Below are 50,907 nucleotides of genomic sequence, written 5' to 3' on the forward strand. Positions count from 1 at the left end.
TTATCCTTGATATAAAAGATGTTAAGGTGTCCCGTGAGCATAACTCGGCGGTTGGTATTATTATATGCAGAGGTTGGAGTTTGAATCCCGGACACCTCACTTAGAATTCTAGCTACCAGCTACCTGAAAAAAAAAAAAAAAGATGTTAGGGTTCAATTTAGAAATATTTATATAAAATTAAATTGGATCGTAAGAAAATCGTGAGGAAACAAATGGGGGCCTATGGTCCAAAGAAGGTCAGCTGAGCTCAACCCTAATGGTAAGAAATAGATTTCAACAATAAGGTTGTTGCTATTTGTAGCGGCTAGGCAACCCTTTTGCAGTATTACGTTGCAGAAGCCCTAGATTCTCAGACAGACTCCGAAAGAAGAAGACAACGAGGAAGAAGAGAAAGATACAATGGCGGCTTAGCATGATGAATCAAGCTGCAACCATACGAAAGTTTCCCTCACTATCGCCAAACATCTTTTCTCAAAGGAATCAGAAAAGAATATCGTGTTTTCGCCTTTGTCTCTCCAAGTAGTGCTTGCAATCATCGCTGCTGGCTCTGACGGTTCCACACGACAACAGCTTCTCAACTTCCTCCAATTCAAATCCGCCTATCATCTCAACTCCTTCGTCTCTCAACTCATTTCCGTCATCTTCAAAGACGCTACTCCTTCTCATGGTCCTCGCCTCTTTTTTGTCAATAGTGTGTGGCTGGACAAAACCCTTTCTCCTCAACCTTCCTTCAAACATATCGTGACTACCGATTACAAGGCCACTTTGTCTTCTGTTGATTTCCAGAACAAGGTAAGAGAAGTAGATGATTACAGCATCAATTGTTTTTGTGATTTGAATCTATCTTTCTTGTAGTTAGCTATTTTTATATATATTTATGTCATTGTGTTATAATGGTGTCGCAGTCATGAAGTTTTTTGTTTAATTGTTGTAGTTGTTCATGCATTTCTTGCACTTGCTTTATAAACGGTGTTTGGTTAATGGCTATAATGTGGTTTTTATGGAACTTGGAAGTGTTTGTTATTTGACACTTATAGTCTGGCTCATAAGCTTCTTGATTTAATCTTTATATTTCATCCTTGGCTTGGTATACAGCAAAGTAGGGTTTTTTTTTTTCTTTCTTTCTTTCCTTCTTCATGAATAACATTCAAAAGGCATGAATGGAGATGCTCAAGACGATTCATATTATACTTTTTTTTTTCCTTCTCCAAAAGAATTGGTAGGATTTTGAAGTTACAACTTTGTGTTTATCTCAAAGGGAAAGAAAATTAGTATTAATATTGTTGTCTCTTTTAGCATACAAATTCGACGGAAATGATTTTAGAGTAGCAAGTATCAACTTCTATGAAAACAATCAATTGACGAATGAAACTTTTCTCTCCTTGTTGTATTCTACCATTTCCAACAAATTTAGCACCGTAATGTGTGAAAATTAGACTAGCAGAAAGTTGATTTCTTCTATTGAAATACTTGTGAAGAGAATTCAATTGATCTATTGCATAACTGATTTATAAATTTGATTGACATGGTTTTGAAGGCTATTGAAGTGACTAAAGAAGTGAATTTATGGGCTAAAAAAGAGACAAATGGCCTTATTAAAAAAGTTGTTGCTCAAGAGTCGGTCAACAACTTAACCAGACTCATCTTTGCTAATGCACTGTATTTTAAAGGAGCTTGGATTCAACCGTTTTCTAGATGTATGACAAAAAAATATGATTTTCACCTTCTGAATGGCAGCTCAGTCAAGGTTCCCTTCATGACCAGCAGCCTTGATCAATTTATTAGAGCTTTTGATGGTTTTAAAGTTCTTCGTCTTCCGTATAAGCAAGGAAAAGATGAGCGGAAATTCTCTATGTACATTTTTCTTCCAAATGCAAAAGATGGACTATCAGCTTTGGTTGAGAAGGTGGCTTCTGAATTTGAGTTGCTAGAGCACAAGCTTCCTTATAAAACAGCGCGAGTAGGTGGCTTCAAAATTCCAAGATTCAAATTTTCATCTAAGCTTGAATCTTCTCATATGCTGAAAGACCTAGGAGTGATTTTACCTTTCTCTTCTGGGGGTTTGACAAAAATGGTGGACTCTCTTGAAGGTCAAAATCTCTCCGTTAGCAACATATTTCAGAAGTGTTTTATTGAAGTAAACGAAAAAGGCACTAAAGCTGTTGCAGCCAGTACTACATTATTTACCTTGGGTAGATCAACCGGACTAGACTTTATAGCTGATCACCCTTTCTTATTTTTAATTAGAGAAGATTTGACCCAAACAATCCTCTTTGCCGGACAAGTGTTCAACCCTCTTTGCTAAGTGATCTTAATTTCCGAAACCGCAATCAATTGCATCAATCATACATAGATAACGAGGGAAACTCATTTTTTAAAAGGAATGTGTTTTTTTTTTTTTTTTTTAATGAATATAATTTACTGTTTTTTGATATGATCCAAGTGTGGGACAAATAGATTAAGGTTGCCTTACTTGTAAGGTTACTTCTTTTGTGGCTAGTTTATATTTTTTTAGGATTTTAATTAATTGAGGTCATTATTTGTGACAATCTTGTTCATCTACTTCATTGTTCTCTCTGCGTGCTTTCTCTTCTGATTCATCTTCAGTGTCTTGAATTAAGCTTTCAATGCTACTCATACTCATTAGATAATTACTACATGAAGAAGAAAAAAGGGTAGCAAATGTTATGTTCTTCTTTTGTTTTTTGTTGTTCCTTTGGCTCTTATAGGAGGCTGCAAAACAACCTTGATTGCGAGGCTTGTAGCAAATACATTAATGTCTAAAGTGAAAGCATAGTTATTCTTAACTGGTATAACATTGATTTATACAAAATCGTCAAGGAACTTAAAACACTTGCAAGTATATGGATGGAATAATTTAATTTAAATTATCCATATATTTACAGATGAAAATTATAATTTATATGCAGAGTTGAGCTAGCATATGATGTTTCTTGTCACTGTTGAACTTTGTAGACTTTCAAGTGAAAAAGCATATGCATCCCTTTGAAAGTAAATGCAGTTCAGATTTGTAAAACACAAATTGCCTGAAACAAATATACTAGTCTTATTATGTTTTCACATTGTTCCGGAAAAAATTGAAATTTCTTTATTTACAAAGAAACAAAACCATGTAATTATTTACAAATCTAAAGATTGGATATAGGCTAAACTCATTAACGAGTACATTTTAAGATACAATTAACTCAATGTACAGAAGAATCCTCCTCATAGCTGAAACATGTACCTATTCCAGCTTAAAAATCATTAGTAAACGTGTAAATAAATAGGTGATAAGAAATTAAGTTCTATGAAGCATTTCATTTTGTTAACTTGGTTTGATGTAAATCTGTATCGATGGAGTTTACGACTTCTCTATCATCGTATAAGGGCCTTGGAAAATGGTAATTCTTACCATCTCATGTATGCCAAAGAAAAAACAACAAAAACACAAACTTGAAGCGAGTGCTCGATTGAATAGCTGAATTGGGGTCTATGTTTAGTCCCTTTAACTGCCAATTCTTTGATGCAACATAATATGTATGAAATGTTGCATATAAGATTAGGTATTATCAGCTAACCTAGGATATGAGTCCCATAACTTTTATGTATTTCTCGCATAGAAAAATCTATGTGTGAAAGTGACAATAAACCCTTCCTTTGGAGTTTTCTTGTTATTGGAATTGTTGGGGCTTTTGGTGCCACTTGATATATCATTCTCGACGTTTTTCTTTATTGGAGCTATGTTAACTTTGCCGGAAAAGTTTTTCAGTGTTTAACAACATACAAACATTTGTATTTTGATTTACTAATTAAACACATTCATGCGTATATAGTGTAAAAAACATTGAAGCTCATAGCCTACTTTACTGAATTTCAAAATTAATGCATTGTAAAACAATATACTAAATTCCCATGTTCCTGTGTTTCTTGATTTCTCTAATTGTCTAAGCAAAATAATCATGGTTAATATAAGGTATGAAAATGAGCTTTTATGCAAAGAAGTATAAGTACTAAAATGTAAAAACCATTTCAACTTGTCTAGATTTATCTTTTGTACATCCTGAAGACAATTGATATTCTTTGAATGACTCCATTAAGAACTTTGCTTCCATTTTACTAGTCTTGTAAAACAGAATGCTATCATCAGCAAAAACAAATGGGAAATAGGAGAGCATTCCTAGCAATAGTGATTCCATAAATCTTACCCTCTTGACCTTTTAAAATAAGTCCCGAAAAAACTTCAACACAAATTATCTCAACAAACTAGATTTTTTTTTCTAATGTGAATAACTATGAAGCACGGACACTTCTCGGATTAAGCGTGTTCCGGTGTTGGACATGTGTCGTGTCAGACACCGACACTTATAATTACACTAAATTATGTGATTTTTCCAAATTATTAGTTGCGTCGGCGTGTCAGTGTCCGTGTTGTGTCCGGTGTCCGTGTCCGTATCCGTATCCGTTCTTCATAGGTGAATAATCTCAATATTTCAATACTTGTGTTTTGAATCGATTTTGGTACCTTCAACCAAAGAGCTTATGATTGTGGATAAAAAGAGCAAAAATCCAATTTTGTCCCTTACAATTTTCTTGTGACCCGATTTAGCAAGATAATCCCTTTGCTATAACGAGTCGAGAAGGTTTAATTTGAGTATTATTGTTTGAAAAATACTAGATTTAGACCGTGATCCCTGAAAAAACTAAACTAAATTAGACTTAGAGAAAATTGTGAGAAAACAAATGGGCTTGTTCTAAAAAGAACCCAAGTTTGTTACTATTTAGACTATTACTTTTCCCACCCTGCTGCCTCCTCGCGCGCCCTGCAAAATTTACTAAAATACCCCTGGTCCGGATTACATAATCCGGACCAGATTGTTAGTTATTTCCGGAAACAGAAAATTCGGACCAGATGTTATGTAATTTTCTGTGTCTTTCTTTGATGTCAAGGGTCTCCGTTGACCGTTATATGAACCCCACACAAGCTGCAATGCATTGCAATTGCAGGGTTCTTATGAACGGTCAACAATGACCATGACACCATCGACGCCCCTAAAAAACTAAAAAACATTTGAAGAAAATGGAAGAAAAGAGGTGAAGTGAAGAATGAAGGTATTTGTTGAAGATGGAAGCCTATTTATAGCCTAAAACAAGTCCTAGGTCATTAATACAGTAAATGAAAACGTGTTAGTGGTTCTAACCGTCCAAACCCACAATAATGGCTCTGAATCTTTCCGGAGTTTACATTCCGGAATGTCCTTAGCCCTACAGGAAGTGCCAACTTTTCTCTCGTTCGCCACCATTATCGCATTAATCCGGAAAATATATTCCGAAAACAGGTGTGCATTCCGGATTTAATATTCCGGAATGCATCAGTCATGGCCGGTGGTCTGCATCACACGTTTTTGTCGGTGGTAAAGTAAAAAAAAACGTGGTAAAACGAGTTTTTTGACTGCATTTATAGCCTCCCAACCATTTTTGACTCACCCCTCCCTATAAATAGCCTTCCAAACCCCACCATTTCTCATACCATCCTCTCCCACCCTCTCCTCCTCTTCTTCCTTCTACAACCATGGTTTTCCATCGTTGGCCTTTCATAGATAAGGGTCTCGTTGAAAACTTTCAGGGTTTGTATGAACGGTCAATAAGGATGGAACCGCGCTGCAACGAAGCGCGATTCATCTGAGGGTCATGTGGATCAGTGTGGTTCTTAGCTTGGCCTGTCTAGGCGTAAGTTTGAGCACCCCCCACCTCCCTTAGGGGCATTGTTCTCTTCTTCCCGCCTCCTCTTCCCCCTTCCTCCGGTTTTCCTCCAATAGGCAAACTACTGGTATGTCCCATCACATACCAGTGGTTAGGCTCTTAGGAGATTAAAATTAGGCTCATAGGAGATTAGAAATAGATTTAACATCTTATGTAATAAGCTTAAAAAGCTTGAAAATTATTGTAATGTATTGTTCATATATTAATAAAATGAGTTGTTTTTATGTTTGTGTCTTTTTATTTTATTTGCATTTTATTTTACGAATTTTGAAAATTAAAATTGCAAAAGTTCTGGTAAAACATTATTCCGGATTTTCAAATCCGGAAACATCTGCAAAATTCTAACAATGCAATTCGGAAAATGAAATCTGGACCAGAGGTAAAATTGGAAAAAAATAGGGCGTGCGGGGAAAGGAAATTTTTAAACAATGCAATCAAACAAATAGAAGGAAATTTTTCCAAAAATGGGAGTAGGTTTCTAATAAATTGAACAGTTCCATCGTATAATTCTCATAATACAAATGAAAAAACATCCTAATGAGATATGATATCAATCTCAAATAAAAAAACGGGGGATATGGTGAAATTGGTAGACGCTACGGACTTAATTGGATTGAGCTTTGGTATGGAAACTTACCAAGTGAAAACTTTCAAATTCAGAGAAACTCTGGAATTAAAAATGGGCAATCCTGAGCCAAATCCTTCTTTCCAAAAACAAATAAATAAAAGTTTAGAAAGTGAAAATTAAAAAAGGATAGGTGCAGAGACTCAATGGAAGCTGTTCTAACAAATGGAGTTGACAACATTTACTCTTTCAATAGAATAATCTTGATTGATCAAATCAGTCACTCCACCATAGTCTGATAGATCTTTTGAATAACTGATTAATGAGACGCATAGGGTGGGAAAAGTAATAGTCTACTATTTAAAAGCGGCAAGGTAAACCCTTTTGCAGCTATTACATTGCACAAAAGCCCTACAGAGACTCCTGAAGAAGAAGAAAAACAACAACAATGGCGACTCAGCGTGATGAATCAAGCAACAACCAAACGAAAGTTTCTCTCACCATTGTCAAACATCTCTTCTCCAAAGAATCAGAAAAGAACATCGTGTTTTCGCCATTGTCTCTCCAAGTTGTGCTCAGCATAATCACTGCTGGCTCTGAGGGTTCAACACAACAACAGCTTCTTGACTTCCTCCGTTTCAAATCCACTGATCATCTCAACTCCTCAGTCTCTCATCAACTTTCCATCATCCTCAAAGACGCTACTTCTTCCGGTGGTCCTCACCTCTCTTTCGTCGACGGTGTTTGGCTGGAAAAAACCCTTTCTCTTCAATCTTCCTTCAAACAAATCGTGTCTGAAGATTATAAGGCCACTTTGTCTGAAGTTGATTTCAAGAACAAGGTATGCAATTCATTTAGTTTGTATTTGAATTTCATAATTCAAGTGTTTTGAGAAATATGAACGTATATTAATGTTTATTCATGCTTAATTTTAAGCTAGGTTGGGATCACAAACTTGGACTTAATGGTTGAAGGTTAGCTTAGTTTAGTGCAATGAAACACGGATACAGACACGGACACCGACACATTGACACCGCTAATAATTCAAGAAAACACGGACACCGACACTGCTACTAATTCAAGAAAATCACATAATTCAGTGTAATTATAAGTATCAGAGTCGGACACGACACGTGTCCGACACCGGAACACACCTAATCCGAAAAGTGTCCGTGCTTCATAGGTTTAGTGTTATGCATTATTAAGTAATGAATTTGATTTTTTGTTTGTTTGTAAAAACTCGGTATCCAGGATGAATCCCATCGTCCACAGCGGAGTCCATTTATATATGGGCTAAGCCACATAAATTGGAACCGGAAGGATTCAAACCTGATATCTTGAGAGGAGCACACTCCATAATCCCTGCACCTCCAGCCTAACCCATGTGGGTTATTTGATAGCGGGATAGATATCATTAGTAGATGTGTTATTGTATGCTTTTGTGAAACAACTTATTGAGAATTGTAATTAAAACATAAATTGGTTTTGTGATTTGAATCTATCATTTTTGCAGTTACCTTTGTATCATTGTATTATAATTGTGTCGCAATAATGCCTTTTTTCGGTTGTGCGATTGTTCTAGTTGTTGCTCTTGGTGTTTAAACAGTGTTTGATTAATGGTTATACTGTGGTTTTTGGATGTTATGCTATAACTTGATTTGGAACTTGGAAGCGTTAGTAATTGTACCCTTGGTTCGGCTCATAATTTTCTGATTTAATCGTTCCATTTCATCCTGACATGGTATTCAACAAAGTAGATTTTTTTTTTTTTTCCTTTTCCTTTTTTATGAATAACACATAAAAGGCAGGAATAACTATCCATATTCTAGATTTTTTTCCACTGAATTGGACTTACCATGCTTCTCCAAAAGAGTAAGTAGGATTTTTGAAGTTACAACTGTGTTTATCTAGAAGTGAAATGTGATTATATTAATATCGTTGTTTCTTTTAACATACAACTATTCGACAAAAATGATTTTAGAGTAGCAAGTATCAACTTCTATGAAAACAATTGACAATGCAACTTTTCACACAGGAAGTCTTTCTTCTTCTTCTTCTTCTTCTTCTCATTGTTTTCTAGCATCCAACTAATTTAACACCGTTATATTTGAAAACTAGACTAGCAGAAAGTTGATTTCTTCTATTGAAATACTGGTGAAAAGAATTCAACTGATCTATTTGCATTACTGATTTGTAAATTTGACATGGTTTTAAAGGCTATTGAAGTGACTAAAGAAGTGAATTTATGGGCTGAAAAAGAAACAAATGGCCTTATTAAAGAACTTCTTCCTCAAGGGTCAGTCGACAACCTAACCAGACTTATCTTTGCTAACGCACTGTATTTTAAAGGAGCATGGAGTAGTACATTTTCTAAGTATGCGACACAAAACTATGATTTTCACCTTCTGAATGGAAGCTCAGTCAAGGTTCCCTTCATGACTACCAACCTTGATCAGTTTATTAGAGCTTTTGATGGTTTTAAAGTTCTTCGTCTTCCTTATAAGCAAGGAAAAGATGAGCGGAAATTCTCTATGTACATTTTCTTCCAAATGCAAAAGATGGCCTGTCAGCTTTGGTTGAGAAGGTGGCTTCTGATTTTGAGCTCCTAGAGAACATGCTTCCTTGTAATAGAGTGCCAGTAGGTGGCTTCAAAATTCCAAAATTCAAATTTTCATATGGGCTTGAAACTTCTCGTGTGCTGAAGGATCTAGGAGTGATTTTACCTTTCTCTTCTGGAGGTTTGACAAAAATGGTGGACTCACTTGAAGGTCAAAACCTTTTAGTTTCCAACATATTTCACAAGTCTTTCATTGAAGTAAATGAGAAAGGCACCGTAGCTGCTGCAGCCAGCTGTGCACTTATGGCCAAGTGTATTCCAACCGGAGTAGACTTTATAGCTGATCATCCTTTCTTATTTCTAATTAGAGAAGATTCGACCCAAACAATCCTCTTTGCGGGACAAGTGCTCAAAGTGATCATAACATCTCAAACCGCAATCAATTGCATCATTCGTAGATAACGAGGGAAACTCACTTTTTAAAAGGAATGTGTTTTTTATGAATAGAGTTTACTCTTTTTGATATGATCTGAGTGTGGGACGAATAGATTAAGATTATCTTAGTCGTAAGATTACTTCTTTTGAGGTTAATTTATGTTTTGATAGGATTTTAGTTGAGGTTATTATTTGTGACAATCTTGTTCATCTACTTCGTTGTTCTCCTTGTTTGCTTTATCTTCTGATTCATCTTTTGTGTCTTGAATTAAGCTTTCAATGTTACTCATACTCATTAGATGCTGAAAAACAAGGTAGATCATTGCATGAGGTGTTACATATAGAGTTGGTAGCAAGATACAGTAAAATTATCGACTGATTCTGAAACAAAAAAAAGGGTACTAGATGGTATGTTCGTCTCTTGTTTTGTTTTTTTCTTCTTCTTTGGCTTACAGTAGACTGCAAAACAACCTTGATTGCAGGGTTCTGAATTATTGTAGCAAAGACATAAAATTAGACTAAGGCTAATAATGCAGTTAATATCGGATATTTAATTTGAACATGTTATTCTAACAATTTCTAAAGTGGCCTTATGGACAGTGTTAAAATGTCTAAAGTGAAAGCATAGGTATGCATATAACATTGATGATTTATACAAAACCATTGAGTAATTTAAACACTTCCAATTGAAAATGATAATTTATATACAGAAGTTAGCTAGCATGTGTAGTTTCTTGCTCATTGTTGAACTTTGTAGACTTTCATATGCTGAACTAGTTAAAAGCATATGCATCCCTTTGAAAGTAAAAGCTGTTCAGATTTGTAAAACAAAAATTGCCTGAAACAAAAATATTACTTTTTATTATGTTTCCACATTGTTCAGATAAAAATTTGAAATTTCTTTTTGGAGAATTGTCACAAAGAAACAAAACCATTTTGATTATTTACAAATCTAAAGATTGATAATTCCTAGAAAATCATTAACAGTAACATCTTAAGATGACATTTTAAGATACAACTAACTCAGAGTATACAGGAATTGTCACCTAGAAATAAGTTCAAGCCCTGATTATGCGGAAGTAGTTAATTTTAAGTACAATTTAGTTTTCAATTTAATTCAATATGTGTTTGTGTATATGAAAGTTCTAGAATCCTGATATATTATTGGGGTAAGTTAAGAACTTGCTTTACATAGACCGAGTCAGATCTTTCATAGTTTGTGCGTATTACAGATAAGTTTAATTATGACATCAAATGGAGAACCATAGGAATTTATAACCAAAATAATTCCATATAACTCAACAGAAACAAATTTGAGTATGAGTTTCTTAAGTTGGTTCTGATATTAGACTCCCTCTTTTTGCAGCAATTCATAACCTAATCTAGAGCAAACATTGTTTTACATTTGAAGCATAGATAACCTTTGTGTTGTTCTTTTACTAAAAGCGACAGTTATAATGTTTTTTCATCTTTTTGAACTGAAAACTTCAATATGAATTTCTTTGAATTGAAAACTTCAAATCTCTTTGCTGCCATGAACAAAATAACTTTCATGTAAAACTTATCTGTGTGTATTTGCAGACATTGTATCACACATCTGTAGTCAATGCTGGTCCTGACATTAGGAATATACTTTGGTCTGATGCACAGAAGTTTAATAAGTCTAAAACTATTGCAAAAATACAGGGGAAGGGTATAACTATCAGCTAGTAATATCTCACATTGCCGTTGGTTTTACATTTTTTCTCAAATTTTAGTCCCAATGAGGGAAAATATCAATAGTTTCTGATTAAAGTAAAGCATGGGATTACCAACGACAACACTAAAGAGAACAAAGAAGAGTTCAGTTTCTCTTCTCACCTTGTGAGCAATAAATAATATAACGTTTTTTATATTCATCATAGTTTTAATCTTTTCTAAAATTTTGTATTTGTTTTGATGTTTATGTATAGCTTAGTGATGCTTGTAACATCATCTTCAAAGGCTTTTTACTGGTCATTATCTATGAAGTGTAATTGTGGTCCAAGCACTAGTCGAGGTTATGAATCACGCCCTGATGCCGGTATTAGTGGGACAAGAGGACTCTATTCTAGTAGGGTAGGTTATGGGGGCAGTATTCATTATCATTGCAGTAGAAATTGCATGCAGGTTTAACCATTTTCTTTAGAAACAAGTCACTTATTGCATATCTGTTTTAATCGATTGTTTAGAGAACCGAAGATAAAACTTCATTAATCTAGAGCTTTCTTAATAACATCTAGAGCATCCCATCAGTCATTTCAAGAATTATTCTCTTATGTCTGATATTGCTAAATCAATGCAGGTTATGATTTCATCAGTTTCTGTTGTTTCTGCGTTATTATCTTGCATAAGTAGTGATACTCTTGCCATGATGAACAGTACTGCTGCAATGCAATAGAAATAAACTCAAGACTAATCCCTAGCTTGAAAACGTTAGATGACATGGAAATGGAATACAAAACTGTCACAATGTGAATTACTTGACCTATCTCTTTTCTGCTAACTCCTTATTCTTCAAATAGCTGTATATCCCTTCTTTCCTTGTATGTTTTCTCATATTTGAACTAGAAATATTTCTCTCTCTTGTGGGAGCTCTGGGAGAATGGCAATGCCTTCATTTGAGCCTGAATTAGTTTTGCTTCTATCCTTATTTATTCTTTTGATTTCGGATATCTTCAATGGAAAGTATGAAGTACTATGCAGCAATGCATAAACTCAAACAATTCGTAGTTACATACTATTAGCTTTTGGTAGCAGTCAAAGCATCTAATTCTGCACCTCCAATGCACCTTATATTCTGTCTGACAAGACTCGAGCATATAATTCCAGGAATGATCAACATAACCAAGTTTGTTTTGGTTAGATCATGATGAAGATACGTTTTATCTAGCTAGTCCTTAATATTCATTATTTTCATATTTATTACTATGTATTTTTCAAGATTAATCTATAATTTATGGTAACTTTGGTTTTTTAACTTGGTAGATTTAAACAGATTCTATGTTTATGCTTAAACAATAGTTGTAATTATCAAAGTGATGTCAGCGTTTTGGTCACGATAAATGTTTCAGATACATGGCACTGAAATTCAGATACTAGAGGGAGCTCTAAAGCACAAGTACTCCAATTTGCACGGGTACTTCACAGATACCGGTACTTGTACGGTATGCGGTACAGTACGCACCCACGATGCACCAGGGTACTCAACCGTTATTTTCTTGAGAAAATGAGGCTTTTCATGAGAATTAATAGCAATTATAGTTTTGTTTTTTTATAAACTCAAACGGTTCTAGAGCCACAACAACATTTACTAGACTTTGGAACTGCTGCTACTTACTTAACGTCCACCTCTTCTTGTCTGCCAACAACAGTTGCAGAAGTAGAAAAGTCTAGCACTCAAGCCTTGTTACACCATTTATTTTACCGTGCAATGTATCTTCTTATCTTCCTTTATCGTCGTATTGTATAAAATTCAATCCTTGTTAAGCTTTTGTTCTCACTTCTCACTTGATTATACTATATTTTCAAAATAATTTCCTCATGCAATGTTATTTTAATTTTTTTTTTTTATCCTAACGTACCCGTATCTTTGTTTTTTGAGAAATGATGTATCCCGTGCCCGCACCCGTGCAACGTAGACAGGGAGTTATTCAGGTTACCAGACCCTCTCTGCTCAGATACCTCCGGTGTTAGATGACTCAGAGAAATTTATTTTGCGTGACTTTAAAAACATTTATTAAAATGTAAGGACTATTCTTCAAAGTCGTATAAAATGTAGGGACGAAAGACATATTTAATCATAAAATAATTGAGACTCACTAACTGTCACATCAGCTTCCGTTAGAGAATTAACAGCAGAGACTAATTTTGATAACGGAGATAAAATGTGAGGATTTTAAAAACATTTAATGAAATGCTGGGATTATTTTTCGAAGGGACGCAAAATGTAAGCACTAAAGACATATTTAACCTTATTATTATTATTATTATTATTATTTTTATTGAAAAAAAAAGGTAAGCTAACCAAATAAAAAAGAAAAAGAATATTAAACAAATATAAATAAATAATTTTTCCTTATTTCTAAAATAAAAAATAAAAACAAAAAGATGATTTTTGTTCGAGACAAGTCAATTTTAACATCATTCCGGCAAGGCGACTGCGGCTGAATCGAGGAATTGCAATCACGACGACATATGTAGTAGTTGACAGTTCCAGTTTCTAGCGAAATGGGCGAGATTTCAAGTTCTGGGTATAAGGATTATGTCGCTGGGTTACTCGCTGGAGTGGCAGCTGTTGCAACCGGTCATCCCTTTGACACTGTTAAGGTTCGTTTTCTTTTTCATTTTTTTCTTTGCAATAGGGAATTCAACTAACTAACTCATTCTTTTATTACATTTTCTTAGGTCAAGCTTCAGACGCACAACACAGAAGCGCATCTAGTTCAGTACAGAAATGGATTGCATTGCACTGCTAGGATATTAAAGACCGAAGGAGTATGTCTTTTCACCTGTTCTAAAATACTCTATCATAATATTGACAATTAGGCATGTTATGGGATCATTTACTTGATTACTATCATTCTCAATCAATGCAAGATTTGGAAGCAAAATGAATTTTGATTTGATGTAACCAAACATCTAAAATTTTACTAAATGATGTCAAGTTTGGATTGGATATTATTATATTTCATTGAAGCTGATCACTGTGCTTATTTTGGTTATTATTTGTATTGTAAAATATGTATGCTACTATGCTTAACATCAGTTATGCAGATAAACTTTCACATTTGTAGTTCCTTTCCTTTCTCTTGTGATGCTTTCCTTTCAAGTGAAATTGTTTCTTTCTCTCTAGCTCTCAAATCTTGCCTTTTGAATTTTGATTCATAAAATTAAATATGAAAAATACTTATCCTACACTTGGACTTTTTCTAAAAGCGAAATTCCTTTTTGAGGCACTCAAAGGGAAATTCCTAAAATTGGATTTTAAGTGTTATCTTGTATAATTGAACTCAAGAAGAGAAGACTTAGGTGATTGGTTAGGTGTACGGCCAAATGTACTTTTATCTTATATGTAATATCGCTGATATTATCTATATTCTATATAGTATCGTCATGTGTCTAGGACGACTTCTCCTAAAAGTTTTAGTTGTTAGGATGAATGAATTTATTATCTATAATTACAATTTTGCCATTGGTAGGATCTTACAAGTCTTGTTACAATCCTCGTGTTACGATCTTTCACTGGCCCCTTCCGATCCTACTTAGGGTCTCGTGTTTGACTACATTGGAGAAATGATTTAAGATTCCCAAATAATAGTACCAACTCTATTTTCAGATCAAAGGACTTTATAGAGGAGCAACATCATCTTTTGCTGGGATGGCTTTGGAAGGATCTCTATTTTTCGGCATTTATTCCCAAACAAAAAAGTACCTTCAGGTGTGCATGAAAATGACATAGTTAAGATTATTTGATAGAGTATTATGATCTTTTTAATGTTTTTTTTAGACGTATCTGTTGTGATTTATCATATGCCCCGTTGCTTGTTTTGCTTCATGCCTTCAAATTTTGTTTCTCTCCACTTATCTAGGGGGGCATGCAAAGCGGTGCACCACGGCCTCAAGTTATAATACCATCTGCAGCTTTTGCCGGTGCCATAAATAGTTTTGTATTAGGTCCAACAGAACTGATTAAGGTAAAGTAAACTTAAGGTTTGGTATGCCGCAGTTTCTTTAGTCTATTGTTTATATCCATTCCTATTTAATTTGAATTTCTCCAGTGTAGGATGCAGATCCAAGGCACCGACTCCTTAGTTCCGATGTCAAGTAGATACAGTAGTCCCCTTGATTGTGCCCTTAAAACTTTACAAAGTGAAGGGGTAAGGAAATTCGGCAATATTCTGCAACATTATGATTATTGATTAGTGTGTTATAGGCTTATAGCTGATGGAATTTATTTCAGGTGAAAGGAATTTTTCGTGGAAGTGGTACGACATTGCTTAGAGAATCTATAGGGAATGCTACTTTTTTCAGTGTATACGAATACATGCGTTATCACATGCATTCACGTATCAAACCCGCTTCTTCGAATTACAACAATCTGATTGAAATTGGAATTGGGGTTGTTACTGGTGGTGTTAGTGGTGTGGCTGTAAGCATCTTGAGAACTAAGCATGTAGTTTATAACTAAATATACTATTAACCCTTTTAAATATTTTTTGGTTGTGATTTTGCTTGATTGTTCTACCAGTTTTGGTTGGTAGTTATGCCCCTTGACGTGGCAAAGACTCTAATTCAGACAAATCCTGATAAAAACTGTCCAAGAAATCCTTTTACAATCTTGAGTTCAGTAAGCTCTCAAACCTTTCTTCATCTATTTCTTTAATGATGATCATTAAAAACAACTAGAGATTAGAGAGGCCTCAATAGTTTTTTTGTTTATGTTTTCTAGATCTATAAGAGGACTGGTTTGAAGGGGTGCTATGCAGGTCTAGGTCCCACGGTAAGTCGAGCATTTCCTGCTAATGCAGCAACAATTGTCACTTGGGAGCTAGCAATGAAAATGCTAGGCATTAGGCATGACTGAGGTTGGTTCCTTTCTAATTACAATGTGATGACTTTTTAATTTTCTGACTCATAAAATGGTGTTTGCTGTTGTGCATTATACTTTTAGCCTCTAAAGTCTAATTTATTTCAATTGCAGACAATACACCAATAATACAGCAAAGCTCAAATACGCTTTCACGAACCTCATTTTACACACTAGAACAAAGTTGGATGTAGAGAGGAAAGCTTATAATGGATTGCATTTGAAGATCTTCAAATTTTCATTTTTTTTTCCTTAAATTTTTTGCATGTGTGGACAACATTTGTAACACCCCGTTTTCCCAATATAAAAATTTCTTAAACAATTATCAGAGTAAACAGCATAAACAAACGGGATATCACATTTAACATAATCCAATATCAGTTAAATAACAATTTAACCAAATAACTTAAACTTTACAGCAGAAATTATTTCATAATCCATAAAACGTTTTGGCACGCAGGCCCCATCAAAATATTTCAAATCATAATCCATAATATTATAAAAATAACATAGCAGTCACGTAAGAGAATGAAGCATGCATAACATATAACCCCATCCTGTTACGTATCAGAGCGACCTAGACGACACAGTGAGGCAAGGTCACTCACAACAGCAAACTGCACACTAAGCACGATCACCTGCAAGTTACCCATACGAAGGGCAACATTTTCAAGCAGAAGAGGTGAGATTTCATAACAAAATAATGTTAATCAATGTAATTCGAATCATAAATTAACATTAACATCATAATCAATCTTAAACAACTTTGCATATTTGATAAACAATTATCACATATTCACATATTCAATCATCATCAACAACATAGCATCTTAGACACGACAATGCGACAATGCTCTTAGACTCCTTATATGCATGTGGTACCAATCGTCATCATAAGTATTAATATACTTTAAACGTGCGGAGGACAAAACTCCTAATAAATCGTGCGGAGGACAAAGCTCCTAATAATTGTGGTGAGGACTAAGCTCAATGAATGCTAATGCATGGACTCTTATCAACAAATCACCGTAATCATCATATCAATATGCATCCAATAATTTGGAGCTAAACGTCATCTTATTCATCATATATAGACATTATGCACTTAGTTAAATAACAGCAGCAGCATAGGCAAGTGACACAACAACAGGATGATATCATTGTATCAATTACAATTCAATGGCATCATAATATTTAATTCATATCTCACATAATGCATAGTACATTAATCATGCTCAATTAATATTGACATATCTTAAACGGTTTTACAGATTGCGTTAAACATCGTCATTAGGTCTCATTACCAATTAGGGATTCACTCTTGATCAAAACGTGCGACACAGATCGCACAAACACTCAAGGCACTCCAATCTGGAAGTGCTCGCGAGACGAGAGTTCCTACTCGCCATGGCGAGTACCAGTCAATTTCCAAACTAATGTTGTTCTAGGTTCAATCTTGTCCTACATTCATTCCTAATCATTACTAGGTATGTTCAGGCACACAATGACACTAGAGGTCCAACTAAAAAGTCGAAATTGCAAAATCTTACATGCTCTCTGCCTTAGCTCGCTATGGCAAGTAAGGCTGCTCGCTGTGGCGAGCTGCATTGCACAACTCGCGAGGCGAGGGAAAAGGGTTCGCGAGGCGAGCGATGAATGTCGCTACGGCCAAACCTGCTATTTTCACAAAAACTCAGCGATTCACATGGTTCTAAGCTTAATATTGATTCCAAAGTTCGTCCTAAACATTATCTAAGGTCTAGGAACACTTTCTACACCAACTTAATCAATTCCTACCGTTTGATCATCAATTCTAGGGATTTGACCTAGTTTTCGTTTTCTCCAATTCAATCCTAATTCTTGCTAACTAATCATCAGAATTATCATCAATTACCATTACTGAGTTATTAGTCTCACCCTTACCTGGTTATGTAGAAAAATCGCAGCTCTCTTTGATTATCCCTTCTCTTAACTTTTCTCCTTTTTCCAAAAGTTTTCAGGTACAATAGTTTTTCTAACAATTAGGTCTTCCCTATTTAAATCTCTTCCTAATTACTTATCTTATCTCACTTTCTCCCCCAAAACTATCTAAAATATCAAAACAGCCCCCAACTAAATATTTTTCATATTTCTATTTTCTTATCAAATCTTATTTTATTTAACAATAAAATAAGTCTCATAATCTTATCAAAACACATCAAATTATCCAAATCAACTCAATCAACAAAACTCACACATATATTATAGAAATATAATATAATCGCTTAAACTCGATTAAATAAACAATTAAACGAAAGTGGGCGTTACAACATTCATTATTGCATTTGAAGCTGCTTGTTGCTGCTTCATTTTGATACTAGGGAGCTTGGTTAACAAACTTGAAACAGGGGGGCTTGATGTAATGCCCCCTCTACATGTATTTTTGTCCTCCACTCTTATGGATAGAGCATTTCTTTTAATGTACTGGAATATCAATTAAAACTACATTGAAAATTGAAAGTTACATTCTTTTATAAACTTTTCCAAAGATGTGACTGTTATTACAGGACAAGAGAGGGCATAGCAGATATTTGTGTCTCACCTATGGTATCACTTTTGTTTAGTTTAAATAATCAAAATTTGTCAACATTTTTTATTATATTGGATGAAACATTAAAAGAAGTACATTTTAAGGTCTTAAGTTAATAACGTTGGATCAACCCAAATGAGTTAATAAAATAAAAGTTATTATTTTCTTTTGATAGGTTCTGAATACATATTTAAAATGAGCTCTGATGAATTATATTCATGATGTTGGGTAAAAAGAAAAAGAAAAAAGAATACATATTTAAAATAAGAGATAAAACATCAACAACAACTACTCATAAAATTATCAATTTTTATATCTTTTTTTTTTTTTTTGTACATCAATTTTAATGACTCGTATTATAAAATCAATTTTAATGACTCGTATTATAAAAACTCGTATAAGGCAAATCGTTGAAGCAATAGTAGATATCCAATTGTTGCAGACTTGTGGTACATACTATCAACGTCAAAATAGGATGAGATAATAAGAAATGTGTAATGCTAAAGGTAGAAAAGGAGCACTGTGGTAGCCATCAGATTTGTAGAACATTTTCAAAGTCAAAATAGAACAATAAGGTGGGAAGGAAACAATTGCAAGACATTGTAAGGAAGATCAATGATAGCAGGCATCCTCTTCAATTTCAGATCCTTATACATTTTCAAGCTACGTATGTATAAGGAGAAAATGTTCAAAAGATATGAGTATGAACAATGATAGTGTATAGTAAGAGAAAGAACTCATACTCAAAGTAAAATAGTGAACAAACAAAGGAGGATGAAAATAACAAGTAGAGAAATATCTTCCCAACAAATTGCTACCATCAGTAATAATGATAACCAAAATTTTGATCAATGGAAGAATGAAGAATATTTTAACCACTTGCCAACACGTAATAAAGGTAACATTTGATGTGGGAAGATTTAAGGTGGATTATGAACTGACGCGACCGATCGACTATGAAAATAAAATATTTATATCCTGACAAGCTTGATGCTTGGTGGATTATGGACTAGTATAACCAACATATTATGAAGACAAAAATGTTTACGCCCTAACAAAAATAACGGTTAATGGACTGTGGAGCCAAGAATGTAACTTAAGACAAAGTCACGCATATCCCCTAACTATAGCTACCACACATCTTATATTTAAGTTTTAAAAAAGTAACTTAAATATAGGTTTTCTATGGATAAAAGAGAAGATGGACCAAAAATTATTATTTTACGATGATAAAAAAAACTTGCATATCCAATAGTTAAGGTTTTAAATTAAAATTAAGGTTTTTATTTTTTATTTTTATAATCTATGTTTTTGTTCCTTGTAATTTTTAGACCGTTTTTTTATATTTCTATAATTATATTTGGTTTAATTTTTCATCTCTACCACCTCACCACGTGGCAGTCACTCATTATACGTGGATGTATCAATGACATGGCAATTCAATGTCACGTGACAATGTTCATCTTCTCTTGATAAGTGGTAAATGTGAAATGGAGATCTCATGGAAAAAATGATGGGATCTTAAGTTGTATAGAGAAGTTTTTTTTTTTCAAGGGGCTAAATTCAAAACACACTTAAATGTGAGAGGCTAAAAACATAAATAATTCTTTAATCTTCATGGTTATAATTAAGCAAGCTTATAATAAGGAGAATATTAATGAATCAACACAAAAAGAATGACTATGTTCCAAAAATAGTATGGAACTAAATTTTGAAGATTATTTTCGAAGGGCTAAATTCAAAACACGGTCAAATATGAGCGACTAAAAACATAAATCACTCTTTGATTTATATGGGTTGTAATCAAGCAAAGCTCGATAAAAATCTGATACGTGCTTATTGAGTATATTGACCCTCCTCTCAAAAAAGAGTTTATTGATCCAATAGGTAATAATGAGAATCCTAATGTTTGAACATAAAAAGAATGAGTATGGTTCCAAAAATAGTACAATCCTCTATAAAACATTCAAATTGCACTCTTATAAATAGTAAAGTTTTTTTTTTATCAAGTAGTGTCAAGTGGCTAGAACTCACACAATAAAGAAGTGGGAAAATCGAAATTCAAACCCTGAGTCATGTGCATTATCATGACAACTACCAATTGAACTGCAACTATGAGACCATTTTTAGTAAACTTTAGTAAAATATTATGTCTCCTTTCCAATTTTTTATTATAAATTACTATATATTTTACTAAAAATGATAATGGTCTTGAATACTCATATTTTTAAGGGAACTTTGAATGCTTTTAAGGAGTTCCATGCAAATATTAGAGAAACTCATAATCGATCAAGTATTTGAACATTTTAGCAATAGTATTGGAAACAAATGTTCCTTGGATTTCGGAGAAAGTTATGCTAACAAATTGAAGCAAAAGAAACAAATACTTTCAAAATTCAAATGTCATGTGTTCATGCATGATTTTAATGATAAGTAGTCTAAGTGAGAAAATTAAATATTACATGACATAGATAGATGTAACTAGCAGCAAACAGAAATCATTGCATACATAGATAAAAGATTGACAGAAGATAGAGAGCATTGGTCTATCCTTAGAGACCAGCAACATACGAAGGGCTTGAACCTGAGATTTTGTTTCAACCATGAAATCATTCTCCTTGATAGTCAATTGCACTTTTGCGACGCCTCTCATTATGCCCGGCCAAACGCCTTCTGCAACTTCTTTTTGCGTCATCAAATTCAGATAGTCCATGGAATCTGAAACAAAATATTCAACAAATACAAGTTCCATCAAGAAAACGTCTTGTGTTGATGAAGAGATGAATAAGGAACCAAATCATGCATCAATATTGTCTATTTGTCTATATATCATTCGATATTAATTAGACGGCCCCATATTGTATAAAGAAAAAGGAGTTGGAGGTATTTATTAAGAGTCCCACATCGGACAGAACATGGCCTGACAATGTGTTTATAAGAGGGGGTAATCATCACCTCACAAGTCGATTTTGTAGGGTTGTGTTAGGCCCAACCACATTTCTAAGAGTATTGAAAAGAAAAAAAACTAATCTAACAAACTAGTTACTAATCCGTCATTCAATTATTCATAAAATAAACACTTGTTATTAAAAAACAATTCGATCTCTCACAATTTTTTCAGGACCTTGGTTTCCAACTGAAAAAGAAAAACTCAAACTACTCCATGATATTTTTATTCTTAGAAAGAAAAATCAGTCATGGACTCAAAATTAATTAGTTCCTAGTATGAAAATGTCAAATCCTAGACACCCCACTTATTCATCTTTATTAGATAAATTTCTAGTCACTAGATTACTAGACAAAAAAAAAAAAAAAAAATCATCGGAAACTCCAAATATGTACATGATCAAGAAGTAAACGGAATAAATCAATCCCCTTGTTTTTTTTTTTGGTTACTATCCCCTCACATGTGTCTTCGTGATTTATATTTTTCAACTGTCAAATTTTGTTTTTGAGAGAGATTAATCTGACAAATGTTATTTGATTTTTTTTCACAAAACAAATGTTATTTGATATATTTTGTCAGCGGGGAATCAAACTGATCTAGCTACCGTGCTTCTTCCCCCAAACAACAAATTCAACTCAATGTTGTGAAGTTTATAGGATTTGAACTAATATCACAATTAGTCAATTATATTAGGGGTTTCCTTGTGAAGATACCTAAGTTGATGGGAACATTGCAATATGTAAGGGTTGAGATTTGCACTCTAAATTCCCTACTTAATCAGATGAGGGAATTTCTAACTACTATATTACTTTACCAAAAATAAAATTTACCTTATGAGTTTTTCTAGGTGGTTCTAAATTACTGATTTTTGGGAGTTAAACTTACACAGAAAACATGTTGTGTGGTATAGTAAGTGTGAGTGAAAAATTTTATGTTTGATGAAAAAGTGAGTGTTGATCAATATACAAGTAAAAGGACTTATAAATTCAATGTCTTAAAATTTTAGATAAAAATGTGGCGTCCAATTTACTTGAGTTGTTGCTCTTGACTCAATGTGCATGTCCGAACTATCCTCATGATCCAACAAAAATGGGGTTGAATTTGATATTTTTTACATAATTTAAAAATAGTTTTCACTTGAATCGCAAAACCACAAAAATAGTGTTTATAATTCTTTTTTAAAAACCCTAAATTAACACATCACTGATCGTGGAACCTAAGCACCACTACGACTACCACCGAGCACTGTTCTACCCATCGTCGACCACCACTTTATCACCTCCGATTGTTGTGGTTACATGTTCGTCAATCACCACTTCGACTAGCATCAAACCTCACACCACCAACCACTTTGATCATCTCTCTAAGGTTGCACTACATGTCCTCCAAACACTTATGACCATCGTTGACCACTACTAAAACCACCACTCCAACCACCTTTAACTGTTGCAGAAACTTTTTCATTGATCACTCCCAACCATTGTGGCCACCTGTCCACCGATCCTCCAACAGCCACCCTTCCACCTCAAATAACAACCACTCTCACCCACTATTATTAAAACTATAATTAATTAAATAAATTATAAAAAATTTGCATTAGGCGAATTCACACTGAAGCGAAATAAAGAGAATAAATCAACTACTGAAAATAAAAACAGAGACTCAACTCATAAATGTGATTTTCCCCAAAAAAAAAAACCCTTAAATGAGATTCATAACTAAAACTTACTAAACTATATTTTATTTTAAAATTTGGAAAGAGAAAATAAAAAAAAATCAGCAAAAATGGGACCTTGGTTAAGAATGTTATATTATGGTTTATGATAATGTTTTTTTTTTTTTTTTTTGAAATAATGGTTTACGATAATGCATTATGCTTAATTTACACTTGAAATATAGAGGGTTTTGCTAACAAGTGTTTTAAGGGTATTATGTTTGACTTGAAAATAAAAGTCAAACACATGTTAAAGTTATAAATATACAACTTCCAAAATAAAAGTTACTATTTTTGGATATTTAAACAATGTTTTAAGGTAACTTGTTAGCATTTTTCAAATATAATTAGTGACTAAATTAGAAATGGAAAAAATGAGTTCATCACAGGGATAGAATTAGTGACATACTGGCTTCTTATTTATTCATTCTAATTTTTTCCCTCTTTTTTTCTTCTAATACTCATTAGTTTTGAGAATTTACCAGGGTAGACTAGTGTTGAGAAATCTTTATACCCAATATTTTCAATTTGAGAGTTGCTAAATCTTTCTTCCTTTTTTTTTAATATAAAACAATTGGGTATAAGGGTGCAATATAATGTTGGAATATTTTATTATTTAATTATATTCTGATATCTGATAAATATCGTAATAATAATTATATTAGATATTTATCAATTATGAACGAGCATTAATTGATTAGTGATCAAATTAAGTAATAAGGCTGTTAGTTTTCTAATTAGATAATTATTTAAATATTTAATTTGTTGACATGGACTCAATACGAGTGTATGTCTGGATGACCTATTAAAGGAATAATGAGAAACCCTAATGGTCATCCAATATAAAAGAGGTTATAGTCCTCAATACACCGTACACAACAATAAATCATGGTCTCCTCATCTGAAGAGAACTTGAGGCATAAATGTATCGGTTGAGAAATAATCAAATCAGGCGCCGCTAACTCTATGTTGTGTGTTTCAGATCATCACCTCTCTTATTTCATTGTTGTTGAAAGAGAGTTGTCATCAAAGCTTGATAAATCTAATATGTTGTATATCCGATTATAATCATATTTAATGTTTTGTTTTTTTCAGCTATTAATTCATAATGATTGTTTTATGAAATCTTTAGACCTAAATATCTAACACATAAACCGTTACATCAAAATTTTCATTTTAGACCCCAACAACAAACTACTCCATAATAAAGATTTGATGTAGATCAAAAGCACACGGTTATGGTCAAACATTTATATATCCCCTAATATATTATCCATCCGTCCACAGTGATCAGGACCAAACTACTTGAAACCCAAAGTAGGTAGCTACCTTACTCTTTCTAAAAACAAAATCATTTTAATTAAGTCACAGATAGATCAGTTTATTACTGTTCAAAGTGTTTGGTAAAAGTAAAAATCCAAAAAAAAAATTATGGGAGTACTAAAAGTTAGGCTCAAAACAAATTAAAATACAAGCAAAGATTCCAAGAAGTATGTCTCCACCTTCAATCATAAAAAAAAAAAAATACTAGTATTCAAATACCAATACAGCAAGCATAAGTGTTGATGTTGGCATAAGAAAAGGAAAAAAAAAATATTTAAAAAATGAAAATTATATCACTATGTATGTGTCTATTTTTGTGTTTGAAAAACATTTCCCTGATTTTTTTTAGACAAAAGTGTAAACAGTAATGAAATCCCTCAACAAGAATATTTCACATCTAGCAATAATTAACCTTAATTAAACAAAACAAAAAAATTAAAATATATATTAAAATCACAAAATTCTAAATTTACTTAAAAGAGATTAGGGTTTATAGTATCAACCTGCTACATTGCTGACAAAACCTTTGCTGCAACCCTGCAATGTGTACGGCAGGTGCTTTGGCATGATACTCACAAACCTTATGTCTCCGGTGATATTGCTTAGCTTCACTAAGATCAGCATCACAATTCTCCACTTGACAACAAGGTGGAATGTTTGAGCTTCCAGCTTTTTTGGAACTTCTCTTGCTATAGAGATCTGTCACTACCCTCTTCCTTCTACCATCCTCTTCCTCTTCAAAATCCGTATCCTCTTCCTCTTCTTCTTCTTCCTCATGATCCTCTTTGTACTTCAAACTTCTTTTTCCCTCTGACCTTCTTGTCTCCATAGTTTCAAGGAAAAAGGCCAGAGAGATCTAGAAACAAAACAAGGTTATTAATGTGGAGAAAACTCAAACTATTCATATGAGGAGGAGAACAAGACCATAAAACTATTCTTATATATAAATATAAATAGTGAAACATCACAAAAGAGTGAATAGTGTGAGAGAATGTATTAGGACCACAAGTGGTATATGGTCTTACCATTTCTTTGTCGTGAACTAGCTAGAGGGCAACAGAAAAAGTTGGTGGAATTAAAAGCCTTTGATAGGTATGAATAGTACAAGAAGACCTAGTGAAGACTATAAGCAAACCCTTGTCCTCATTCTCCTTAATTACTATTGTGGACTTTTCTTTAGACAAAGAATTTTGCGAAAATAATGATAGATGAGTAAGTGGGTCGAATCTGATTCCTCCTATTGATGGGAAAAATGTTGCCTTATTTAGTGCCTCTCAATCATGTGTCCAAGTATTTCCTTATATTCTACCATGGCGGCTACCTCCCATGTAAGGAGGGCAAAAATACTTGTATATGCGGATGAAATTCGTTATGGGTAACATAGTTTAATCGAAATCCACATAAATGAGTGTGAAAAATTGGTGTTAGCTCGAATGAAATGTATCAATATTATTATGTGTTAATTTGTTGTGTCTTTAAAAAAATATGAAGAAACTATAGGTAATTACATATATTCATGGATAGAGGAATACTGACATCAATCACTTTTTAACACTCTCTTTTATCGGATGAAATCAATGTATGTTTCACTACTTTACGTGGGTTCAATTTCAAAGTGTAGTAGACCTACAATGATTTATACTAATAATAGAGTGAATATTAAAGATAGTGTCAAAAGAGAGTGTTGTTAGCATTACTCTTCATGGATATTATGACCACTTTAATTTTATCATATTATTTGTAGCCACTTTACTATTGAATGTTGTGATTTTGTTCGCAGACTCATCCTTTACATAACAATATTGAATGATGTAATATATCAATTTGGATAAATGAATATCGTTTCATTTTTGTCAAAAAATATATATTATTCATGGATATTTGAAAATACTCGTGAGTGCGGCAAAATTTGTGGATTACTCACTTAGAGAATACTCACGTGAATATGGGACAAGTATAAGTATCATATTTGACCAACAACTCAGACGCAGGTATCATATATTCATGAATACTCATTTACATCCCTATTCTCATTCTATGAAAACATTTATTTAGACTAGAGGTGGCCTTGAGGGGTGTGCGAGATTGGCAACAAAAGAAGTCTATCAAGCATGAAATCTGACCTTCATATGCATATCCAAAATGAGTTGAAAGACTAATTATTAGGCAATTCTCTGGTGAGAACTTGAAATTATGTTCCATGACTCTTGAAACTTATTTGAAACATGGGTCAATCTATTATTGAAATTTAAAATATGGTTTAAAGGTCGACTCTAATTAGCATTTTTAGCAAACAAAAAAATTATAATGATAAAAAATGAGAATAACTTATAGAATAAATATTCACAAGAAAAAGATTTTTAGAATAATATTAAGTTCTCTTAAGATCAGGAAAAACTTTTGTTGATATTATGTTCTCTCAAGACATTTCATTTTTATCCTAATGCATGAATAATTTATAGAATAATATATGGGAAATGTTAACGAGTGTTCCCGGGGCACTCTTTAAGACCTGTAAAATGTAATTTTTTTTTGAAAAATTATGTAATCAATGTATTGAAAATTGAAACATTTGACTTTTCTATGGAATAATTTCTCCTTTAGGAATGCTTAAAGAGTGCCCCCATAATATATTCACACAAAAAAAAAACTTTTAGAATAATTTTTTTTTAAGAACTTTTAGAATAATTTTTTTTTAAAGAACTTTTAGAATAATATTATGTATGGCTTATAAAAAAAGAAACATAGGACTTAGACTGAAATAATTTTTTATGCGAAGCTTAGACACATTAAAAAAATTTGACAAAACTTAGACTAACATAAAATCCCTACCAAATAATCTAATAGTGCTTAGATGAGATACTAAGTTTAAAAAAAATAAAAATAAATCCCTATCAAATTTGATAGATTGTCCCACTCCACATATATACATGTCCAATAAAAAAAAAAATCATATTAAAATTTACACAGACGCTCGACTGCACAATTTAAAATTCTTACCAACTAAGCTTACAAAGTTTGTTGACTGGTCTATTCTCTCTCTTTTATGTTAATTAAATGCGACTCTAATTTGGAGAACTCGAAATTATCTAAATGGAGAACTTTTCTTGGCTGCTCTTGCAGTCAATTTTAGAAAGAAAAAATCTTCACCCTATGTAAAAAAAAAACAAAGAAAAGGACATGTAATAATGATCATTTTCCTCTAGGTTGTGGGGGCCAATTATAAAATAAAACCTAACACACCAATTGAATGTCTTTTATTGAATATAGACAAAATTATTAGAAAGCAACAAAACTCTGTGTCCCCCTCTTTCCCGGCTTCAATACCTGATAACAGTCCTTTTCTTTGAGGGGATGTGGTGTGGGTGGCTACTTCAATTCTCAACCAGATCTTCAACATTATAGAATTCAATTCAACAATGAAAGAAGATATTGTGAATTGATTTAGCAACCTTTGGGCCTATATGGTTTCTCCACGTATTAGGAAGGAATATGTTGGACTATTGTATGATCTTGATATTTTTGTTTCAATTGAGAAGTGGAGAACGACAATTTGATTCCCTGTTCCAATAATGAAAAAATCATTCTCTACTTATTACTCTTTTATCGAATGAAATTATCGTGGATCATATACTTTAAAAATGGATTCCTATATAAAATAGCAACACTGCTATATATCACGATTAAAAACTTTAAGAATAAATCACGAATTACATATATCTCCTAGTTTTTAACCATTCAAATACCATTAAAATGAAAATCAATCATTGTATATTCAATAGTAACCTTCTATCACATATTCACTTTTATTTTGTCCCTCATGCAATAGACATAATGGTTTATCCCAAACTTACTCTCTCTTAAGCAAACAAAAATGCATAATCTATTAAACTAATTTTTATATGTATTTTTTACGGTAAACCATAATTATCATTACCCAAACATATTCCCTATTACAATGGAGAGTGGCTGAAGCATCTTGTTTTTGTCTAGTGACAATAAAATGCAATTCGTGTATTTCTCGTGAAAATATTTTCTTGAGATTAAGCATTTCCCATAAAAATAAAGTGTTTCTAACACTTTTCATCAAAATAACTTTAGATATTTTTTTAACAAGTCAAAGTAGAATTAGATTAACAAGAACACATCCAGCACAAGGTGTCTCAGATAGATTATCAAAAGATACAAATAGTCATTTAAACAAAAACAACACCAAAAAACAAACGAGTTAGATTACATACATCAAGCAATGCTTTTCTTTTATACGAAAGAATATAGGTTATGTTTATTATTTTGAAAGAAAAAAAAAGAATTATTTTCATTCATTTAAATTAATAGAGTGCATAATATAAATTCAACACCTCTAAAAATGAAAAGGATCAATTTGGAAACAAACTCAAATCATCCAAGTGAATAATATAAAACGGTAAAATGTCTATAAATAATGTGACAAAACCAAATTCATTGGAATATTTATGCTAATGGATTTGCAACGTTGAATATCTTGTCATTTGATTTAATGTTTGATTGATTGAAGTTGATATGTCAATCCAAACCAAACAAACACTAAACGAAGACAAAAAATCAAACAATATTGTATTGAGACGACGAAACCAAGCAAACCACACTGAGACGATATAAACACGAAACAAAAATTAGATGAATGTAAAAACCACTTGTTAAGATTAAACAATGGAACAATACGAAGATAGGTGATTTTAAGCTAAAAATGACTCAAAAACACTCCGAAGAAAATAAAAAAGAGAAAGGAAAAACAAGGGACAGATGTTAGATGGAGAGAGATTTTGACAGGACTTATTAATTTATTTTTTTTGAAGGCCAGATTTTGACAAGAATTTAGAATATAGGTTATGTTAAATATAAGTATCTCCTTTTTAAATAAGTATCACCTCTTTTTTCTTACAAAAGAAGGCAAGAGAAGAAAAAAATATTTATCACTTTAACACATGACAATATTCTAAAATAAGTTTTTTTTTTTTTGTTTTTTAACGTCACGATCATATTTTTCCTAATTCTAACCATTTATCTGCACCACTTTGAGTTTGAAGTGATAAAATCCAAAATATATTGAGTAGTAAAAAAATCCACTATACATTTATCATAATGGTTAATAAAAATAAAATTAATTGTACCCAAAAAAATTAATAAAATTATAATTAATCTTGAGGGTCAACTTAAGTAATCGAGTTAAAAACATTTAATGCATTATTCTTGATGTACTTCAATATTAGATATTTTTTTTAATAAATATCAAATGATTTAATATTTATGTAAAAATCTATATAAAAAATCTTTTTTTTAAGGAATATAAAAAATCATTTGAACAGCGAGATAAACTTCAAATAATTATCTTATAACATTTTGACGATCATGTATATAAACTTCACATAATTTAGATATTTGTTGATATGTGTTTTAATAATAGGTATTTATGTATGTACTAAACAACGTACAGTATACTTTTCTTTCAAAAAAAAAAACGTACATTATACTTTAAATTAAGATAATGTGATCAAATATTGTATAATTTTGAAATTTTATGAACTTGTATTGGCTTAATCTAATGGACAAGAATCTTTGATTCAACGATTGGATTTATTTTATACGCAAAAAAAATCGATTGGATTTATTCAACAAAAAAAAATCAACATTTGGATTGATTTAATTCGACTTCTACATAAATTGTTGAAGTAAATATGCTAAGTTTTATTGTCAAAAATAGATATGTGTGTTAAATTTGACTTTTAATATTAATTAGGAGTACGTTTAGCAAAAAAAAAAATGCATATTGTAATTTGAAAAACGACTTATAATTGGGGATAATATTTTAGTCAAATGATTGCTTATATATAGGGACGGAGGGAGTATATATTATTGACTAGTACATTTTCCACCCTATCGATTTCTAGCGTGTCCTATTTTTTTTTTTACAAAAATGTCCATGGGGTTTTCTGATTCTATAATTTGAAATGAGTTTCCCCCGATTTCGGGATAAAAAAATGAGTTATTAACCAATTTAGATTATACAATCCAAACACCTCAGGATAAAAAAAATGAGTTATTAACCAATTTAGATTATACAATCCAAACACCCCCTAAGTAGGGCTCATTTTTTGTTTTTTCAGATTATAAAATCTGAACACCTCCTAAACACCCCTCTTGTGCCAAGAATTCAAGGAAAGAGAGTTCGGATTATATAATATCAGCACAAAGACTGAGCTTGTTTCTAACATAGATAATCAATTTAAGAACCATATTAATCAGCCTAACCTTAATCCTTGTGGTTTAGGTCTTTTTTCCCTAATGTTTTTTGATAATAAGGTTTTTCCCTTATAGCTTTCCTAAAATGAAATGTTTGACATTATCACTGTATTGTTGCCTAAAGAGGTCATAACATTGAAAGTTTATGTTTTGTTTAATTTATGAAATGCTTGACATTATCACGGTCAAAGTTTGTTGATGTTCTGTTCTATTTAGTTGTTTCATGAACTGTTGTATATGCAGGAACTATTGCAAGCTGAAATTCAAAACACTCAATGTGAGAATGAACATGTTGGATATGTCCGTTCTATGGGGCTTGGGATAACACCATCTCGAATCTCTAGTCGCTCTACTAGATCAGCCTCATCTTCCATCGAGGCTAATGAGAAAATGTTGAAAATGCAAGCTGAGATTGATTCTCTTAAGGATAAGGCTTCACAAGTTGATATTTTGAAGGCGCAAGTTGCTTTCTTAATGCAAATGCAAGAGCAAAATTCGAGAGACAAAGAGGTAACTTTTACAAAACTATTGCAAAAACATTCTGCTCTTGTACAAAAAAAAATTAGAAGTTGATATCTGCAACAACCCTTAGGCTTTTCTTTGTATGTTGTTGCTTTGCGAAATTAAGTGTATGATTTGGATAATAGATACTCATAGTTTTATGTTCATTTACCATCTGAAATATGTGTGTTTTCCTATTTGTTGAAGGTAGCCAGGTGTGTAATTTTGTATAACTGCTATTACTGGCTCATTTTTGTTACAGTCTGTATTTGCTGATGCTATATTCTGTTAGTATAGATTCTTTCATGCTTGCTTTCATGTATACATAATTCTGATTATAGACCAAAACATTGGACAAGATTTGTCTTCTTCTTCTTCTTATGTGAAAGAACAGTTGAAATTGATATGGAATATAATACAAATTTTGGATATAAAATCATATGAAACTATCATTACTGAATGTTGTGTTTTTACTTTTATCTTGACAACTCTGGTGCTTTTTTTGAGTAATACAAGTACTCGAATATTGTGTCATTTATCGACATATTTGACAACTCTAGTTTTTTTTTTTTCAGTTTCAATTTACTAATCACTGTCTTGTTTATTTTTCTTCTTCTTTTCAGCCAACAAATTTAGAAAAAAGGAGATGGTAGGCATTCATCGGAGTCTAGCTACCGCCTCGATGATCATCGAAGCAACATCACTAGGGAATATTTAGATATTTTATGGACTTTTAATTTTGCTACAGCTGTTTTGAATGTTCAGTCACTAGTGTTTCGGTTTTTTGAATGTTTAAACTTGGTGATATATCTTTTGTTTTAGTTAAGTTGATGTATGGATCAAACTTCTTACTCTTGAATTATGTATATTTTTGCATTTCAAGTCTTTAGTAATATATTTATTTGAGATTGTCTTCAAATTCTATAGATAAAAAAAAATAAAATGAAATCAGGCCATATCAAACAGTCGCAGTAAAAAAAAATATAAAAGCATTTGCGACTGTTCAAACAGTCGTAGAATATTAAATTCAAAATTTTAAATTTGAAATTTGCAACAGTTTGGAACTGTCACAACTCCCTTGAAAACCATGTGAAAGATGTACATTTGGGACTGTTGGGAATTGTCGCAACACCTTTTGCGGCTGTTGATGCGACTGTTTTACGAAGGGTCGCAAATGACAGTTGCGACCCCAACATCCGTGACTGTTGAAGAACAGTTGCAAATGTACATTTGCGACCCTTCTAACAGTCGCAATCAGCGTTTTTAAAAGTCACAAAATGCAGTTTTTCTTGCAGCGATTGTTTGAACCATTTCCATAAATTCATAAACATCTAGATATTTTGACATCAGCAAGTTTATTAAAATATCTGAGATGTGCAATAATATTTAAAAAAGAGTGTGCTAAGTTCCTTAAAAAAAATGTGCTTGGTGTACGAACCATAATTTCTATATCACAATTAGATAAGTTGATATCCCTAAAATAATTATCTAGTGAATAACTATTCTAGCTCGAGTTATCAATTCCAGGGTTAGTATTGATTTATCTCTTGAGCTCGATGTAATATTGGCTGGATAAAGAACAACATAACACACAAGAATTCCTAAATAAACATAGGTATATCAATTACGTAAATTAGAACTCATATATTGCATGATTCAAGTAGATCCAAATATTTTCGTCTACATTCCTAATATAAAAGAATTTAACTACTCATGGCAGTAACATACACTACAATACAGTTTGGGAAATCATTCAAAAGATGATATTAAGAATCCTAAATCTTGTGTTACAAGAGTGAAAATTGGCACCTTCAGCCTTCAAATTAGAGTGTATCGCGCTCCTCTGTATGAAAAATTCGGAAGCATTGCAGTTTGTTGAAGTCTAGCTTATGTAAATATCTCAAAACATTTGTGCACGTGCCTCGCACCTTCGCATGCACGCACGCCTTGCGAATTTGTGTTTTCACAATTATTGATGACAATTTAGTGTCCTTTAGGAGTCATTTTACAACCCTTGCCCCATTTGAGTTATTTTTATGTTTGTTTTAATTGAGTATAGCAAGAAGCAAATAAACTAACATTGTACAAGAAGACCTTAAAACCGGATCGAATTCACCCTAACCATACAAGAAGGCTTGGAAAAGTGAAGAACATGAGATAATATGTCTATACGGCCCATTCAATCCAATTCATAATTGGAACAATGAAGCACCTTTCTTCTCTGCCTGTCCAAACTTTGATGCCTTCTTTAGTAAAAAAAAAAAAAAAACAAGTAAAATTGGTCTCCCAATTATCAACGAAGAAGAATAAAAACAAGTAAAACCATTTCAAGACCAATTAATTTGTTTTCTCATAACATTCATAAGTGTTAATCTGAACAGGAGAGGATCTGAATTTTTCGCATAGGTATTTCCTCACGTAATTAGTAAAACTACTAAGAAGCGGATGTAATCAATGGCGGATCTTGATACCATTTCTCGGGGGTGCCAAATATTTATGGAATATATATTAAAACGTTTCACAAGTATACTTGTAAACTAGTGTGGTGGTGCAAATGTTTGATTTTATCTTAAAGGATGCCGATTCGATTCTTGCTAGGAGCTTTTTTGGTATAAAATATGAAGAATTCGGTGAAAAAAAATATAAAAAGAGGGTGCCAAGGGATTGAACCCGTGACAATTAACTTATTTACAGACTTCATAACCGCTGGAACACCATCACATACTATAAATATTATGCCTAATATGATATTTATATAAATGTCGGGGGGTGCAGTGGCATCTGGGGGTCTCTAAAGAGATCCGCCCCTGGATGTAATATCGATATACAAACACTAATAAATGGTTTCAAAATAAATCAATTGATAACTACAAAATCAAATTGCAATTGAAAGTCAGCCCTTCTTTTTTCCACATATTGAGTTAATTAAAAGCAAATCTCATAATCATATTAGATGTGACACATAATATTTGTAGTTATTATTTAGTAATAAGCATTATAAGACTCACAAAAACACACATTGTCACCCTAAATAAGAATGTAGGATCCTTTAAAATAGTACAAAATTAATTAAGACTCAATCAAGGAGTCGAATACAAAATTATTCATTTATTCAAATATCCCTTAAAATAGCTCCACAATCTTCATCCGCTCGCCTGAAAGCATTATTATAAGGTCACAAGTGAGAAACAGTTGAAAAAAAAAAAAAAAACAAGACTCAAAACAATAATAACAAAAACTATACCTCAGTCGAGATGGGAAATACTTCTATGTGGATCATCCAGCAATGCCAAAGGTAGCGATGGCGGTGGCGGCAGGGCTCGGGCTCTTCTTACATCCTCCTCCGTAGGAATGGAAATAAACTCATAACGTCTCATTGAGCTCCACATGATCATAATGAGTGCTACCATAACTAATGCCACCACTCCTAAAATGACACTTGAGATCAATTTGGTATTGGATTTTGTTGGTGGTTTTTCATATATGGAAGTGAAATTCCAACTATGAATAGAGTATATTTCATTTTTTTTTTAGGGAAAAGGCCGAAAACCCCATGTACAAATATGTATTATCTTTGAAAAAAATCAAAGAGATCAAAAGTTGTAGCACTGAGAAAAGGGGTAGAAGGCTTAGAATTCGATTTGCTTAGGTATACTTAAAAAAGGTTAACTGAGGATTTATATTCTATCTAAGAATAGAATGTGGCTCCAGTACTCTTGAGATCCACAAATTGATCATCAATAGATATGGATGTCAGAGGAGCTGCATGTGAATTGTTTAGATATATTGAAATTGAGGAAGAATATGCGGAACGTGGATCAAACACAACCGCAAAAAAATGTTTTGTGTAGGCCAAATATGGTAACAAAAGGGTGGGTTTGTGATGGTACATTCAGAGAGATGAAAAATGAGAAGCCTTCTCCAGAATGGCTATTGTTTCTTGATATTGAAAATGAAAAATAGGATTTATAGGAGGATGGTCTATTTTGAGAAATATCAAAAAGATGAATCGGAGATGGATAAACCATTGCTCCGAAACTATTGATACTTGAAAAATGTGTAGGAAAGAAATAATGAGTTGTTAGTTGTACACATGGTACACTTTTGTTGATGAATGTATCACCAACTAGTGCGATGTCATTAATAGTTATCCTTTTAAATGAAGGATAACTAAAATCACCGTTGCATGGAACATAAGCAACGGTGATTAACACAAAAAAGGCTAGCATATTTGTTTGTTTCATGGTGATCCAGTATATGCACGACAAGAACAAAAAATTAATTAATGACAAAAAAACTAGCGTCACTAAAATTTTGCAAAATCAATTAAAGAGAAACTTATTTATTTTTTTGTCTAGGACTAGTTACAAACCAGTGCATCCGCACAGATCTGGGGTATGATTAGTCCATATGATTTTATTGAGCAAAATAATTATGGTGACTTCAAAAAATGTTGCTTAATTAATAAAACAATAACACGTGTGCATGTGCCTCGCACGTTCGCATGCACGGTTGCGCATTTGTGTCTTCACAATTAGTGATGACAGTTTGTCATATCATGTCTTTAGTGTCCTTTAGGAGTCATTTTACAGCCCTTGCCCCATTTGAGTCATTTTTAGGTTTGTTTTAATTGAGTATAGCAAGAAGCAAATAAATTAACATTGTACAAAAAGACCTTGAAATCGGATCGAATTCACCCTAACCATACAACTGTGTGGTCGTGCTATACTTTTTAAAAGAGAAATCAAGTGGTCTCTTTGGATATAGGGAAAAGAGTGAAGCGTGATGAAACCTTTGCATGGTATTAAATCATATTTGGAGTTGTAGGTATTAGAACTGAGTGAGACCAATATCATATGAAAGCTAACATTCATATATACAACTTTCAAGAAGACACCAAAGTCCAATTCGACATAAAAGGGGTGAAAATGCAATTTTTGCAAGGTAGGGGAAAGTGGTGTGATGCACAAGATTGAACGGAGGCATGTCAACTTGTGATCGAAAGGAGACCTCTTAGGCTCTGTTTGGTAAAAAGAGCTTATAGCTGATAAGCTAGCTTATAGCTGATAAGCTAGCTTATAGCTGATAGCTTATAGCTGATGACTGATAGCTGATAGCTTATAGCTTATAGCTGATGACTGATAGCTGATAAGCTAATTGAACTGTTTGGTAAAACTAGCGTTTCATCTAGCTGATAAACGTAAAATAACATAAAAGGACATTCATAATAAAATTTATATCAATTGATAAATAAAATATTTTCTTTACAAAAAAGTAGAATACTTAAAATTTAATAATTCTAATTTATTATTTTAATATATATATTATATATGTATGTATATATTTTTATATACTATTGTTAAAAAGAAGCGAAACAATATATGTTTTTTCTTTTGTAAGAAAAATGCGTAACATGTATTACTAGACAATATATATAAAAACAGTACAAAAAAAATGATTAAAGAAAAAGCACAATAAAAACAATATTATATAAAAGCACGTAACAAAATATAAACGCAACGTTAAAAAAACAATATAAACGTAACGTTTATTTAAAAAAATATAAACTTAACGTCATTAAAAAAAAATATAAATGTAACATTACTTCAAAGAAAATATATAAACGTGACATCTTTCATATATATAAATAAACGTAACATTTAATAAATTATAAAGGGGTAGAAATGGGTTTTAGATAAATCAATAAGGATAAAAATGGAAGAAAATATGATAAGCTATAAGCTATAAGCTCAAACGCTACTTGAAGTAGCTTCTGAAAAATAGCTTATAAGCTCCTGAAATAAGCTACAAACTCGTTGTAAAAAAGCGTTACCAAACAGAGTTTTTTTTGTCAGACGAGCTTATAAGCTATAAGCTATAAGCTCTTTTTGGGAGTTACCAAACAGACCCTAAAGTATATACAGATGCGGTTTGAGAAATTTTTAGTAATAATCAAGATGTATTGTTATCCGTTTAATTTACTTATTAAATCCAACTATTTTTTTTATAAAATCCAATGAATCACATTTATATAAAAACAAAAACCATTGAATAATTTTTTTTTGAGGCAAAATCCGTTGACACCAAATCTAACGGTGTCTACTTATTTCCTAAATTGCTAACATCATGAGGTGACTCACATACGAGTTGTTGTCGTTTTTAATCTCTGCCTAATTATTCCCTAAACTTTCATCTCTTTGAAATGGAATTACTCAATTCTATTCTGAGATATTTCTCTTTCGAATGAATTACTCAATTTTTTTTTTGGTACAATTTTTTTGGTACAATGAATTACTCAATTCTACTTTGTAAGAATTAACGTTGTGTATCCACGGCCAACAACAATTCAGTTCCTTATTTGAATCTATGAATTTTTTCTATAGCGTTGGATCTGTTGTGAAATTTGAATCCAAAATGTTTTGCATCCACAAAAATATCGAATAGATCTCAGTAAAAAAAACGTTTTTGATCCCAATCTGAATTGAATAGATCCACAATGCAAAGCTATAGCAAAAAATCATAGTTGTGGACAATCTATGAGATCAATTCAATATTGCTATAGATGTTTTGTATAGACAATCAATTCAATATTTGAATCTATGAGATTGGGATCAAATTAAGGAATTGGATTTGAGTAGGCAAGAAAGACAATGAACCTATGGTAGCAGATTCTTCCATATGTGTCTTTGGGATGGTTGTCAACATTTGGATCAACTTGTTTCTCTCTTATGTGATCAAATAATTCATAAAATAATTGTAGCATATAAGTGAAATTTCAAAGATCCAAAATGTTTTTTTGCTATAGAAAAGAACGTGTTCAATTTATATTTTATTGTTATGATTCAGTTTATATTGAATCCGATTTCGGGAGGAAGAAGATGAGGGTATGAGAGTGAATAAATGTGTGTCAACTGATCCCAATTCATTTTTTTTACTGGGCTTAATTGATTCGCCGGTCCCTTAACTTATTTCTTTTATTCAATTTGGTTTCATAAGTCTTAACTTTCTCAAACACGTTCATTAACTTATTTCTTTTATTCAATTTAGTTCAATTTTGATAATTTTAATCCCCTAAAAAAAGAGAACGTTGGATTACGGAAGTCTATCAAATTTTATAGTGTACCACCACCTAATTTATTTTAGTTTGCTTTATCTTCTTCCCTCATCTCCATCTTCATACAACCTTCATCATCTTCAACTTTTTTTTTTCCTTTCAAAACTCTATTTCAACTTCAACAAATACAACATAATCAAACCCTTAACATCACAAATTATGTTTGGCCATTTTCTTTACTCTTACCTTCAACACTCATCATCTTCACCACATATTTTTTTTTCTTCAATTTCTTCATCCAACCACCACCTCCATCATCATCATCATCATCAATTTTCCTCACCATCATCATCATCATCAATTTTCCTCACCATCATCAATTTTCTCCACATCATCAAAACCCAATAAATTAAAAATTAAAACACAGAGCACAAAATTCCAATTTTTAAACCATAAAAATTTAGATCAAAACCCTAGACTTTCTTAAAAAATTGAAATTTTTCTACATTTAAACATGTTAGTTCCTCACGTTTTCATGGTCTGAGACATAAACTTAATTTTTGTTTCTTAAATTTATGATTAAAGAAACTTAATTTTTTTTGTTAAATCCAATGGAAAAACTCATGGGGAATATATGGTGGTGACGAGGGAAGATAGAATCATAAGAAAAAGAAAAGGAGATTTTTATGGGTCAAAAAATTAAAACAATTGTTGTTGTCAAAATTAGAATCCAGTAATTCTTCCCTCTATAAAAAAAAAAAAAAAAAAACCCATTAATTCTTCTTTTACTGAGAAATTGAATTTTATCAACAATAATGATATCATGATATCATTGTATTGTTGTTGTTGGGCATGAAGTGAAGTTGGAGAGAATGGTTGGATGGAGTGAATTTTTGTTCTGAATCTCTTCTTTGATCCACCACCAAACAGATTCACCATCGATCTCTTTGCGGTGGAAGTTCTGGTGACAGTTACAAGCGGCGCAAATAACAGCTTCTTGACGGCGTATGATATTCTCGGTACCTCACCGTTGAAACAAAACCGTTGTTGCCGTTACCTTTTCATCCGTCAACTTCGACGGTAAGTTTTGAACGTGAAGCCGAGTTAGCAAGTGAGTCATAACTTGTTGGCACTGGTGTTTGTGTTTCTGGAATCTCCATATCCTCTTCTTGTTCATCAAATTCCATCTCACTCTTCAAACAATTAATCTGATAGACCTCCGTAATCCAACGGTCTCTTTTTCTAGGGGATTAAAATTATCAAAAATGGACCAAATTGAATAAAAGAAATAAGTTAAAGGACGTGTTTGAGAAAGTTAAGTTTTATGAGACCAAATTGAATAAAAGAAATAAATTAAGGGACTGGCAGGTCAATTAAGTCTTTTTACTTTGGTCCTCGCATTTTGATCAGCTCACGAAAATGGTCCTACCTCTTTCAAATCGAACAAAATCGTCCCTAAACTATATGTTTTTTGCAGTTTTAGTCCTATCTCCTATTTTCAACTTCAGAAACGCAGAGAAATGACAGTTTTAGACCTACCCCCTATGCTCAACCATGAAATAAACAAGGAATAAAACATGTGGGTACAAGGAACCCACTTTATTCAACACACAAACGAAAAAACCCTAATTTCTAAGATATGTTTCAAATTAGTTTTTTTTTTGTTAGCGTGCTGAATAGAGTAGATTCCTTGTACCCACATGTTTATTCTTTGTTTATTTCATCGTTGAGCATAGAGGGTAGGTCTGTAACTGCTTAAAACTGCCATTCTCTGCGTTTCTGGAGTTGAAAATAGGAGGTATGACTAAAACATCAAAAAACATGATAGTTTAGGACGGTTTTGTTAGATTTGAAAGAGGCAGGACCATTTTCGTGAGCTTATCAAAATGCAAGGACCAAAAGTGTAATTAAGCCTAATAAAAATAAGAAGTATAGGGTAGTTGGATGTTTTCCCCCGACGGATCTCTAGCAAGTGGTATGCTGGTACCCAATGGGTCTACAACGATGGAGCTCTAAGGCTTCGACTACCATTGTCATGTTTTTATTATATTTGAACTTTCATTTAATAGAATTAAATTATGAGTAAATAGGCAATTACCTCATGAAATCGTAAGTTTCGTCAATTACCCCCTTAAATTAACAAAACTTCAATTACCCCCATGAAATTACACAACGTTAATCAATATACCCCTCCGTCAAATTCTTCTGTGAGTCAACATGATGTTTTGCAAATACCCCCCCCCCCCCCCCCCCCTTGAAGTTTTGCACTTATATGCAAAATACTCCCTGAACTTGAAAATTTATATATTTTTTTCTTATCCTTGACTCAAAATATATTAAAGGCAAACAATTAACAATTAACTTAGGTCATTTTCATTGTTAAATGTCAAAATGAAATATGGAACTAGAAACAACATATGGAACATCTTAGGACATTTTCATTGCAATGAGAACACCTTTGAAATCCACACTCACCCATCAACCTCACAATTATCACCTTCTTCATAATCACTTTCATAGTATATTTTACAATTTTCATAACATGTTTCACAAGCAACAAATTTTATATCACCACAAGCCTCACATCCACATCACCTCCTTCAATATCATCAATCCTTTCACAACAATAAAGCAATTTCTCAAACTTCTTGTCATCATGAAGTTTCTGAATTTCCTCAACTCCACCAATGTATTTCTTTTCAAAAACACTTTTGATAATCAATCCTCCTTTACCATAGTACCCTTCACGAAGTAACTATTTAAGCTATTCCTTGAATCCTAAATGTGTTTCTCAAGCTTCCTTGTTTGCCTTTAATATCTTTTGAGTCAAGTATAAGAAGAAAAAAAATATATAATTTTATAAGTTCGGGGGGCATTTTGCACATAAGTGCAAAACTTCATGGGGTATTTGCAAAACGTCATATTAACTAGCAGAAGAATTTGACGGAGGGAGTAAATTGACTAACTTTGTGCAATTTCAGGGGGTAATTGAAGTTTTGTTAATTTCAGGGGGATAATTGACGAAACTTACAATTTCAGAAGGGGTAATTGCCTATTTAATCATTAAATTGTATAATTTTATGGATGGATTCAGTATATAAGTCCTGAAATTTAAGTACATTGTAAATGCCTTGTTTTTTTTATCCATGTTAAGATGGTTTTTTCTAGATTACATTTAAAGAATGGTGGCTACCTTACCCACCAATAAAAATGAGCCATTATTAGTGAGGTCAAGGGTAGTTTGTCGGCGTCACTTGAAAATGTACTTATATAGTTAATGTTCGTCGATCGGGTAAATTACCCACCATTTTTTCACTGAGGTAACATAGGTGCACATATTAACAATCTATTGATGCTAAGGTTTACGAGAGAATATTTGGCAACTACGCGAAGTAGCATTATATATCGGTATGAGAAAGATAGTTGAAAGATCATCACATTAGATCCAAAAACAACTAAATAAAAAGAATTTGACACCACATTTTAACCGAAATCCTTAAACATTATATATAAATTTTTTATTTTTTCATCCAAAATGAAACTTCTAACACACACATATACCAACACATTAACAATTGATTGAAATGTAAAAGAGAGCCACCTAATTCACGTGCTTTTTAATATTCATACAACCGGATCTTACATATATAGACAGATTTGGCAGATTGTTCATCAAGATATTGATTGAATGAATGAGTTAGAGAAATGTAATCCTGAGGTGAGGTAGGTAACTTGAGATGTCAGGTGATCTGGTCAATTGGGAAGGTGAGAACAGTTTCCTGTGGTGGGACCAATTGATGAACAGAATTGTTTGTCATGAGAATCATGCATGTTGCAGGCATGCAACTACTATTTATGAAAACCAAGTCTTGTATTCGTACATGACATTCCTGCAGAGTCCACTCATATGGTGGTGGGCATAAAAATCAGTCTTTTCTTAAATAAATTAAACTAGGACTATGTTTTGTTTTTTTACAAAAGAAACTAGGACTATGCTAGTAGCTAGACATATAAATTTAGTAACTTATACGATTTTGAATTATTAAGATTTGATATGGCCTTCATTTTGTATTTTTTATAAGCACCTTTTTCTATTGCAACGATTATTTGGAACCTAAAATTAGGAAATGGATTCTCATAAAATATAATGTTAACATCCAATGATTTGGATTAATATATTTTTTTAATCGACGTCTGCACGCGATTTCAAAAATTAATCCTTCAAACCGTGACTACAATGACCGTAGAAAAATTTAACTACGGGCAATCTTGATCAAGAATTATGGAGGTATCCCTAAACTGACGTCCAAGTAAGGACCTATCCAATTTTTTGTTGTCATTCAATTTTCTACAGTTCAGGTAAATAATTAGGTTAGTCGGTCACAAATGACTGGTACTTCAGTTACGATAATTTGGAAGGGAAGATGTAATCTTAACTATATAACTACCTATTACAAAAGGAAAATTAATCTAATCACACATCCTGATATTCAGGGCAATTAACATGATTTTGATAAGATTAGACCTTATCATCATGAGTGGTGTATTTTCAATGAAACCTTGCTGTTTAAGGCTTGTGAATGTGGACCTAATTTGATTCACTTTCGTAAAAAAATCCTAATCAGGGCCCATTACATTCTATGGTATAAAATTGAAGAAAAATCTTTATTGCACTGAAGTTATGTGGTAGCAATACATAAGTAAAATTAATTTAAAATTTAAATTTATTTTTCAATTATTAAAAGAGTTTAATGGTGATGGATCGACAGTTCCAAACAATTTTGTACATGCAAGCAATCAAAAAATTCAGAATTACTACATAAAATTAAAAACATTAATTGATGTGTCAATTCTAAATGTTTTGATTGGTTGTATGACATCAAATGATCGGATAATGTGATGTTACATATCCAACAAAATTTTAGGATATAGAGTGTTTACTTAAATATTATTATGTTATATGGCCCATATGTCATATGCTTCGCAATACATATTATAATGGACACTAAGAATACTATAAATTAATAAAGGGTATAATGTAAGCACATAATTTATAAGACATGATCATTAAAATTTAAAAATCATAATTATTTATAATAGAAACTTCATATCTGCATATATGATCTGTGGACAGGTTGGGAGCAAGTAACATCTCATTCCACAATGCAACCATTGGTCTTTTCTTATATTTCTTTATCCATCTATCATTTTCATGTTACAATTATTTATTTATTTTTGCTAAACATATAATTGCTTATTGATAGTCACTAAGAGGAAGAATCCCAAATCAAATTGATTTCTATTGCTAAGTTTTGAGACTATCATTTTAAGCTCCCACACCCATTCCAAGGGAAATAGGAAAACATTAAAATAATCATATTGAAGCATCTCTCAGTAAAGTATATATAACATAACAACAATAATACAGTAGAAAAGTCCCTCACAAACATTCTAAAAGGCCCCACAGGATTGAATATACTTGAAACTTCCATAAACTAGAGTCCAAAGCCATAAGTGGTAGATTCTGTTGTTAAAAGACCGTGTATGACCAGTTTCCTTACTGGATTTTTCTATAGCTTTGCTTCTTATGGTCTACTTTCCAAGGTGTGACTCTTTTACTATTGCTTGCTACTTACTTTTCACTATGATCGAGTGGTCAATTATTATGTTAACACCAAGATCAGGTGCATAAATATAGCAAAATAAACAATAATCCATTTCTATCTAAAATTGGGAATATGAATTCATGCAATTGGGATATTCAACATTCACTCAATAAGTACATCGATGACCGTCAGATTAAGATCTAATTGCTTATATATATTATAGATTGTGAACCATTTGATCTTGATCCAACAGTTATCGAAGTACTAATTGTGCGAGTGTAAGATATCTCAATCCGATACTTCTGTCTTGTTGTTGTCAATTGATGGCAATAGAAAGAAGAAACATCAACTTTGTAAATTAAAGTGTATATATTGGATAAGAAAACTTTCTAAATATGATTTACATGAATTTGTTCTGCCCAACCTTTTTATGGTTTACAATGCAATCATATATGAGTCATGAATTATTTCCCTGAATGAAAACCAACCCAAACTATAAATGAGTTTATTTAAACCATTTTTTTTTCTTTTAAAATGACAAATGTTAGTGATTAGTTGTATAATTAATTTTTATACATAAGTTCAAATCAATTGAGTTACTCAAATCTTTTCTTTAAACCATATATGAGTTGATTAATTATGGTTAATTGAAAGATTTTTTTACTGTGGAATAAAATTTGCCCGTGAAGTGATCATTAACGTACCATGGCATGTGTTTCACTCTCGTGTGGTTTAATATTGTTTTTGGAATATTACAAGCATTCATCACAGTCGGTACAATATAATAAATAATTAAGTACATGAGGTACACAAACTACACATGATGTATAAGTCCACCATAAGGAATATGAGGTTCCACAAAATTCCATTCAAATTCTTCCATAGACCATGCATCATCAAATTTAGATCCACTTTACCATAGCATGTACTATTATATTTTTACACTATTGAGAAAACAAAGAGTGATTTGGGTGCATATGTATAACATCAAGAATTCTGCTCTTCACCCAATGTGCTCGCACTAGTTAACTAGCGCAAGTGTAAACTTGTATGCAAGTTAAATAGCGTTGCACATGTTAAGTGGCGCAAAGTGACTACTTTTTTTTTATTCAATATGGTGCAAAGTAAAAAATATTTTAAATCGAACAATTTAAATTTTAAATTTGATGTTGTGGATCGTACAATCTTAATTGAACAATTCAGATATGGTTAACTGCATGCGGTCACAACATGCATGATCCAAATTTAAAAAATAACTAGAAAAGAGGGTAGAAAAGTGATTTGAAGTAAAAACATGAAAAATCCCAAGAAACAAAGTGGATGTCCTATTAAAAATGAGTAGTATTATTTGAACAGTTAAATGAGACAACTTATGTGATAATTTTTTTTCCATTCTTTTCATTGATAAAAAACAATGGAGAGAAAAAAAGAAAGAGAGAGAATAAAAGTATAATATGAGTATGAAAGAGAAAGTTGTCAGAAAATGATCGTAGAAATATCACTTCTCTTAAAAAAAAAAATATACATGGCCAATAATGAAAAAAATAGGGATATGAAATGGAGAGTGAGATCTATGTCTGCACATAGTTTAGGGTGCATTGTGGGCACATTTTGATGGGTACAGTTGGCTTGGATTTGATGCTTTGGTCCCCCAACGTAGTCTCTCTCTATATGTTTAGTGTTTTTTTGACACTTTACAGAGTTCCCTTTAACGTGCGCGTTGGGTTTCTTTCATGCTTGCTAAATTGGAATCTCTTGTCCGGTGGTGATGGGGTCCACAATCACTCAGTGTGGTAATAAGGACCCACCTCCACTCCCTCTCTCTAACTCTAAATTGACCAATGTCACTCCCTATGTAGTTTCGCGTGCATGTTTGTTCTTACTTCAATTTTTGTAATAAAATCCACACTCACTTTCTACTTTGATGCGACTCTTACTTTACTAGTAAACAAACATAACAGCAATGTTAACTTATGTCTTGTTAACAAAATTTAAATATAGGGTTTAGGGTTTACTCTTACCACATCTTCATCTTTGTTACACTTGTTTCATTTCGCTTTGGTTTTGTTTACCGCGTATTCATACAATACCATTGGTATTCCAGTTGTACAATAAGATTTCCTCTTTAGTTTAAGCGGTACTTTTATAGCACATAAAACACCTGAATTCGATGGTTTATTTCTATGTCATTTTGTATGGATGGTAATTCTAAGTAAAAAAAATTCAAATCTAAATTTAAGCAATTAGTCAAAAGTCTAACAATGAAAATATTAACATATGTCTTGTTAACAAAATTGAATATCGGTCTAGGGTTTAGTCTTACACATCTTCAACAAAACATCTTCATCTTGCTTACACTTGTTTCATTTTCGCGTTGGTTTTTTTACTGTCTAATACTCTATCCATAAAACACTGTCAAAATTAGCAGATGTACGATAAAATTTTCTCTTCAATTTAAACGGTACTTTTATAACACATAAAACACTTGATGTTTTCCTCCGTTTCAACCACCCGTTTGGATTCGATGGTGCATTTGTGTCATTTTGTACTGATTGTAATTCTATATGAAAATTATTCAAACCTAAATTGAAGCAATTAGTCAAAAGTCTAACAATGACATTTCTCAGATCATATGTTATGGTAACCATTGATTGGTCGAGTTAAATTAATTTTCACTCACATGAAAATAGTACACTCAAATCATGACCGATGGTGACTGATCTCAATTAGTGAAGATACATATATTGTAGCAGTCAATATTACAAACAAATCCACCATCATATTAACAATTTTTGGACATGTTATTTTTTTATCTTATTTTGTAATATAGATTCATGCTTTATAATGAATGTACAACCTTACATATATATATATATCAACTGATCAAATCAAAAGTGTAGTAGATGTAATATTTTAGTTAACTAATACCAAGGTTTATATGACAGAGAATTAAACTGGTGGAGAATAATGATGGGAAGTAGGGAAGGAGAAGAAAATCCCTTGGAGGACTACAAAATCTGTTTATCCACCCATATCTTCTGTGTTTTGCTTTATCTTTCTTTAATTATTGTTACTTTTTTGCTTAAAAGCTTAGCTGCTTACCACATGGTTATGTACATCAAGGTTCCATTCCATGCCACCATCTCATGGCTGATCTCTCTTCCTCACTCTCTGACACACTCACACTCCATTAACGGTTTATTGTCTTTTGATTAAAAAAAAACAAGAACAAAAGTGATATCTTTGGTCAACATGGATGAGAGAAGAAAATTATGGAGTAGAACAAAGAGTCTTTTAATTACAAATGCAAAGTGTGACCTCGTTGTGTAATTCAATTGAGTCTTCTTGAGATGTAAAGAGCCACATGGTGGTTTTTTGTCCCTTTCATTTGGAACTTTTAGTACATCATATAAACATATTGATTGTTCTTGTTTCATTTTTTTTATTTTGTTTATCATTATATACTTCTGTTAATTTGTCTCTCCCTTTATGAATAAATACTATCTTAATAGAGAAACCATCTTTATTACCTAATATATACGTATGTTTATCTGTAAAAGGTCCATGCAATTGTCTTATATTTTTTGTTCATGTTATTAAGATCTTGATACTAACAACTTGAAAGAAAAAGAAAATGCTATAAAAAAACTTGACCTAAGTTACATTATTTTTGAATTATATACTATACTAATTAAATTAAATATTAGAAAAATTTGAAGTGGGATTTTGCCTTATTACAACATGCCTAGGGCTTTGAGCAGGTCTTAGGGATTCCCTCAATGTATCTCTCTGCACAAAAGAATGTTACGTTGGAGTATATATGTGGGTGTGTGTTCTTTATTTTTACTATTTTTTTTTCTTTATTGAACCACTCAAGATTCATCCTAATCACGCTTTACCTCTATGTCCCTTTCTTGGATTTCGAATGTTCTTTTTTATATTCCACTGCACAATTCCAATTCCATTATTTTATCACCCAAATTCCATCTTAGACCAAACCCATCACGTGAACCTAGCTACACAATTCAATTAATTAATCTACCATATAGTATTATATCATTCTTAAGTCTTAGGTCATTTAATTAAATAATATTATTAATACTCCAAAACATTTGAAATAAAATGGTAAAAGATCTCTTTCAACTTAACTAGATGTCTTAGTTCGAATTCGGTCATGTGAATGCAACAGTAATAACCTATCAAAAGAGAGTTTCGTCACTTATTTTGGTTTTACCAGGTTTGAGGGATCTATCTCTGCAGTTGCATGCGGATGTATATTAAATGTACATATGTTCACCTTATCATGCTAGCTAGCTAGGCAGTCTCTTCACTCTCTTTGTATACTACATTTCTAAGGCCATCAAGCGAGACTCAAGGCGCCAACTGCTCTTTGTCTGATATCTCTCATTTCAACTAACTCATAGAGACCAAAATGTTTGGTAACTGTGTTGATGAGAAAACGGTAATCACTTGTAACAAATTGACACAGGTTCCATCTCACTCTCTTTCTCTATCTCAATTATTAGACAAAAATACATGACCACTCAAATTTTGTTGTTTTCCTCTTGGAACAGAATATAGCCACTGACTAAAACATGCACCACCTTAAAACACTTTCTCTTTCTTCTTCTTTTTTCCATTAAAAAAATATCTAATTTTTTTTTCTTATCCTATTGTAGGCTGAGATAGATGATCTTAAGGTTTCAATGGCTTCTTCAAGTGGTGGTGGAAATAGGGTTATGGAAAAACCAGGTCAAGAGCTTCTTCAACAGCAACAACAAGCTTTAAGGTGTCCACGTTGTGATTCATCAAACACTAAATTCTGTTACTATAATAACTATAGTTTATCACAACCAAGACACTTCTGCAAAGCCTGTAAAAGATATTGGACAAGAGGTGGAACACTTAGAAACGTTCCTGTTGGTGGTGGTTGCAGAAAAAACAAACGTCTTAAACGACCAAATCACTCTTCTTCAAATATTGATACTGCTACTGCTTCTCCTTCTTCTTCAACTCCTAATAGTGCTAATTCAAACCCTCCTTCTCAACAACAACAACAACAACACCATAGTTTTGATATTGCTTCTACCTCAAACCATATCAATTCTCTTCTTTATGGTAACTCTTCTTGTCATGATGTGATGAACTTTCCTTTTGCAACAAGGTTCAATTCTACAAGAGTTTCAAGTTCTTCTTCTGGTTATGATCATCTTCAGCAGCAGCAGCCTCAGGTGAATGGTCTTGGATTAGGTTTTTCATCTGGGGTAGTTAATCTTAATCATCATGATGATTACAGAAATGGGTTTGGTTCAAATAATAACAACTACAGTTCCATCTTTGGTTCTTCTTCTACTTCAACTAACGATAACTCCATGGCCTCTACTACTCCAGTTATGGCTTCTCTACTTAACTCTACACTACTGCAACAGAAATTCATGAGTGCAGCTGGTGGTGGAATGAAAGGTGGTGATCCTTTTCATCATGAGGCTGGGATGATGGATTCAAAAGAAGTGAAATTAGGTGAAGGATTACAAAACAGGTTGGATCAGTGGAGTAATAATATGAATGTGCCTAATGGTGGTGTTGCTTTTCAAAACCAGATGGAGAATATGGGTTTGTCAGATTCTTCTTCTCTTTATTGGAATAACAACAACACCAACAACAACAACAACAACAACAACAACAACAACACTGCAGCAACAGGTTTGAGCAGTGTTTGGAATACTGATCATCAACCTAATAATATTGGTCATAATTCAGTTACTTCTCTGATCTAGAAATCAACATGAAGCATCGTTTTCAAACTATCTAGCTATCTCTTTGAGGTCTTTTTCTTTAGCTCTATTAGGCTTCTATTGCTGAAAAATGCTGCTTTTGTTTTTTATTTTCATTTGGGGTCAATTGGGTTTGGTTTACTTACATTGGAAAAAAAAGAAAAAGAAGATACTTAAAAGGTGAGAGAGTTTAGGATCAGAGAGATCATGTCAGCTGCAAATATACTACTACTCTTCAACCCTGTCAGTTTTATGTTTCAAGGTTGAGAATTTGGGCTGAGAGGAACCTCGGATCCTCTTCTCTCATCATGTGTGTAACTGTGTCAGTGAAGCTCAGATCAAAGGATATGGTGCAAGTACTTCCATTACCATAGTTGATTGATTGAGTAAGTTGGTCTTTTTCATTAATTTTGTAATGTGTATATGCAATGACATATCCTTTATTTTCTTTACTTTTTCTAATGTATTATTGTGATTAGTTAGGGTGGTGAGGTTGGGGGATTTACTCACTATATGATGAAAAGAAATCTAATGTGTTGATTTCTTTTTTTGTTAACTTTCTTAACATTTGGAAGGGGTTAGGTTATGAAGGTTATTGGGGGTATAATTGTGGTATAGAAGAGGAGGGGGGATTAATATTATTTACTTTGATTGGTTTGGTATTTGGTGTGTGGTTTTTCATCTATTAAGAAAGTTTTAGTTCATGCAAAGTGTATTGCTATTATTTTGTTATTATCTACTTTAGACAAGATCACGTTAAAGAGTAGTACTACCAAGCATATAGATCCTGAAATGGTGTGGAACTGTATGTGGGCTATGATAGTCTGGCTCAAAACTGTTACACACAATAGGAATTAAGCTGCAAGACTCAAACTTATATGTTGTCATTTAGTGGCAGGGAACATTTCATCATCTATATTCAATTCAGGTGCCTAGAAACCATAATGCTAGGTGCATGACAGGTTTTATCAACAAACACTCATATATTTTCTTGGTTCCAACTTCCAATATTCATACTCCTATTACATTTTTTTTTCACTCTATCTTTTGACAATTATCCAAAAAAAAATATTGAAAATGTGGGACTGTATATTAACCTAGTTCTATATATTATAATTTCTTTTTTAGGGGATTATAATTTTAGAATGTTCCGTGAATGGCAAAATATTAATTAAATTCGTCTCTCCATTGATACTTATAGAAGTTTTAA

At 32.4% G+C, this 50,907-nt stretch overlaps 5 protein-coding genes and 1 pseudogene across 8 annotated transcripts; 5 read left to right on the top strand and 1 right to left on the bottom strand.

The window, feature by feature from the left end:
- The first annotated feature begins 222 nt into the window (after positions 1-222).
- On the top strand, positions 223-2,313 carry LOC25493117 (serpin-ZX). The gene is made up of 3 exons (XM_024780698.2): positions 223-259; positions 443-792; positions 1,538-2,313. The coding sequence occupies exons 1-3, from the start codon at positions 223-225 to the stop codon at positions 2,303-2,305; spliced, it is 1,155 nt and encodes a 384-aa protein (XP_024636466.1). The 3' UTR covers positions 2,306-2,313.
- Positions 2,314-6,414: 4,101 nt separating this feature from the next.
- LOC25493118 (serpin-ZX-like) lies at positions 6,415-9,936 on the top strand (annotated as a pseudogene).
- Positions 9,656-13,305, top strand: LOC25493119 (uncharacterized). Of its 2 annotated transcripts, XM_013601535.3 has the most exons (4): positions 9,656-9,728; positions 10,902-11,183; positions 11,273-11,468; positions 11,644-13,305. In XM_013601535.3, the coding sequence occupies exons 2-4, from the start codon at positions 11,122-11,124 to the stop codon at positions 11,737-11,739; spliced, it is 354 nt and encodes a 117-aa protein (XP_013456989.1). In that variant the 5' UTR covers positions 9,656-9,728; positions 10,902-11,121; the 3' UTR covers positions 11,740-13,305. The 2 variants fall into 2 exon arrangements, with proteins under 2 accessions (XP_013456989.1, XP_039689816.1); XM_039833882.1 differs by lacking the exon at positions 9,656-9,728 and having other exon boundaries at positions 10,110-11,183; positions 11,273-11,417.
- A 136-nt stretch (positions 13,306-13,441) lies between these two features.
- LOC25493120 (mitochondrial arginine transporter BAC1) lies at positions 13,442-16,245 on the top strand. Of its 2 annotated transcripts, none has more exons than XR_003011110.2 (9): positions 13,442-13,667; positions 13,746-13,835; positions 14,677-14,778; positions 14,930-15,034; positions 15,119-15,217; positions 15,301-15,489; positions 15,589-15,687; positions 15,768-15,925; positions 16,042-16,245. XR_003011110.2 is itself a non-coding variant. In XM_024781426.2 (9 exons), exons 1-8 carry the CDS (start codon positions 13,569-13,571, stop codon positions 15,922-15,924), a joined length of 918 nt encoding a protein of 305 aa, XP_024637194.1. In that variant the 5' UTR covers positions 13,443-13,568; the 3' UTR covers position 15,925; positions 16,042-16,205. The 2 variants fall into 2 exon arrangements, 1 of the variants encoding a protein (XP_024637194.1); XM_024781426.2 differs by having other exon boundaries at positions 13,443-13,667; positions 15,790-15,925; positions 16,042-16,205.
- Positions 16,246-20,883: 4,638 nt separating this feature from the next.
- On the bottom strand, positions 20,884-25,456 carry LOC25493121 (squamosa promoter-binding-like protein 3). Its single transcript, XM_013601540.3, has 2 exons — positions 24,984-25,456; positions 20,884-21,214 (listed from the first exon to the last, which is right to left on the bottom strand). The coding sequence occupies exons 1-2, from the start codon at positions 25,307-25,309 to the stop codon at positions 21,106-21,108; spliced, it is 435 nt and encodes a 144-aa protein (XP_013456994.1). The 5' UTR covers positions 25,310-25,456; the 3' UTR covers positions 20,884-21,105.
- A 22,777-nt stretch (positions 25,457-48,233) lies between these two features.
- On the top strand, positions 48,234-50,401 carry LOC25493125 (dof zinc finger protein DOF1.4). 2 transcript variants are annotated; one of them, XM_013601544.3, is made up of 2 exons: positions 48,234-48,412; positions 48,603-50,401. In XM_013601544.3, the coding sequence occupies exons 1-2, from the start codon at positions 48,356-48,358 to the stop codon at positions 49,698-49,700; spliced, it is 1,155 nt and encodes a 384-aa protein (XP_013456998.1). In that variant the 5' UTR covers positions 48,234-48,355; the 3' UTR covers positions 49,701-50,401. The 2 variants fall into 2 exon arrangements, with proteins under 2 accessions (XP_013456998.1, XP_024638603.1); XM_024782835.2 differs by having other exon boundaries at positions 48,238-48,385.
- Positions 50,402-50,907: the final 506 nt, after the last annotated feature.

This window comes from Medicago truncatula, chromosome 4 (assembly GCF_003473485.1).
Source record: "Medicago truncatula cultivar Jemalong A17 chromosome 4, MtrunA17r5.0-ANR, whole genome shotgun sequence".
Lineage (NCBI taxonomy): Eukaryota > Viridiplantae > Streptophyta > Magnoliopsida > Fabales > Fabaceae > Medicago > Medicago truncatula.

Coding starts and splice junctions, on each gene's coding strand:
- LOC25493117 (XM_024780698.2), top strand. CDS start 223: ATGGTCCAAAGAAGGTCAGCTGAGCTCAACCCTAATG. Junction 260..442: donor AGCTGAGCTCAACCCTAATG/GTAAGAAATAGA, acceptor ACCATACGAAAG/TTTCCCTCACTATCGCCAAA. Junction 793..1,537: donor CTGTTGATTTCCAGAACAAG/GTAAGAGAAGTA, acceptor ATGGTTTTGAAG/GCTATTGAAGTGACTAAAGA.
- LOC25493119 (XM_013601535.3), top strand. CDS start 11,122: ATGGGATTACCAACGACAACACTAAAGAGAACAAAGAAGAGTTCAGTT. Junction 11,184..11,272: donor TCAGTTTCTCTTCTCACCTT/GTGAGCAATAAA, acceptor GTTTATGTATAG/CTTAGTGATGCTTGTAACAT. Junction 11,469..11,643: donor GCAGTAGAAATTGCATGCAG/GTTTAACCATTT, acceptor AAATCAATGCAG/GTTATGATTTCATCAGTTTC.
- LOC25493120 (XM_024781426.2), top strand. CDS start 13,569: ATGGGCGAGATTTCAAGTTCTGGGTATAAGGATTATGTCGCTGGGTTA. Junction 15,035..15,118: donor GTCCAACAGAACTGATTAAG/GTAAAGTAAACT, acceptor GAATTTCTCCAG/TGTAGGATGCAGATCCAAGG. Junction 15,218..15,300: donor AAACTTTACAAAGTGAAGGG/GTAAGGAAATTC, acceptor AATTTATTTCAG/GTGAAAGGAATTTTTCGTGG.
- LOC25493121 (XM_013601540.3), bottom strand. CDS start 25,309: ATGGAGACAAGAAGGTCAGAGGGAAAAAGAAGTTTGAAGTACAAAGAG. Junction 21,215..24,983: donor TTTTGTCAGCAATGTAGCAG/GTTGATACTATA, acceptor ATTTTGTTTCAG/ATTCCATGGACTATCTGAAT.
- LOC25493125 (XM_013601544.3), top strand. CDS start 48,356: ATGTTTGGTAACTGTGTTGATGAGAAAACGGTAATCACTTGTAACAAA. Junction 48,413..48,602: donor CTTGTAACAAATTGACACAG/GTTCCATCTCAC, acceptor ATCCTATTGTAG/GCTGAGATAGATGATCTTAA.